General features: G+C 39.3%; 6 protein-coding genes across 7 annotated transcripts; 3 read left to right on the forward strand and 3 right to left on the reverse strand.

Moving 5' to 3' along the window:
• Nucleotides 1–13,887: 13,887 nt before the first annotated feature.
• On the reverse strand, nt 13,888–14,829 carry LOC123782681 (olfactory receptor 52E5). The gene has a single exon (XM_045782953.2). The coding sequence runs from the start codon at nt 14,827–14,829 to the stop codon at nt 13,888–13,890; it is 942 nt and encodes a 313-aa protein (XP_045638909.2).
• A 12,739-nt stretch (nt 14,830–27,568) lies between these two features.
• On the reverse strand, nt 27,569–28,510 carry LOC123782673 (olfactory receptor 52E4). Its single transcript, XM_045782943.2, has one exon. It carries the CDS (start codon nt 28,502–28,504, stop codon nt 27,569–27,571), a length of 936 nt encoding a protein of 311 aa, XP_045638899.2. The 5' UTR covers nt 28,505–28,510.
• Nucleotides 28,511–36,277: 7,767 nt separating this feature from the next.
• LOC123782676 (olfactory receptor 52E8-like) lies at nt 36,278–37,216 on the reverse strand. The gene has a single exon (XM_045782947.2). The coding sequence runs from the start codon at nt 37,214–37,216 to the stop codon at nt 36,278–36,280; it is 939 nt and encodes a 312-aa protein (XP_045638903.2).
• Nucleotides 37,217–41,131: 3,915 nt separating this feature from the next.
• LOC123782672 (olfactory receptor 52E4) lies at nt 41,132–42,073 on the forward strand. The gene has a single exon (XM_045782940.2). It carries the CDS (start codon nt 41,138–41,140, stop codon nt 42,071–42,073), a length of 936 nt encoding a protein of 311 aa, XP_045638896.2. The 5' UTR covers nt 41,132–41,137.
• Nucleotides 42,074–48,068: 5,995 nt separating this feature from the next.
• LOC123782675 (olfactory receptor 52E8) lies at nt 48,069–49,331 on the forward strand. 2 transcript variants are annotated; one of them, XM_045782945.2, is made up of 2 exons: nt 48,069–48,083; nt 48,414–49,331. In XM_045782945.2, the coding sequence occupies exons 1-2, from the start codon at nt 48,069–48,071 to the stop codon at nt 49,329–49,331; spliced, it is 933 nt and encodes a 310-aa protein (XP_045638901.2). The 2 variants fall into 2 exon arrangements, with proteins under 2 accessions (XP_045638901.2, XP_045638902.2); XM_045782946.2 differs by lacking the exon at nt 48,069–48,083 and having other exon boundaries at nt 48,384–49,331.
• Nucleotides 49,332–62,717: 13,386 nt separating this feature from the next.
• LOC123782684 (olfactory receptor 52E8-like) lies at nt 62,718–63,665 on the forward strand. Its single transcript, XM_045782956.2, has one exon. It carries the CDS (start codon nt 62,730–62,732, stop codon nt 63,663–63,665), a length of 936 nt encoding a protein of 311 aa, XP_045638912.2. The 5' UTR covers nt 62,718–62,729.
• The last annotated feature ends 8,424 nt before the right edge of the window (nt 63,666–72,089 follow it).

Consider the following 72,089-nt stretch of genomic DNA (forward strand, 5'->3'; position numbering starts at 1 on the left):
GGACGGACACAAAATGACTCAGCCTCATCTCTGATGAAATCACAGCATTAGGTCAGTTCCTGCCACTCAGCCTTCTACCAGATCTAAGCATCTTGGCAGGGTCAGCACGTACACCAGGCCCTACTGAAAGAGCTCCTTTTCCTTTACATACTAGACTCCTGGACTCCCCTCCTCTCCTCATTATCTCCTTCCTCACAGTCGTCCTGCTTGGTCCAGCTTGAGACTCACCAGCTTCAGAAGGCTGCCCTCCTGCTCTTTCTGGCTGCTGGAGAAAGCACTAAACTGGTCCCTCCAAGGGCTCTGGAGGCTGGTTTTATGAACTCTGCCTCCACTACAGCCCCTCTCCCCATTGTTCACAGGAGTTGGTGCCCTTGTTAAGCACTAGGGCCCTGAGGCCCCATGGTCTACCTCCCAAGAGAATATACTGCAAAAGGCTTGATTCGGCATTGTCAATAAAGTAAGGGCAGGAGGGGTTAAAGGCTCTTGGGGGATCTAAATAAGGAAACCCTGGGAAAAGAAGGCTAAGGCAACTGTGATGAGAATCTTCTCCAGGAAAATTTATGCGGATGCACCTGTGGGGAAGAACTGACTAAACGCTCCTCAGCCCTGTAACTCTGTGGAGGAGGTGACAGAGGGACACCACCAGCCATTAGAGGAGCATGGACCTCAGAAGAGCATGGACCATGGGCAACCAGGGGGCCAGGGAGCACTTTCCCTGTGAGTCCCTCTCCTGCAGTGGGAGCATCAGTGGTCTGGACCCAAGCAAATCCCTGGGCGCAGCCCTTTTTATGCACATGTGGTCTCCTGTCTGAGATTCTACTTTCATGGCTGCTCTTGCTCTAAACTCTGTCACCTAAGTGTGGTTGCAGAAAGTTCAGCTGTTAACAATCTTCACCTTCCACACAGCAACACTTGGCATTGTTGCCTTGGGAACCAGTGGGACTGCCACCAGTGCAGCCACCACTCTGAATGATGCACAGTAGGACTTAGAAGATCGCTGCCCCTGTAGACCTTCTCAGATGTGTCTTATGATAGGGATTCTCAGGCTAAATGTACGATCTTTTGGGCTTTGGGCACAGGAATTTGGAAATAGGAGAACAAGTGGAGTCTGGTTCTAGGTCTTACACTTTCCTACCCACAAGTGCTGGAGGAGATATCAGGGTAGGAATGTAGATAGACTATTATCTTGTTCCCTGCATGCACTAACTGCTGTCCTGCCCCCACCTCTGCCTTGCTACCTGGAGGTCCTGGGCAAAGTGCTCTCGCATCATATAAGTTTGACAGACACACTAATTGAAGGAAACTATTTCATGAGTGAATTATTGTTCAATGAAGGAATGTTGCTAGAGCATACAGTTTACTCTAAGCATAATGTCCTCATTCTCAGAGTTTCTTGTAAATGAATAATTCCTCTTCACTGTCAGGTCATAAGGATGTTGGGAAGAGATGATTGGAAGCTTAAGTTTGAACTCTTGTTCTACCACTGCCTGGGTGCTTCTCCTTGTATAATTTTCCCAAGTCCGCAGTTTTCTCATCTGAAATATGGGGATCATGAACTTTCTGACAGAGGGTCATTGCAAGGATAAAATTACTTTTACTTTTTCATTTAACAAACATTTTGATCCTGCGTTGTAGAAAACACCCCACATTTGAAGTATGTACATCAAAGCATGGTTTCTTCCACCTTAGAGAGGGAGACCAAAACTTTACTAAAGTCACATCAAGGATAACACTAGTAATAATAATAAATCTTCAGAGTTCTTAGTGTTTCATATTATTCTTATTATCTGATATTTCATTTAACTCTCATAACAACCTAATGAGCTACATATTATTATAGTCAACAACCATAGTTAACAATTCCTGGTGAGGAATAAAAAAATACACATTATGGGTTGAAACGTGTTCCCAGAGATATGCTGAAGTTCTAGCCCCTCAGGTACCTGTGAATGTGACCTTATTTAGAAATAAGATCTCTGGCTCAGGGTGTGATCCCGGAGTTGTAGGATCGAGCCCCGCATCGGGCTCCTCTGCTGTGAGCCTGCTTCTTCCTCTCCCACTCCCCCTGCTTGTGTTCCCTCTCTCTCGCTGGCTGTCTCTATCTCTGTCAAATAAATAAAATCTTAAAAAAAAAAAAAAAAGAAAAGAAAAAAGAAATAAGATCTCTGCAGATATAAGAGTTACCACTGAACACATACCCACCAATGCACTTCAGTTCAACCACACCTTGAGAGTATAGCCCAAGGCTCCACTTTATAATGTGTATATGGGAGGAGGATTATTAGACTCTGTTTTTGGTGGGTCCCAGGCTTTAATTTTTATCTTCTTATGTCAGGAAATTGCCAAATTTTTGCCCCATTTCATACTAATTTTTTTTCAGGATTGGCAAAGTCCTCAGAGCAGAAGTAGCTTTAAATCCTGGGTTTACCTCTGTTTTTTACCTTCTCTTAGATTTTGACTTTTCCTCCTTAACTCTTTAGTGTTCTTAAATATATGTATTTATTAGTTCAAATAGGTTTTTATTAGTGACAATTCAGCCGGGTAAAATTTGAATATCAACAAGTATTTTTTACATGTTTTAATTGAATAATAAATACTACATATGTTATATATAATATGTATTATATGTAATATATATGTTATATATATTCCCACAATTTTCTGATATCTATTGTTGCTGTCGAGAAGTATGTAGTTATTCTTTTTGTTTGGGATGTTGGAGCATTAACAAATGTGTATAGATTTTTTTTTGAAAAGTTATTATCCTTATAACTGACATGTGATACTGATAAAGCAAATTTACTAATTATAGATCCCACAGGTCAGAAGAGACATGTCTCGAAAGAAGTTGTTGTGGCCAATGTCAAAGAGGTTACTGCCTATGTTCTCATCTAGGATTTTGATGGATTCCTGTCTCACATTGAGGTCTTTCATCCATTTTGAGTTTACCTTTGTGTAGGTGTAAGAAAATGGTCTAGTTTCATTCTTCTGTATGTGGTTGTCCAGTTTTCCCAGCACCATTTATTGAAGAGACTGTGTTTTTTCCACTGGATGTTCTTTCCTGCTTTGTCAAAGATTAGTTGACCATAGAATTGAGGGTCCATTTCTGGGTTCTCTATTCTGTTCCATTGATATATGTGTCTGTTTTTGTGCCAGTACCATACTGTCTTGATGACTACAGCTTTGTAATATAGCTTGAAGTTGGGCATTGTGATGTCCCCCAGCTTTGGTTTTCTTTTTCAACATTCCACTGGCAATTTGAGGTCTTTTCTGGTTCCATACAAATTTTAGGATTGTTTGTTCCAGCTCTGTGAAAAGTGTGCATGGTATTTTGATAGGGATTGCATTGAAAGTGTAAAGTACTAGCATAGACATTTTAACGATGTTTATTCTTCCAATTCGTGAGACTGGGGTGTTTTTCCATCTTTTTGTGTCTTCCTCAATTTCTTCCATAAGTGTTCTGTAGTTTCTAGAGTATAAACCCTTTACCTCTTTGGTTAGGTTTATTCCTAGGTATCTTATGAATTACCCTACAACCCAGCAATTGCACTACTAGGTATTTACCCCAAAGATACAGACGTAGTAAAAAGAAGGGGCATTTGCACCCCAATGTTCATAGCAGCAATGTCCACAATAGCCAAACTGTGGAAGGAACCAAGATGCCCTTCAACAGACAAATGGATAAAGAAGATATGGCACATATATCCAATGGAATATTACTCAGCCATCAGAAGGATGAATACCCACCATTTGCATCGACATGGATGGAACTGGAGGGGATTATGCTAAGTGAAATAAGTCAAGCAGAGAAAGACAATTATTGTATGGTTTCACTCATGTGTGGAACATAAGGAATACCTCCGAGGACCACAGGGGAAGGGAGGGGAAAATAAATGGGAAGAAATCAGAGAGGGAGACAAACCATGAGAGACTCTGGACTCTAATCTTTGTGAGGCAATGAAACTGAAAATTATATACCCAGTGCAAATGGCTGAGTAGCCTAGCGAGGACATTAAACCTGACTTTCACACTTGAAATCCAAGATGCTTTATGCTAAAAGTGAGTGTCAGAATTTCTTTCTCATGAGCCTTTGGACACATGGATTATTCCCTCACTGTGTGGGGACCGAGAAGAGTGAGGCACGGTGATCATTACAACATGGTGCAAAAGGAAAGGGAAGGTGTTGATACTAACCAAAGCAGTATTTGCCCCACAGCAGGAAAAAGACATGCAGAGAAGTGTGATCTTACAGTCTCAGAAAATGTTCTAGCGGATAGTAGTTGGCAGGATAAACACAGTGTACAGACGTCCTCAGACTCCTCCAAAGGCAGCAGCATACCTGGGAAGTCAAGGAAACTGCTCTCACCCTGCTCTGAGGAAGCACAGCACATGGACCCATAAACAGACCTCTTTTGGCTCCATCTACAGACAAATCAATATTTACTTTTTCAGGAGCAAGCATAGGTTTAAGGAAACTCAGCCTCTTTCTCAAACAGGACACAGTTCTTAATTCTATTATAAACATCAAAGGCAATAAGTTCAGTGGCTTTGTGGAGCGAATCCAGCAAGGTCTGTCCTTCCCTGAAATATTAACTGATCAGGTCCCCCACCCGCTGTGTCCTAACAGCAGTGTCTCTTGACAGACCACAAGAACTCTGCACAAACTCAAGGACTGAGCAGAGAATGCATTACTCATTTAAATCCCATGTCAGGCTCCTGATGTCATCCTAGCAAATGTCAAGGAGGGTTCCAGGAATATGTGTGGACAGTCCTGGGCTAGGGATGGGATCTGGGTTCAGATTCCTGCATCCATCCACTGAGATTCTAGTCCTGAGATGCAGCATACCAATGTCCCTCTCTTCATTCTCACCACTGATATGGGGATGACTGCAAAACATGGAAGGGACTCAAAAGGGCCCCTTTGCTTCTCTCTTATGAGTCTAAAATAAAACCTGATGATCTACTTACTAATCACCTGGAGGAGGAAAACAAGCAGCAGGTCAGGCTCCAGGGCTGACTGTCTCAGAGAGACCAGGAGAGCCACAAAATCTCCAGAGGTCTCCCACCCTTCCCACTGCACAGCTTGGAGTTCAGCTGACAATCAGTGTGTATCAATGACAGACACAGGCTAAGTGTACCAAACTGAGCTCTTCCTCCTCCTTGACACACAGATAAATTTACATTTTCCAGGTTTACCTGCAGTTAGATGGAGTTATAAGACTGAGTCTGGCCAAGGAATGGCACACACCTCTTCTAGACACAACCTTTATAGCCTCCTTAATGTCCTCTACACTCTCTCCCCACCTCTGGCCAGTTGCACTCAGTGCACTGAAGACATGAAGGCCTAGAAGTGATGGAACCCCACAATGGGGGAAGCTAGGTCCCCGAAGGACAGTATGGAGGAGTGCCTCCTCTTCTGTATGCACTGGATGGGACATGCAAGTTGTGTGTGTTAAACCCCTAACACATTGGAATTGTTTGTTTCAACAGCCAGCAAGTTATCCTAACTCTGCAGACACCGACAAAACTGACAACCAACGTTAAAAAGATCACTCAACAAAGAAAGCTGACGTGTCTACTAAACAGTAAGTCTAGGGGAAATGGTTGGTTACAGCTGAAAATAATTGTATGTGTTTGCAATTGCTGATTCCACTGACAAGTTGTTATGATAAGTAGACGAGCTTAACAGATAGTTGGCTGGTCTTCAAGCAGAAATTAATGATAATAGAGAAAGTCCATAAATAAGAAGTCTTGAAAAATTGTCCTACTGCTTGGGAGGTCAAAGGTTAAGAGAAAGCTTTAGATCATCTTTGAAAAACATAGACTCATAGAAACCAGCACTGAGAAGAGTAGATTATGAGTATCGTTATCTTACTCAAGTCTGATGGCCTTAGACAGACACCATTACCTAAAAAGGAGTGGCATGGTGAACTGGAAAAGACAATAAAGAAACAAAAGAAAAAACTTAAATTATGCTTAAGAAAATATGTGTGTGTGATTATTAGTGCATGGAACTGCCCTGATACAAATACAACAGATGAGAAACCTGTTTGGTTTTTGAGGGTGTTTATTGACAAAGACACCTGAGCTTGGCTTTTAAAGAAAGTTTTTGATTAAGAATTAAAACAATTATTGATCTTAATATTTTATGAGCTGGAAGCAGGCTCCACATGCAGTAATGCAAAAGAAGTCACATGTTCCAGTGCCTGTGGGACATAATGCCATGGGGGACAATGAGGAAGACACACCCCCCGCCCCCAAAGTCAGAACAAGGGGTCATAGAAACAATGGCAAGTTCTTCCCAGAGAACATAGCCAGTGTGCAGTCAGGGAACTGCCACCACTTCAGTGGTAAAAATGTAGCAGTGCCGCCCCCAGAGTGTTCCAGCATTACCACGTACAAGTTCCCACTGAACGAATTCCATGCCTCACCTCCAAACGGGAATCTTAATGACGGATACCAGTGTCTGCTCCACCATTACCTATGCGGTGAGAGGTGGAAAACGACTGGTCCATGAGGAATCACATCAGGACCTGATGGAGAAGACACTGACTGCTCAGGATCTTGGACTTTGTGAGAGCCCGGGTGGTCTCCCTGGGGAAGAGGGTAAGTTATTTTACATGCGAGTGTCTCCCTTGTATCATTTCTCTTAAGAAATGAACATTCAGTGACCCAGCCTCGCCTGTAGGCAGCTGGGTCTGTGTGAGCAGTGTGGCCCATGGAATGACAGAAAAAGTGGTGTAAATCTCTCCCCGATTTGAGCCTCTAAAGTCTCCTACAAGATCCTGAACTCTGTCCCCCTTCTCTCGCATGACAGCCAGCAGAAATATCTGTGGAGATCCCTAAGGGCTTAATACATAGAAGATCCACATATGGAAGAAGCTTGCGTCCCGAAATGTTGGCCTGAAGCAAAGCCCCCATGCGGTGGAATAGGATATGAATGAGTAGTAAACTTTTACTGTGCGAAGTTACTGTGGTATCTTCGTGGTAGTAACTAAGTTTACTTGCATTGACGAATTCAATATACGATGGGTTTTGATGTGCACTGCCTCTCTATTATCTGGAGCATGAAAAACTTCAGAAAACCACAAAGCTGTCCAGGTGAAGTCTAAAAATGCAGCTCGATCCCTAGACAATATGATAGGAAAAATGGATTTAGTTAGCAAGTATGCCTGATTTCTCTGTCCTGTTTCTGGTCCCTGGTAGCTGAATGACCACTAGTCTTTTTGCTCCATTGCCCAATTTGCAAAAAATGAGAATAATAATAATTTGTGGGCTGTTCTGACTATCATCACTCTGAAAGTAGTCTACCCCTTGATAATTATTTATGCTAATCAGTTCTGTGCTCATCACATATAAAGCACTCAATAACTAATTTTGGTTGAGTAGATGAAGATATTAATACATGTTATTATTACAAATAGTCCTTGGCCAGTAGTGCTAATGTAACATCTTATTAAATATGGAGATACAGCTAAGTATGAATACCTGGGCCATGTCATTGATTTGATATTGATTTTAGGTATTACTGAGGAAGAGAAAATCACAGAATAATTGTTATATCCCTTCTATTTTTTAAGTTAATCATTCAAATCCTCACGTGGCTAATGAGCAGGAAGTACCGTATCTTCTTCTTGAAGCCACTCACTAACCCTCCCCTAAGTGTTGGAGATCCCGAAGTCTTCATAACAGAGTTGCCAGTCCCTTTCAAACACTACGCAGAGGTTGAGGACGGAATTCATCCCATATTGCTATTCCCGTGAGCAGCCACAAGAGGGCAGTGTTGACTTGTAGGTGAGACGTATTTAGTTACTCCTGGCAGTAATTCCAGGCTTTATAGACTCCCTGGCTGCACAGTTTGATGGCCCACACGGGGCCTGTCGTATGTGGAAAGCATAGTTTGTGTTTTCAGCAATGGCTTTGTTTTGGGCATTGGTCACCAGCATAGACTCACTTTTTTTCCCAGATACTTAATTTTTGCTCTCTCTCGCTACTGGGTCTTGATTTAATCTTCATTGGTCCTGAATGGCAGTGTTCAATAGAAATTTTTGGCTCAAAATGTACAGATCTCTTTCTCAAAAGGCTGTGTTCCCTATGAAGCTTCCTCATTCTAATGTGACTAACATGCAAACCAGGGAGTGAGGTTGAGTGGCTAGTGGCTGGCCTCTCCCTTCCTACTTCTCATGTTTTTGATACACCTTTTTCCAGTACAACTGGACCATTGTCAGTCTGCGGTAGCAAAGTGACTCCACAGATTTTCTCAGTTAAACTGACAAAACATCTGTTCTCTACCAATTTGCTATGGCTTTAGTTGACACTACTTGATGCTATCAACAAGACATGTTCAAAGACTGTACTAAGAGGACATTTTTTCTTTCTTTCTAAGAACTTCTTGGCAAAGTTGTGTCTGCCCCTCAAGATCTGGCTCTTTGGGTAACTGTTCATCCATCCCCTTTATCTGTATGAAGACTCACCCCAAATCTGTCTTAGAACCACTGTGTCCAGTTCCTTCAGCCACCTGCACTGGGCTTGACAATTCTGTGAGAAACTGTCATCCTCTTAACCTGTTTCCCAAGGACCAAAGTGGAAAGCCAACCTCAAGGACATGTCACCTCTGTTCTTATACTTAAGGCTCTACTACTTGGGATGAAAGATGCATTGTAGACACTGTTGGTTAACTCTCTCTTAGTCATTTCAATATCATAAGCAAGTGGATGTTTGCTGAGCCCCCTAATGTGCCAGAAGCTGTGCTCATCACTCTGAGGGATGACAACAGGTGTGCTGGCCCTACATCCCTAACAAATCCCTAACTCAAGCTGTAGTTTCTATAACCGTGCACACGCGGTTTGAGTCAAGCTTCTCATAATTATGGTGGCTGTTTGCCCTGATCTAGAGAAGCCTAGTGCAGGAATTAAGATCTGAATATGACCAACTAACAGGGATTCCTCTTTGGGCCCCTCTGGATTTGCACCTGGGAGCAGCATAGCAGAGGTGGAGAAAGCACTCCTAGAGAGACCGACAGAGTGGACCAAATGCCGGACAGTATCTCCCGACAATATGTATCCTGTTCCTATGAATTGCATCCTTTCTGTTAGATGTTTTTAAAACTGATTTTTATAATCATCCACACAAGGGTCTTATGAAAATTAATGTTATTCAGCAGGAAGACGTTACAGAAGATGAGACCTTCCACCTTCAACAACCTTAAAGATTTAAGGGTCAAAATTGTTCAGGGCGGGGGGGGGGGGGAGGATGAGGGACCAGAAGGCTGGCTGCAGACAAAGCACAAGCTGACACCCTGCAGCCACCGCCCCCCCCCCCATTCCTGAGTGAGACTAGTGTGATGTTCTTCCAGGAATCTCCCAACTGTCTTCACGTTAAGACCTTGCTAGAGGGGTAAACGACCTTAACTTGACAATGGCAAGGTCTCCATTATCTTGTAGGTTCTCTTTAGCATATGAAAGTTCTTTTGAAACCTCCCTTTTCTTACTTCCCCCAATTCCAAGAGTATATAATCGGCCACTCCTGCCCGAGGGTCTTGTCCCGGTGCTTTAATAAATGACCATTTTGCACCCAAAAAAAGAGAAAAAGAAAATTGTTATCATGCACAGATACTGGTATATTGGAAGTGCTCCAAACACTTGACAACATTCGTTGTCATTGTCATTACTATCACTGTTATCAGTATGTAATGACATTGAGATTATTAGTATCATTTTAGGTCATCAGTGTTGAAGTTGGCCCTTCTGTCCTCTGAGGGACAGGATATGATGCCCTGTCTCTTTGCATACCCGCACGGGAGGACTTGAGTCTGTGTCCACTCCCTGGAAGCACTGCAGGGTGCTGCCTCAGTTGTCCCTCATGTGGTCACAGCCCTCAGACTCAGAACTGACAGGAGCCTCACAGTCATGACCTCTTGTCTCTCAGCCCCAGACCCACCATCCAGATCTGCTTGGGATGCTGGGACTTGGACTCTGGGACTCTTCTTTGTCAGCTGGCTGCCTTTTAGTTTCTGCCCACAGAGAACAGCAGGAAAAGACTGGGAGGCTAAAGCAGGGCAGGGGATACTTGCTTCTTCCTGTCCCTGTCTTGTCAGTACCCTGAGCAATGACTCTTCACCTGGAGTGGAGTTGATTCTAGTCTCCAGGATTTGTTGGTTGGGTGGGTGGGTGTTGGGTTTGAGTTTGATTTGGGTTTGGAACTCCCACGATCCAATCAGCCTCACTGAACTTCCCCGGGGTACCAGCAGCAGCAGGACAGAGTCCCACCCTCAGAGATCTTAGTCCCAGCTCTGAAGGCACGTCCTCTGAGTTTCTGTGACAGCAATACCAGCTGAAGGCAGCACCCTCCTCAGAGCTGTGAGACCCAGTCCCATGGGCCTATCTCCAACCTGTCAAGTTAATGACCAAGTGTAGGTTCCCCAATCTGCTCCAGTCCCTGGTAATTACTACATTCCATTCCATCTGTGTAGATTTGCCCATTATGGACATTTAAAATTAATTGGAATCGTACAGTATATGGCCATTATGCTTTTCCCATAGCATAATGTTTCAAGGTTCATCCATTTGTAGCCTGTATCAGTATTTCATTGTGGCTGAACAATATTTCATTTGTTAAACCACAATATGCTTGCCCATCTTTAACTGGGTTACTTGGTCTTTACTCTTGGTCTGTACGAGACTTTAAATGCTCTAGGTACTAGAACCTTATCATGTACATGATTTGCAGTATTTTCTCATTCTGGGGGTTATCTTTGCACTTTCTCGAGGCTGTCCTTCGAGGGATAAAGTTTTAAATTTTCATGAAGTCCAGTTTGTTTTTTCTTTCATCACTTGTTCTTTTCGTGCTGTAACTGGAAACCATTGCCTAACTCAAGGTTATGAAGATTTACCCCTATGTTTTCTCCTAAGAGATTTACAGTTTTAGCTCTTACATTTAGTTTTTGGAATCATCTCGAATTAGGTTTTGTCTGCAGTGCCATTCTATGTACTTCTTACTGTAGCATTTTATAGGTTTGGACTGATTTTTCCTATTTCTCATTTCGTTGCTGATAGAGCGTCCTCTTGTCAGTATCACGATCAGTGTATCTGAAGACTAAAACATCGCCAGGGGACCAGGGCAAGGTTGCCATGTCTTGTGGTTTTCCTTGGTTTGTAGACCGCCTTTTTATGTCTGTTCTGCACATTCTTAAAAAAATTCAGTATTTTGAATTTTTTGACTAGCCTCAAAACTTATGGAATTTATAATAGTGATGCATTAACTTATTGATATAGTGGATTTAATTTATGTATTTTCTAATACTGAGCCATTGTTCTCATCTGTAATTATTCCATATAGGCAGTTTATGATATGGGTGTAGAACTTGGACTGTGAAATTACAGAGACAATTATTAGCTGTGTGATATTAGTGACAAAATTGATCATTTGAACTCTTAATTTTCATTTACCTGAACTGACATTAATACTAGTGTCTGTTTTTTAGGAGTATTTTGAAAATTGAATGAGGTAATGAAAATAAAGCACTCAGCACTCAGTGTGTACTCTTCTAATATGTATTATTTTATTTTTAAAATATATAACCAAATTTATTTTTCAAGTGTATTTATACTTTTTTATCTGCATTTGTAGGTGCGGTTGGCCTGTATTTTTCTTTGTCCTGAATTTTTCTGTATCTTCTTTCTTCTCTATTTGCCTTTCGATAATGTTATTTTCTAAAATGATTTTGAAAGGTTTGCAATTTTTTTAGTGTTGCAGAACAGTTAACACAGCATAAGACACATGAAAACCTGTCATGGTCCGGCATCGTGCTTGGAAGAAAATCTGCGGTGACTTTTTTGTCATCTTCATCACCATTTTGATCCGTTTAGTTTTTTTAAATCTTGTTTGTGTCAATTTCATGATTTCTATTTAGAAAAGGATCATTCGATCACCTTTTCATTTATTTGTTTATTCAAGTACATTTGACACAAAATATCATTTCCTCCACTCACTTCCTCCCTCAGTTACGTTACTATCACCGTGGCCCCTTCTCTGCATTTTTCTTGCTCCCCCTGCCTTGAGTTTCAGCCAGGGTCCCACTTCCAAACAGAAGCCAATGTCACGTGTTCGTGGCTCCCGGAATACCCAAGGAAATCAGTGGTCTTATCTAGCTCACAGACTCTGCTAAGAGTGCCTTTATATTACGTCGGCAGCCACTCTATTACGTCTTGCCCTAAAGCTCACTCTAATAAGAACTGCGGGTGATGGGGTTTCCCTGAGGCTGAAGTCCAGATCGGGCCCTCTTTTTTTTTTTTTTTTCAATTTATCAAAACGGTTTTATTTACTCATTTTTTGGATTTTTATTTAAATTCTAATTAGTTAATATATAGTGTAATATTGGTTTCTGGAGTAGAATTTAGTGATTCATCACTTACATATAACACCCAGTGCTCATCACAAGTGCCCTCCTTGATGCCCATTACCCGTTAAGCGCATCCCCCACCCACCTCCTTCCATCAGACCTCACTATGTTCTCTATAGTTAAGAGTCTCTTATGGTTTACTTCCCTCTCTCTTTTTTTTTCCTTCCCCTATATTCGTCTGTTTTGTTTCTTAAATTCCACATAGGAGTGAAATCATATGGTATTTGTCTTTCTCTGACTTATTTTGCTTAGCATAATACACTTTAGCTCCATCCACGTCATTGCAAATGGCAAGATTTCATTCTTTTTGATGGCTGAGTAATATTCCATTACATATAGGGGAGACACACACACACACACCCCACATCTTCTTTATCCATTCATCAGTCAATGAGCTCAGATATTTGGGTTCTTTCCATAATTTGCCTGTTGTTGATAATGCTGCTATAAATATCGGAATGCATGTGCCCCTTCAAATCAGTGTTTTTGTGTTCTTTGGATAAGTGCCTAGTAGTGCAATTGGTGGGTAGGGTAGTTCTGTTTTTAACTTTTTGAGGAAACAGACACTGTTTTCAGAGTGGCTGCACCAGTTTGCATTCCCACCGATAGTGTCAGAGGGTTCTAGATTGGGGCCTCTTAATTCTTTGGGCTTTCCAGTCTCCTGACAGATAGACCCTCTGACCAGGTAAGGACTGAGGGTCCTAAAGGGCCCCAAGCATTGGGGTAATCTGGAGTTGGAGCCCTTACTTCATGATAGTGACTGTGTATTAGAATTGGGTTTAGTAAGCTAAACCTACCTATGCTAGAAGTAACAGCCGTGCTAGAAATACATTATTTATTTCCAAATCTTTTCATGTTTTACAAACTGCGAAGATTTTTTTCAACAGTTTGTTTGTTTGTTTATTTATTTATTTTGAGTTCACAGTGCCAGATTAATATTGCTTTATAGCATTTTATTGGCAAGGATACTTCAAAGAGCTCTAAGTGAAATTCTCAGGTAAATCTTCCAATCAAGGCCAGAGCCTGAATTTAACGTAGATCTTATGACTCCAAGTTAATTTCTCTTGCCACCGTATCCTGCTCGATACTGATGAGATCCCACCTCATGTTAAGACATGAACTTTTCCTTCTGACATGTGACTGAAGAGAAACTCCATGTGGAAGGAAATTATTCAAGGCAGTTACTGGGGCCACACCTTTTTGCAAACCTTTTTCTCCCTGTAGGAATTTTGTAATATCGGTGTGGTTTGAATGTGAGTGTTATGTTTTGCTTTGCTTTGTATTCTTCTTGTGGCAAAGTAGAGATAGTTTTGGAAGCTTTGGACTATGCCTTCCAGTGGGTGTACAAATAGGAGGGATGGGGAAATGTAGTGTGACTGGCCTGTGTGGGAGTGCCGCAGTTTTACAAAAATATTTCCAATGTTTACTTCTGCTTTGATATTATTATTTCCCTTAACTGTCATGGAAAATCCTCTTGGGGCTAAATGTCAATAGCCTTTAGGGTTAAGCATCCTTAGTACACGATCTCTTATCTGTTTTGTCCTGACCCCATAGATAACAGGGTTAAGAGCAGGGGGAACAACCACGTACAGATTGGCTAGAAGAATGTGAATGTAATGAGGGATGTTGTGGCCGAAGCGATGTGTCATGAAGGAGAAGAGGGCTGGCAGGTAGAAAGCTATCATGACACAAACATGGGAGCCACATGTGCTGAGTGCCTTGAGCCGGGCATCCCAGGAGGGGAGGTGGAAGACTGCTCGGAGGATTTGGACATAGGAGAACCCAATCACAGAAAGATCAATGTATCCCACTGAGAAAGCAATCAAGCCATAGACAACATTGACCCTAATACTGGCACAAGCCAACTTCGCCAAGCCCATGTGTTCACAGTAGGTGTGAAGGATAACCCGGACACCACAGAAAGGCAATCTCAGGATGAGAAATATGAACGGAGTCACAAACACCAAGGTCCTGACGATGATGGCTACGCTCAGGATAGCTATCACCTTGTTGGTGAGGATCATGCCGTATCTCAGGGGGTTGCAGATGGCAATATAGCGATCTATGGCCATGACCGTCAGCACCACAGACTCGAGGCCAGTACATATATGGATAGTGTACATCTGTGTGATGCAAGCACCAAACCCAATCTCCCTGAGATTGAACCAGAAAATGCCCAGCATCTTGGGGATGGTGGCTGTGGACAGGCCAAGGTCAGTGCAGGCCAACATGGCCAAGAAGTAAAACATGGGTTGGTGGAGGCTGTGCTCAGTCTGGATCACAAACAGGAGAGTGATGTTCCCCAGGAGGGCTGTCAGATACACTGCAAAGAAGGGGAAGCCAATCCAGATGTGCACCTCTTCTAGCCCTGGAATCCCCACCAGAAGGAAGGAGGGAGGGTGGAACTGTGTGTTGTTGAAATGCAGCATATCGCTGGTCGTTGGTTATAGACACATTTCTTGCAGGACTTTTCTTGCTTCCAGGGAGGAGGGACCCTGACCTCTTTCATAGCATGTTGCCTATTTTCTGGAGAAACAGAAAATCCATTCTTTAATCCCATAATATAGCAGAGGAAACCTAGAGAGGCAACATGAGGCACAGTTATAAAAACACTCTCACTTCAAAGTACTTGTCTGACCCACATAGAGAATCATGCAGAACATTTCCAAATACAGCAAATTCCTGCACGTCTCCCATCTTTCTTCCCTCAGTCTCTAAGGAAGGACCTGCATATGGCAAATATTTATTATTAGTTGTGTCTGTTAATCAGGATGTAAAGCATAAACAAGATGGTGTGTGTGTGTGTGTGTGTGTGTGTGTGTGTGTGTGTGTGTGTGCATGTGTGTGCTGGACAGGACTGGGAGTGTGTGTGTGTGCTCACAGGACTGGGAGTGAAGTGGACGGTTCAGGGGAATGATACTTGCAAAGCAGACCTGAAATATTAAGGAGATGCTATGTGGGAGGGAACCCCATTAAGGTAGAAGACTGGATGACTGGTGTTTGGATCTGAGCTACGGGATGGAATTAAGAAATATACACACATTGGGAGACCATTATGTGATTGAGCGAAGTAATACCCCTCCTAGAACTACCAAGTCTTATCACTCTCTGGGTTATATTACAATCCCATTCCTGAACAGTTTAACACTGGTTGTTCCCAGATATTTTGAAGGGCCTTTTGTGATTTTTAATCTTCTTTTCTGCCTTCTTCAGGCTGCATTGTATTAATGGATAATCCTTCATGCTGCCGGGATAGTGACAATATGTCTATCTTTCTTAAAATTAGAGCAATACCAAGGCCAGACACTTGCCTCCATTTGGCAACAGTGCAGGTTATATTAGTGCCACAGCTGGTTTCCCCGATATAGTGACAGAAGCTAATGTGTTGAATTTGGCACCAGCCGCGTTCACCGTGACAGTCAAATCTGTCTGCTGTGCCTTGTGGTTGAGTCTGGGCTGTAACTGGCGCGGTGCCATGGATGTGATCCACTACATGGTAGATCCTGGGTGCAATCCTTCAAAACTGTGCTGTTACAGGTGCATTCTCTGGGGCCGCTGGGCCCTGGGTGGAGCACCTACAGGCACCGGGCTTGTGGAGTGTAGGCAATGGTACGTCTAAGGCAGTGCCGTGTGTTTTGCCTTGATGTTCCTGTGAGTGCAGAGTTCCAATCTGGTGGTACCAATTTTAAAGAAATAAAGTTCTCATGACACGGCTTTAACAGAGGCCTCAGGAACCGCTGCGGATGTGTCAGTTGGACGGCCATTTCCTCACACTGTGTCTAATTTTTAAAAATAATGAACTGTGGAGTTGCTTCCAAAGATGCGCTATGATCCTGCTGAAGGAGGGAAAACATGTTATGAGGTGTTCACCCCGGGTTGCATCGGTCCAGCCATTTCCTTCTAATGGGGTCTGATCCCATGGAAGTCAGTATCCACACCATTCACCCCCCGACGACACTTAACTAGATTCACCGTCCTATGCACCTCTACTCCCTGCGTGACATTTCGTCTGTCAGAGAATTCTTTTCATTTTGCTTTCTAATAAGAAGAAAAATAATGCAGGTTGTTAGTAAGAAAAATGTCTGGCCAACATTATTACACACCAAGTACTTGCTCAGTGCTCTGTGAGTATTATTTTCTATAGAGGTTAAAACAGGTCTGAGATTGGTACCACCATTGTCCTCATTTAGAGAGGAGGCAATGAGGCCCCGGCCAAGGGATTAAAAACTACATCCAAATCGATAATTGCTGCGATTAACCATCAACTTTTAAAATATGTACACTGGGGATGGCAACACTGATCACGTGGGCTGGTCTGAGAATTCAAAGTTGTAGACATGTGTTACCCCTTCTCTGCCCTGCACAGACATTCTCCATAAATGTCAGCACTGAGGAGGAAGTGGTGGAGAAGGAGAAATATTTCCTGAGACCACCTCTTTCTATGCCACTTGCCACTTCCTGCCATTAATTTCCTGTTATTTCTCATGCAATGTATTTCTTATTTCTATTAACATGAAACATCTTTCCGGTTACAAATATTTGACAATTTTGAATAGATTTTTACTCACTCTAATTACTTTTCTAATTAATTATTAAGCCTTGTTGGTTCTGTTTTTGAAATTTATACATATTTATATTTCTTTTTTTATAATAATATTTTTGTATTATATTATGTTAGTCACCATACAGTACATCACTGGTTTTTGATGTAAAGTTCGATGATTCATTATTTGTGTATAACACCCAGTGCACCATGCAATATGTGCCCTCCTTAATACTCATCACCAGCCTATCCCATTCCCCCATCCCCCTCTCCTCTGAAGCCCTCAGTTTGTTTCTCAGAGTCCATAGTCTCTCATGCTTCATTCCCCCTTCTGATTACATGTTTATATTTCTATCTACATTTTTATTCCTATGTTTCTCCCTATTTTCATTTTTGTCGATATGCCTTGACTGACCAACATTGTGAAACTGACCTATTACCACATCGTCTTACTTGGTTTTTCGGTTTTTGTGTTTCCTCTCATCTGACGCTTCTAGAGGGACCAACCATAAATACCAATATGATAATCATACCCCTAAATGTGGAATGCAGTTATTATTAGTTAAAAAATATTTAATTCCTCCATGGTTATTTTGAAAGATTAAAGGAAAGTAGACGTTATATATCACAATAGTATTAATTAGGAAACTATAGAGAAAATTTTGTTGGTACAAAACTTAAACTACTGGGCTAAATGATTTTATCTATCAGTGAAATAGGACGGAATAAGGAATACCTTCATTTGGTGGAAATAAGAATGCAATGGGAAAGAATTAGCAAAAGGAGCAAAACTTGTGCTCAAGTTTAATTTTATATATGCACTGGTTCCTGTGACGATAAACACGGGTCTTTTGTGACATGCAGCTTCCAACCCAATGGTTGCATCTGGAGCTGGAATAGCCCTTCTAAGTTAACCCACAGTGAGGCAAGGGAGCCAGGTACTTGTATTGCTGTGGTATCTAGTCATCGGCCATGGGCCACCCTGTGTGATGGGAAACAACTTTGGATGAGATATGTCCTTCCAGGGAGGGGTGCAGATGTGAACTCTCAGCATCTGGTATCTCCAGCAGTTGAGGGAAAGGTGGACAGGTCTTAAAAGGCAGATCTGGGAGGGATACCATAGTATATACTACAGGTGGCATTGTGCCTTTGCTCTCCCTCGGCCTTATCTTATCCTTTAGCCTTGGGAAACAGTGTTTCCTTACTTATTTTCTGCATTTGAACTTCACATTTCACTTTGTCTTCTTTCTCCACTTGCAAATTATTCTCTGTATTTCTGTGATTGGAACAAAACTTTAATTTGCAACTGGCGTGGCTTGGAATAAAATTCATATTTATTCCTAGTTTAACAACAACAAAAAATCCTTCGGTAATGCACCAGACATAATCCCCACTCCCAATTCAGGCATGTGCACACACACACACACACACACACACACACACACACACACACACACACATTTTAGTATACTGCAGAAAGGCTTACAAATCTAAGTTCACTGCAAGTAACTGTTGCTTGAGAATGCATGCTTTGATTCTGTTTTTTTCTGGACTGGAGACTGAATCTCATGCAGACCTTATAAGTCCAGCTGTCCCATTGTCTGGAGACTAGAAATAATGAAGGATAATAACTGGTTGTGGCATGGCTACAACCAGGGAGTGATAAATTCTTCATCTATTAACATCCTTCTCATCTTCGTGAAATGTTCTTCTCTCTCGGCTTTTTAAACACTCCTTCCTTCTAACTCTCAGAATACTCTTTGAAATGTGCTTACTCCTGTCTTCCTTCATCTTTCATTTAAGTAGTATTCTGTCCTTGTCTGTAGTCTCTACTCACACAGGTGCCTCCTGAGGATGATTCCATTCACTTTCCTAACTGCAAGTGCCACATTTTCTCCTGGTGATTCTCAAAAATAGGTTTCTTAGAAAATTTCTTCCCCAATTCTCCAGATACCTCCAAGTACTTTACAGGAGGTGTCCCCCACATATAGCTGAAGCCCTCCTTTGCAACAAGCTCTATAGTAAGTTGGTCATCTCTACTCTGAAACTTTTTTTCCTCCTTTTCCTCAATTTTAGGCAATGGTGCTATATACACAGTATCCCAGGCAAAAGACCTTGGAGATATCCTAAGCACTTTTCTCTTCTCTCTATTCCCTCATGCTTCAGATCCCGTCATCGACTCCTGACAACTCTCCATTTAAACACGGTTGACTATAACTGGGCCACCACTAGGTGCCTAGTATCAGTGCTTAAAGTACTGGGTGGCCAAAATCAAATCCAGGCCCTGCTCTCATGGATCATGTAGTCTGACGAGAGACTAATCAAATGCATTTAAATAAGTGCAAAGGAACAGTTGGGCTCAAAGAAGAGTCACTGTGCACTACGAGCCTAGTTAACCCGGCCGGGGATCACGGGGAGTGCTCTCCTGAGGAAGTGCTAACTACATTGATAGCTGAAGGCTAAGAGTCCAGTCATAGTGAGTGGAAGAGGGGGAGGAGTGAAGAAAAATATTTCTAGTTAATGGGAACAGGTGGTACAAAAAATTGAGTGATGGGATCGTGTAAGCCCTTGTGGTTAATGTTAAAGAGTTTTTCTCGTCATCCTAGAAACAATGAGAAGAAACTGTAGGATTATAACGTGCAGTGTGACATGATCTGATTTGCATTTCAAAAAATCACTCTGGTTTACTGTCAAAAATGTATTATTAAGGGCAGCAAGTGCATTTGTAGTCAGATCAGCCAGAAGTTTATCAGAGACATCCAGGTTAGGGATGATGTCATCCTGTACCATGCTGCTAGTGATGGAGCTAGATTCCAGTAGGTCAACTTTATAACTGTTTAATAGGGTTCGTCTTCAGAAACAGCTGTCAAATTTATTTTTCTTCCCCTTTACAACTGAATAGATTAAAACTTCCATAATCTTCTATCTTAACTTTTTTTTTTTTTGGTAATTCTTCCCTCTTCCCCAATGGCTCTCAATATTTTTCCTGTTGAAAAACTTGTATCTAATTAATATAATCATGTTAATAAAATGTAACTGAGAAGCAGTGATTCACATCCTAAGAGAAGGCAGCAAGGGGATCTGTGCAGGACTAGGGGAAAGGGATTGAGGGCTCATATACAGTTTGAGAAGTCCTCCATTCACTCCTCAGGGTGGCACCAAGGACGGGCAGGGGAACGGAGGTTATTCCACCTAGCTGGGTTCGTTGTATTATTCTTGTAATAAGAGATCAAGCTTATTATCAAGGTTCTAAAATCGTATAGATTGTTACATGTTCTAATAACTTCTCCCAATTTTTAACCTTCTATATTTAATATCATCTGCAAACTTACCGCTACTACCACTCTCTGGCTCATCTATTATAGAAGTTCCCTCCCAGTTCTGGATCCTTTAATTCATTTGACAAATATTTAGAGAGTGTTTACTATCCACCAAGCATTGCTCCAAATGTGGGCATGCAACAGGGATTGAGGTGAAGTCCCCAGTTTCATGGAGCTTAAATTCTAGTAATGCCAGTATTTTGCTTCTTGATTTACACAAGGTTTCTACTGTCATAGTTTTCCTTCCATTTTTTTTTAAACTGATCTTTATAGGGAAACTCCAAAATGTGCTTCGGTATTCTAAATATACTATGGATTCAGAATGTTCCTGGTCATTAAGTTTATTGTCATTGGCAAAAATTATTTTCTGTTTAGGTCATTGCCTCTACTATAACCATTATCATTATTTATGCAGTCACTCTCCCCTTTTGTGTGCTTAATCATTTTTCCTGTTTAATGAGCACTTCCATGTAAATTTTCTAAGTTTATCTTCACAGTATCTCTCTGGGGCTCTCTCTTCCTCTCGCTGTCTGAACTTCTCTTTCCTTTCAGAGACTCAACTTTCTGGTAAACTGTTGGGCTTCTACCAGGGACTGGCTTTTATTCTTTGCTGCAGAATTAAATAACTTCTGTATCAGGTTCCCAGGCTTCCCATCTTTCCACCTGTCTCTTCCCCTTTCTCAGATATGCTGTAACCTCCTCCCACTAGGATGCCTGTTCCCAGTGTAAGAGTTTCCCCTCTGAGATGACAAAATAGAAAGACGTAGGGTAGGAAAGACTTCATTTGGGCCAGCTAATGAGACTTACCATTGGTATTTTCCTTCATGTTTGCATTTGACATTCTTTGTTAAATGTTTGTACCTACATACAGCTTCTTGGGTTCATTGATGTCCGTTAGTTATTTAGCACTGTGTTTTGCTGTGTATTTTTGTGTGAGTGACTGATGTGCAGCTATAAATCCAGGTTGTTCTCAACACAAGTCCTCTCTCTTGCTGTACCGCTTGGAGGTGGCCCCAGCTACAGAGACTCTGGCTGAGCCACCAGAGTTCCCTTGTCCCAAGGACCACTTCTGTTCCTGCCACTGTGAACCCTCTTCCAGCATAAACAGGGACTGACTCACCTACCTCTGGCCAGCATCTGAAAAATCGTTTGCCAAGAACTGGATGCCATAGACTGCAAGCCGCTTGTGACTGAGTTTCCAATAGTCAGGGCCAAAGAGTTATACAAGAACCTAGTCCCCTGGGAAGGGCTGGATCTGGAGTATGAGACAGAAAATGACCATACCCCTGAGGGTAGAGCTCTCTGTTTTCTGGTCAGAGATACCTTCTGGTTACGGATGATCTGTAATCTGTGTCCTCCAGCAAGTACCATCCTCAAATAGGTCCCAGATTACTAGCCACTCAGAGGCTTAATGGCCTCCAACCTCACTTTAAATCTTGCTGTGGTACTCAAATTATGTGAGAATACCTAGGAACACAAACATAGAACATGGGTAACAATTACATGATTATTTCATTCCTTTAAAAAAAAATTAACCCTCAAGGGAAACATACTAGATTTGATTTCAAAGTGTATCTGTCCACACGATTTTTAAAAAAATCAACATTATTTTGGATAACTCTTCATTTTGCTAAAAGGATAAAAGGAAATTCAAATCTCTTCTAAAGGAGACCCTGGGGAACAAAAAGAGACAGTATCTAATATCACAGATATAATCCGGAAAAAAGAATATAGAGTAGTAATTGAAAGGAGAATATTTAAGAATGCAGGTTCTCAAGATTTCGTCCAGAATTTTCCTCCAGCTCTTCATTTATGTGGGCCAATGTGCTGGACGTCTTCTCTGCCTCTCCAGGACCACTCCAAACGCTATCCTGGAGGACTCACAAGTAGGCACTACATCAATATCCTCCCTTGCCCTTTGGCATCTCGTTGGGTTAAAAAAAATAGAGAAAGCACTATCAGAGAGTAGGACAGGAGTAAAGTCAGGGTATTCCGCCTTCCACCTGCTCTCTCCTTGCAGGTGACCTGCCATTCATCATGGGCTGGGTGAGTCCTTCAAAATAAATCCCAGCTCCTGACAGGTAGCTTTCTTCATAACGCTCTCTGAGTCTCTAGATTCCAGAAACCACTTCTTGTCTTCAGGCCAAGAAGTTGTAAATACCCCTCACCTGTGCTATCCCTATTACTCCTCGTGGTTTCCCTACACTGTGCCTAAGTTTGTTGTAATGTAAGGAGCTCAGCCTGAGTTTGCCAACTATTTTTTCCAAAACTGTAACTAATAGAGCCGATAAGCAGCCCTATCTTTTCCTGAAGATTCGTCTGTTTAAACTTAGTTTTACTTTATATAATAATATACCATACATAATACATAACATATGATATTTAACATATATATGTATAGATGTCATATATATCCGTAATTTGACAGGTCTTACTGTTTTACTTTTGACGTGAGCAGTTTTTCCTTTGAGCCCCAGTGTCTCAAAGACGTTTGAATTATACCCAAATATGTCTCCAAGTAGCTAATTTTGTAGTTGTTGGAAAAAACTAAGACATACTTCACAAAAGATTCAAAAATGGTCAATAAGTGCTGAGCGTAGGAACAACATTATTAGTCACGGGAAAAAGGGAAACTGAGACCCTGAGGAGATGCTGATTCTCACTCACTAGAGTAGCCAAAACTCAAAAGACCAAAAAGATCAAAAGGTGAGAACGTGGAGCATTTGGGACTCTCGTATTTGTTGGTAGAAGTATAAAGATCACAAAACCACTTAGGAAAACTGTTGAGAATTTTCTTAAAATTTTGCATGTGAAATATGGAAGGTGTCCAGGCATTTGGAATTTTTCTAAGGTTTTTGTTTTGCTTTGTTTTTTGGATTTTTTTTTTTTTTTGGACCAGGATAATATCAAAGCTCTGACTAAATATCATGCGTTTTGGACTGATGAAGCACTTAGTAGGTCAATGTTGGAACAGATATGAGAAGACAGTGTATCTGGATTAAATTTCATGAAAGTTTACTTCTTTATGTGAAACAGTTATGTCTGCTCCCAAGGTGCAGACAGGCAACCGCGTTAGAGATAAAAGCACTAATATTCAATGCGCTAGACCGGTTTCTGCATTCTGTAAAGTACCCAGGATGCATAGAGGCTTCCTGAGGAGAAAGAGTATCTGGGACAGCAGAGAAGGTTTATAGAAAATAGCATCGTCTTGGAACTTTTACTCTAATAAAATATAATTAAAGGTGGAGTTGTATTTTTCTCATCATTTCCTCCATTATTTTTATCTTTTGTATATTTTTTCTTCTCACGTCATAAATATTTGCCATTAAGCCGTGTGTAAATGCGTGTGATACTCGCAGACACTAGTAAATGTGTACCATATTTAACACAAACATAAGCATGTGTGTATACATACACACACACACAGCTTCATACACAAACCCATACTCAGACTGCCTACAGATTATTCCCAGGACACTGCGGCCATGCTCCAGGTCAGCACAATATTACTTTGACACAGATCACAAGACTGAGAAAGGAAGTTAGAAACTGGGCCCACTGAGGCTGGATGTAGAAATGTACGCAGGGCCTGCCCTACACTGTATGCGGGGCCTGGACAAATATTTTTGTGGGGTTCCTGAATATATTAACAATTTGACTACAGATGTATTATAAAATTCATGGGCCTATGTGATATGTAATAATTTGTCAGTGAAGATTTAGGGTAATGGGTAGAGAATTAATTATACACTTGCAGTTGTCCAGTCACTGCACATGAAGATTCTTTGTCGTTTCCAGGTAATTTCTTCCTTCTCTTCAGTTTCATGAACTATCCATGTTTTTTTATACTTGTCAAATTGGCCATTTCTGGCCACTTCATTTCTCCTGCTACGGAGAGAAGGTTCTAACACTGTTATTACTTACAATGCCGTGGCCCTTCAGAACAATGTAGATTGTCTAGCCTCTAGCAATTCCAAAATCCATTTCCTTAATGCTGACGGCACCTTTACTTAGGATGCTGCATCACCCAGCTTCCAACGACTCTCCTGAAGGTTCTTTTTGTCCCTCATTGGTCCTGACCATAAATGTCAGACTTAACCAGATTATTCAGGAAAATGTGAATGATAATTTTTTTCTGTTCATGTTAAATTTATTTTTTTTTCAGTTTTGTAACATTAATGTAGAAAAACACATCCTTCAGCCACCGGAAGTATTTAGGAACTATCACTGCCTGTCTAGAAGGTGATCTTTTCTGATTGCATTGCTCCCTTTCATACAATGTCGCCAGCTTGGAGTATAGGTGAGGCACATGGGCAGAGTGAGAAGAACATTCCCCTTCATACAAGGAATGCACCTACCTCATCTGACATTACTTAACATTGACTCAGGAAAGCATGTCATCCTATCAGTTGGAGAGAAAATAAGACATAGACTGAAAGTACCTGGTGGCTTTGCAGAACAGTGGTCTCAAAAGCCACTGGAGTAGATAGATGTAACCACCTCTGAAGGAATGAATACCTGATGGGTGGTGTGGAGCTTGTGGAGGGGGTGGGATGACCAGTCTGTACCAATGCCAAGGTAGGGGAGGCAGCGAGCTAGAGGATATCTGCTGCTCCCGCTGCCACCCTTGGGTGCTGTAGCTGTGAGGCAGCATGAAATGTTGAACACAGAGGGGTGGGACTCAGTGAGCAGCTTTAACACGTAGCGCAAGCCTAAGGTTCAGGGGAGGACCACTGGTTAAACCATAGCCCTGAACTCCTCCCATGTCTGGCATAAGTGATGAGTGAGAGTCCTCTCGAGTCAGCGTGGCAGCACTGTTGTGGTGGCTCCATCTCAGGTAATTCCATGAAAGAAAAAACTTTGCTGTCTAGAAAAATCTTACCTGCTCAACAAGCCACTCTACTGAAACCAGGTCTGAGCCATGAAATCTCAGGACAACTCCACAGATGTGGGTCACAGAGCTCCTTAGGGCAAATGACTAATTTCACAAGCTGGTGAGTATAGGAAAAAGATTAATAGAGTTCTCTAAAGAGGAGAGTTGAGGACTGGCTCCATATGTGTTTTGTCTAGGCTCAGGGCACCCTGCCCAAACAGCATTGCTGTTCCTAGCCAGCCCCATGTACCAGAGCAGACTTAGAAAATTTTGAGGAAGCTACTCCAAAGCACAGAGGTCCCCTGGGAAGGGAGTCTAGGACAGGGACTCTGCTGAGTGAGGTCTAAGTAGTTTGCTTATGACCCATCTCAGGACCAGCATTATTGTGAACCCCAATCCACGTGTACACTATTACTTTTACATTGAATTTTCCCAATATCATATATAGATTTAACCAGAAAGTTACTTTACACATGTCCTTCATAGCATTAACAGAAGAAAAAACTCTCCCTTATATGTGGAACAGGTATGGATGACCAGGCAGCTGGCCAGTCCTTACCAGTCCCCACTGATGGCCCACACCAGCGAAGACTATACCAATTTCAGTCACTCTGTTAGCTTTTCTACTTGCTCCTGCACTTAGAGTTTCTGTAGTCTCCTTTTTCTCATCACCAACACCAATCCTAGGCTACTTGCTCTCTCTCCATCTTTCGTAGATATCTCCACCTGGGACCAACAGCGGAACCTCACATACAAATATAAAATGTTTTCAACTTAAATATCTTACAAGAGCTAAGCGTTCGTGATCAAAGACATTTATACCAGTGACCTACTCTTGTTACATCAAAATGATGCTGAAAGTGCATTTATTGTATGTGCACAGGTTCCTGCTTTGCATTGGACTTTGGTTTTCTTATTTGTAAAATAAAAGGGAAAGATTAGGAGAATTTTAGTGTCTTTCCAACTTCAAAATACTTTGTTCCCATAAAATTTTAGGTCCATGAGATAGGCTAAAAAAAAAAACCCCACTAAACGAACAAACCACTTATTCATGCTCACAGTACTAAGGAAATTTCATAGGGTGCTATAAGATGCAAGAATTTTGCTTTTCCAGTGTCAAATATCAGGCCAAGAGCTGCCCAAAATCAGAGAAATTGCCCAGCTTACAGAAACTGCAATAGGTATTAATGCTTTCCTTGTATTCCTGGCTATATCTGCACTGATTTTCTGCTATTCCACCCTGGTATGCTTTTGAGCACTAGAGAGTGGTTCTAAAACAGAGGATATGATGGAAACTTCTGATTTCTTAGAAAGAGTGCCATGGTCAGTCACAAAGTAAAGTTCAGTGCTCCTTTGATCTAGTTTGAAGCAAACCGCATTCTCCAGCTAAAGCTGGAGTTTGGAAATGGGACTATGTATAAGAAATATACAGGATTAATGAATTATACTGAGATTAGTCTGAATTTGATATCAAGACTGCCTTTGTGCTTAAAGCAAGGAATGATGCTGATTTCCATTTCCAAATTTTCTGAAATCTTGTATATCTGAAGGTAAATGGTACAGCATACGAGGGAAATTTTAGGTAGAATTCAATTGGAACAAGACACAGAACACATACAATTATTCACATCAATGACTTTGCTTCAAGTGAGAAAATAATACCATGTAACCTTAATGCCTAAGCTGTAGTCTCTCACATTCTTCAATTCACAGATACTTAGTTTATTGGGGAAACAGTGGAGATGAGATAGAGAGAGAAAGAGATAAAGAGAGAAGGAGAGAAAGAAGGAGGAAGAGGGAGGGAGAAAGGGAGAGAGAGGGGGAGGAAGGGACAGATATGGGAGGAATCAGATTAGAAAGAAGAAAGGGAGACAATGACAAGAGAACAAGATAGGAAACATTAAAACGAAAATGAATAACGACTGGAGAAGGAAGACAGACCTTGAAGATTAACATGCGGAATATAAATCTGTTTTTAGATTTATGTCTAAAATAGATATAAATTTTCTAATTTATACTTTTCTAATTTAAACATTGTCACTAAGCCATGGCTTGACTTTATTTTCTTCATCTACAAAATAACATTATTGGGTCAGTGTCCCTTCGGGGTCTAAGCTTACCTACAGAGAAGACATAGAGAAATGGGGAGAGTTCTCACCTTTTCCCACCAGCCATTCTACTCCCAAACCACTGCTGCCTCCAGGCCACCTTCATTTTCCATCAGTGCTTTCCCTTTGTCCAGCTACATGGGGTGGGTGAGCAGAGTGGGCAGCAAAGGTAGCTTTGCCTTATCTGCCAACCCTAAATGAATTCCAATAAACAATAAAAACCTGGTACTACTACCTATTCTAACAGGAAACCTAAAGCAGAGGTGAGATTATTAAAATGTGGGTGGTATGTGCCCCTATTTTCCAAGTGTTGACACAGAACTCTTACTTCTGTACAAATATCTTCACAACTCTCTCTCGGATCTGCTTGGTCCTGACTCCGTAGATGACTGGATTCAGGGCAGGGGGGACAACCACGTATAGATTAGCCAAAAGGATGTGGATATAGTGGGGAATGTTTCGACCAAAACGGTGTGTCATAAAAGAAAAAAATGCAGGTGTGTAAAAGCACAGCATGACACAGACATGAGAACCACAGGTATTGAGGGCCTTTAGTCGGGCATCCCGAGAAGGAAGGCGGAAAACAGCTTGAAGGATAAGCACATAGGAGGAGGCAATCAGGATCACATCCACAATGATGGTGGAAATCACCATGAGCCCATAGATGATGTTGACCTTGATGGGAGCACAGGCCAACCGGGCAAGACCCATGTGCTCACAGTACGTATGAGGGATGATGTGATGCCCACAGAACGGCAGCCTCAGAATGAGAAACACGAACGGAGTCACCAGAATTAAGTTTCTTCCAACAACAACAGAGGCCAGGATGCCGATGGTTTTATGGGTGAGGATCATGGTGTACTGGAGAGGGTTGCAGATGGCAACAAAGCGGTCATAAGCCATGGCCACCAGGAGAACAGTCTCCATGCCTGTGAACATGTGGATGAAGAACATCTGGGCAAGGCAGCCCCCAAAGCTGATCTCTTGGAGCTTGAACCAGAAGATGCCCAGCATTTTGGGGATGGTGGACGTGGACAGACCCAGATCGATCACAGACAACATGGCCAGGAAGTAGAACATGGGCTGGTGGAGACTGTGTTCAGTCCTGATCACAAAGACAATGGTGATGTTCCCCACGAGGGCAATCAGGTACACAATACAGAACGGGAAAGCAATCCAGATGTGGACAGTTCCCAGTCCTGGGATTCCTAGCAGGTGAAAGAAGGCGGGATGGAACTGGGTGTCATTGATGGAAGTCATTCTCCCAGCAAGTGTCATTGAATTCCTGTTATGGTGTAGGGATCTTACTCTCTTTATGGTCTTTTCTTATCGAGGTCCTAGAAAATGAAATGAAGTTTGATCACTATGCTAGAAGTAATGGCACGAGTGGTTGATTACAAACATTAGAGTTTCTTCAGAGGGTAATTGAGTAAAGTAACTCTCTTAATACACATTATTGTTCTGAGATTCTTCATAGGCAATATATCTGTGCCTTTAAGTTTTGTCATAATGTGAGATATTTGAAGGAACAGACAGCGTTTCACATTATAGTGTATACTTACCTGTTTTGGTGTTCTCTTCCATTTCTTTTCCAAATAGTCCATTGTTTACTTTTGGGAAATTGCTATACAAATTGTTAAAGAATCCAAACTCCAAATGAGAATGGCTGACTTATACCATTGTCTGTCTTTTGATCTAATATAAATGTAGGGATTTGCCTCATGGATCTCATACAGTCACACGACATAAGGGAGGTTAATCAGATGGTCTTTGAATTCTCCTCATTCTATCTCTACTCTGAGACCATTGTTGTTTTTGATACTTTCTAATGTTATGGAACAGCTTGCTTTCCCATCCCGCACCTCTAGACTCCAGTTTATTCTGTCCTGATATTATTCTAATAAATTGCCTTTCCTTATCAGCTAAATTATATTCATCTTCCTTACAACGTATAACATGAATAATGAGCATACAGAATTACACCTTGTCTTGAAGTTGTGCCTAGCTTCAAGTGTGAATAGATCAAATAACAGATTTCAATGACACCGAAATGAAGGTATTGTGAATGATTCTTTCTTGATCCCTGAAGTGAATAAAGGAAATTGTTTTCTTTTAACTTTGTGTCGTGAGTATATTGTACAATTCTGTTGCATCCAATATAACATGACAACGTATTTGCCTATTCTCTACCAATAGAAATGCTGCTGCTTGGGGCCAGAGAACCTGGGGATATTCATCTTAGTATCCCTAACACTGCCATAGGAGGGTATGGTTCCCAGTTTCTCTGAATTTAGCTGTTGAATAGAATCAGGATTTGTGTGTGTGTTTATGTGTGTGTGTGTGTGTGTGTGTGTGTGTGTGTGTGTGTGTGTGTGAGAGAGAGAGAGAGAGTGTTAGTTATTAAAACTAATTCTTTTTCTGTATGTGGTTGCATATAACTCTGCTGGCTAGTTATTGCAGAGTAGTAACACCCAGGCAAGCAAGTTAATAATCTGCTATTCTCTGTGAGAAAGAGGAGCATTTCTGGTCCCCAAAGAAGGTGGAGAGAAAATTGTTCATGTATAGGGAGAAAAGTGTTCTCCAGTGTTGAGGGGTAGGTGCAAGGCTGAGAAATCAGAGGGCAATGGTTGCTGGAGCTTAGAAGAGCCTGAGGAAGTAGCTAGGAGGACACATCATAAGATTTACAGTCTGGAGTCAGCCCCATCTTCAGGGTGGCTGTTTTATAAGGACTCTTTGCCAGCTGAGGGGGAGTTTTCCAGGCGAGTGGCAGGGAGACTCTCTTTTGACAGTAGAGTTCAAATTCAACAGGACATCAACCCCCATAATTTTGGTCAGAAAGCTTGCCCTCTTTCTGCTGCAGCTGTGTGCCACAAATAATGGCAGATGGTGTGGGGCCAAGAAGCTCCAGGATTATTCCTGGAGGGCAAGACTATAAGTTCATTGTTTCCTAGATGTGCACATTGACAAAAAGCCCAGACCCAGAGTCCACTTTAAAAACTCAGTTGATATAGAGATCTTTCCCTTTTAGTGCCCACCAACTCTCAATTTATTGAAGTTGTGAGTTTTCTTTTAGCCTGTTGGCTCTTTTTCCTTTGCTTCTAATACTAGAATATTATAGATGATTTATATGGACTTTGGATTTTATTCAGACATGTCTTGAAATCTTGCTATGCCATCTAGTAATTGGAGATCCTTGGACAAATTTCTCTACTTTCTAAATCCGTTTTATTTCCTGCGACATTGGGTGAATAAATTCTATCTAATGTGATTTGTTTTTTTTTAAAGATTTTATTTATTTATTTGACAGAGATAGAGACAGCCAGCGAGAGAGGGAACACAAGCAGGGGGAGTGGGGGAGGAAGAAGCAGGCTCATACCGGAGGAGCCTGATGTGGGGCTCGATCCCACAACGCCAGGATCACGCCCTGAGCCGAAGGCAGACGCTTAACCGCTGTGCCACCCAGGCGCCCCCTAATGTGATTTGTTTTAAGCACAAATAAGAACAATGCATGTAAAGGACTAACTCTTAGGATATATTCAATAAATGGTAGTTATTTAAATTATTAGTCTTTCCCCCAATTTTTTCTTTTAACTCTGAACAGCTAAAGATGTCACCTGTTAGTGCAAATAACTTACTTGATTGTAAAGAGTTTATTATTTATAAATAACTCATGGTGGCCATAAGGTGAAATGAAGGAGGTATGGAGGAGGGGATGACACAGAATATCCCAAAGTGAATGAGTAGCACGGGCTTCACATTTAGACTTATTTCTAGAACTCCATGGGTGTACACATAATCCAATGCAGTTCAGTTTGAAAGCAAACTGTTTTCTCTGTCTTTCTTACAGATTTCTCAAGCTGGGTGGGATCAAGCAGTTGATGGGAGTGGGTACCATCTTTCAGGGACTGTCATGAATGGGCCACTTGGCAGAAAACTAGAGGGCTGCACTGGATATGGCTGAGCTAGCAGATATATTGGGCTCCAATAAGAAAGGCTTGGATATGTTACCATAAAGTAGTGGGTCCACGAGGTGGCCAAATTAGAATTGACAATCTCTAAACCAGGATTATGTGGGAGAAAAAATAACATAATAATGCAGACCAAATGTATAATGCCTACATCATTTTATTTGGATATGACATTCGTCACCCCTCCACATCTAACATCAAACATACGACAGTGGCACACGATAGCCTCTTTCTACTCCAGATGAACCAGAGCAAGCCTAGTTGCCGCGTCTGCTTCCCTACCAACAATTTGCTACTCGGAGCAATCTTCATTTCTTTGGTGATAGCAGATGTGGTTATGCTACTGTAAAACTGTTTGTGGCTTTCTAGCTGTGAGGAGTATATTATGTGAGCTGAATGTATGTGAGTGAGAGAGAGACAGAGATAGGGAGACATAGACAAGAGAGAGAAATTCTGCGTATTACCTATTGGCATATCTTTGTGCTCAACCTCTGATGTCTGTTCGAATCCCATGTGTTCTGTTGTGTTCTTTTGTGAAGAGAATGGACAATGAGGCTTTGGATAACTCCTGAGCAGAGGAGAGGCCACTGTCCCCTTCTATCCTCACTTACCTCTTCTCCTCCTCACTGTAGTGTCTCATCTCCCCTGTCCGTGTATCCTTACCTTTCTAATATTTCCTCTCCCAGCCCTTGCTTGGAGCAAGATCACAGCATGAGCCCAGGTGCTTACACATGGTGATTGGAGCCCCTTCAAGCCTCCGGGTCCCAAATCTATCCTGGCACATGCAGAAAATCTTTATAATGAGGAGGAACTCCCTAAGTCTAGGCATGTTCCAGAATCCCTGAGCTTTTCCTTCAGAGTGCCCTGGGCATAAACTGGGACTCATGGGTCATTAAGCCCATCTAACTCTTTGTCCAGACCAGATAGAACTCCTAGCTCAGGGGAGATTTGTCTCCTGAGCTGTTAGGAAGGTAAATATCCTGAAGGGGAGTCTCTATGGGGGATGATATTGATTCTGCTCCCTTCAGAAGCCATGAAAATACTAAGTTTGACACAATTAAGTCTTCAAAGTGTGACTTCTTGGGAAACTGCTGTTAGCCACTCTTCTACTTTGTTTAATATAAATATATGAATCCTACTGCAGGCTGGGGTTATGACTGTGGTTTCAAAAGATGGGGACCCCTAAAATAGATACATTAGACTCTGCGGCAGCAACACTTTATTATTACTATTACTATTATTATTATTATTATTATTAATGTTCAGTTAGCCAACATATAGTACATCATTAGTTTTTGATGTAGTGTTCAATGATTCATTAGTTGCATATAGCACCCAGTGCTCATCACAACATGTGCCCTCCTTAATGCCCATCACCCAGTTACCCCATTTCCCCACCCCTCTCCCTTCCATAACCCTCAACTTGTTTCCTGGAGTCCAGAGTCTCTCATGGTTTGTCTCACCCTCTGATTTGCCCCCGTTCATTTTTCCCTTCCTTCTCTTGATGTCCTCCATGCTATTCTTTATGTTCCACATATGAGTGAAACCGTATGATAATTGTCTTTCTCTGCTTGCCTTATTTCACTTAGCATAATCCCCTCCAGTTCCATCCATGTTGATGCAAATGGTAGATATTCATCCTTTCTGATGGCTGAGTAATATTCCATTGTATATATGAACCACATCTTTAACAGTGTTTATACCTGTAGATAATATTCAACTCTCTTCCAACTCACCAAGAGTCTCCTTACAACCTATAACTAATTGTAAAAAGGTAAAGTCTTTGGAGAGGGGCTTTCATGTGTTTTATCTCTTTTGGCAGAAGGTGAAAAAAACTCTACGTTCTCCTGAGAAAACAGAATCTAGCTAGAGCTCAAAGTCTAGTTTATTCTTAGAGTCTCCCGCCCTGGATGATGATGGAGTAAACCTGCTAGTTCCAAGGTGTGCCTTAGCTCAGGATTTTCCTGAGTACAGACAGGAAGACTGGGGGACAATTGAAGATGTTAGAAAACCAGCTTTTTTATCTTCTAAGTTCAGATGATTTTGAGTGGTTAAGAAAGTGAAGATAATGTCTGTGGTCCAAAAGAATTCTGGTTAGATTTGATCTGTTCTCCTTGTATTGTTTCTCTTTTTGGTGAATGAAAAGCTTACTTCCTAGCCTCTCTCTGATCATTCCCTCATGGTATCCATCCTCCCCACTGTATCAACATTTATGTTTCCAAATAAAATCTGACTCTCTAATTTCTACTTAATATTTCTTTTTATGCCCTCTGCTTCTCCATTATATACTCTGGGCTTTATATGATAAAGTATATACACCATTGTTGGCAAAGTCCTTCAGTGAATGCCCAACCACACTTTAATTCTACTTCATGACTCTCCAAAACATTACACTGTCTTAGATCAAAAGTCCTACTTCGGAAATAACTACTGCTCATTTCTACTTTCCTTCAACTTTCCCCCAATTCCCATGTCCTCAATGATGGCCTTCTTTATAAAGCATCCAGATACCATCTCTATGTCTTTTATTTTTATATCACTGCTATTATAACATACACATTTTTTCCCCTTGGGTTATGTGTTTCCTACCTTTCCCAATATTTTCCCAATTTTTTATTGTCGTAGAATATACATAACATAAAATTTACTGTCTCAACCATTTTTAAGTGTACAGTTCAGTAGAATTATGTACATTTATATTGTTGCACATCCATAACCACCATTTATTTCCAGAATTGTTCATTTAGCAAAGACTAAAACTTTGTATCCATTCAATAATAACTCCCTATAACCCCTTCACCCTATCCCCCGCCAACTACCATTCTAGTTTTAATTTTTTTCTCTCTTCTTTTCTCCCATGCCCCAACCTCTGGTAACCACCATTCTACTTTCTGTTACTGTGAGTTTGGCTTTTTTTTTTTTTTAATTCCGTATAAAACGGAGACCACGCAGCATTTATCTTTATATGACTAGCTTATTTCACTTTAGCATGATGTCCTCAGCTTCATCCATGTGCTTGCAATGGCAAGATTGCCTTCTTTTTTTTTAATTTCTTTTTTTTAATTTAAATTTTAGTTAATATACAGTGCCATACTGGTTTCAGGAGTAGAATTAGGATTTCCTTCTTTTAAGGCTGCATAAATTCCATGTATGATTTAGTTTCCTACTAGGAAGTGACCAGAGAGATTCCATGGCTAAGTCAGGGGGTATTTGGTACTTCATTACTTTAAGGGATAAAGAATATAAAATTAAATCATACATGTGAAATTAATTGGATGATTATAAAAACTTGTGGACATGTTAGTTCTTATTGTTTCTCCTCTACTGTTACCTCAATATTAACTCTTCTCACTGAGATTGAATAATCATCATTAATAATATACTTCAAAAACATTTGTTTTGTATATTAAATTAACAAAATCACCAGGAATGTGGTGAATTGGGTGATTAGTATTGTAACTTCTGAAGTTAAATCTGACTGACTTTAATCTTATTTACCATTCTTTCTTTCCTGTTGCCATTTTTGAAAACCAAGAATGCATTTTTTATACTGATTTCATCCACTTCAGAAACCAAATTTTCTAAGGTTCTTTACAATTTCTTTTTCCATCCCCTTTCTTATATTTGCATTTTTGATGTTCACGAGTAATTTTCTTTTTTCTTCTTACATATTTCAGTGCCCAACAAAAGCTATCCTGTTAAAAACAGATAAATAAGTATTCATCCTTGCTGTCTCTTGTTACTATATAGCTAAAGGATACCCTACGACTCTCTCCTATTTCACACCAGGTACCTTGTCTTTATTTGCATTACCACTATCTAAATTCTAGTTCTTCTTGAGTCATAAAGATATCTGAAAATTACCTTTGTGCTTCACTAATTGTCAAGATCTTATCCTTTCTAAATCTAGTGTGAGACAAGACTTTTCAAAAATTCCACACAATAATTTTACTCACCACTTCATAGACTCCAGTGCTACTCAATTTTCTTTCTTTCTTTTTTTTGATTTTTTTAAATTATATTATGTTAGTCACCATACAGTACATCCCTGGTTTTTGACGTAAAGTTCGATGATTCATTAGTTGCGTATAACACCCAGTGCACCATGCAATACGTGCCCTCCTTACTACCCATCGCCAGCCTATCCCATTCCCCCACCCCCTCCCCTCTGAAGCCCTCAGTTTGTTTCTCAGAGTCCATAGTCTCTCATGCTTCATTCCCCCTTCTGATTACCCCCCCTTTCTTTATCCCTTTCTTCCCCTACTGATCTTCAAGTTTCTATACAATAAGCATCAGACCACTGAATGCAGCTTTTAATTGTTCCAAAATATGACTCCAATTGTTAGGTAAAATTATCTCTTTTTATTGTCTGTGTTTTCAACCAAACTGCTTTATTAGTTGTTGAAAAATATTCCCTTTTAAAATTTTATTTGTTCAGTAAGCATTTTTTAACTCTACGAAGGGCTATCCAGATGACACAGTATTAAATTTGCCAGTTCAAGAATGAGGGTGTATGATATAGGGATTAGTCTTATAAGGAGCTTCACAGAATCAGGAATTTGAGAGCACAGAAGGGAGGAAAAAAACAAAAGATCTAGTCTAATTTCCACCTTTCTCTTGCAAAGGCTTTAGTAAAATTTATACTACTTATTTTTAGGCAGTATTTTATTACTTATAGAAACATTTTTCATTTCACTCAATTCTGACATTGAGTATGTGATCTCTAGTTGAACACCTCTATTAAAGAAATCTTATTATTACCTGTAAGAGATCTAGAACGCCATACAGTTTTAGCAGAAAGTTATTTCAGTGAATCAAAGTTCTCCCCCTTGAAATTTACTCTTGTATGTAATATTCTATGCCGGGGTCAATAGAGGATATCATTGCAAGTACACATTCAGACACACAGACACATACAGGCCTCCAACAATTACAGACAATATGTTTTCTGAATACACACACACACACAATTAATTTTGGTGAAAGAAATTTATATTAATTTTATCATAAATGTTGGTCTTTTCAGACTCTTTACCTTCATAACCTGAATGAATTACCCCTCATTCTATCTTTTTTCAACAAAGAGACTCTGTACCCGTTCCTGAATCTGCTTGGTTCTGATGCCATAAATGACTGGGTTGAGGGCAGGGGGTATGACCACATAGAGATTAGCCAGGAGGATATGGATATACTGGGGAATGCCATGACCAAAGCGGTGAGTGAGGAAGGAGAAGAGAGCTGGACCAAAGAAGACAAAGATGACACAAATATGGGAGCTACAGGTATTCAGAGCCTTTAGGCGGGCATCTTGGGAGGGGAGGTGGAAGACAGCATATAAGATCCTAGCATAAGAGATAATGATAACAATCACATCCAGAAACAAGATAGAAATATTCCCAAGACCATAGTAGACATTGGCATTAATGCTGGCACAAGCTAGACGTGCCACTCCCATGTGCTCACAATAGGTATGAGGGATGATTCTATGTCCACAGTAAGGCAGCCTCAGGAGGAGAAAAATGATGGGAGCAATCATGCATAAGCTTCTTAGAACTACCACCACAGCAATCACACCAATGACTCTGTTGGTGAGGATCAGACTGTACCTGAGGGGGTTGCAAATAGCTACATAGCGATCAAAACCCATGGCAAGAAGTACAATGCTCTCCATGACTGTAAAAAAATGTACAAAAAAGACTTGAGCAACGCAGCACCCAAAGCACAGCTCCTGAAGGTTGAACCAGAAGATACCCAGCATCTTGGGGATGGTGGTAGTGGAGAGACTTAGGTCAATCACTGACAGCATGGCCAGAAAGTAGAACATGGGTTGGTGAAGGCTATGTTCAGTCCAGATAACAAACAGAATGATAACATTTCCAACAAGAGCGATCAGATACACAGCACAGAAGGGAAATCCAAGCCAGATTTGCACAATTTCCAACCCTGGAATCCCCAGCAATAGGAATGAAGAAGGGTGGGATTCAGTGACATTGAGAGAAGACATTCTTCTGTAGGCTGACAATGGCATGATTTTCAAAAGTTGTCTCTGTTTCCCATTGGACAATTCATCCACGTTAAACTGAGATCTACAAAAATTAAAAATAAAAATATTTCCTAACAAAGGATTTCCAAACAAAGGAAATACGTTTTTCTAAAGGACTTTGATTCTTTCCCCTTTTTCAGCTCTCCATAAATAATTCCAGTATCATTCCTGACCTGCACCACAAGTCTGAGGGGCTAACGTGCCACGTAGAAGCTAACCCTGTGTCTTTCTTGAAATTATGGGTTCAGAGGAATTAAATGCACTATATAAATTCTATTAGAAGATGATAAAATTGAGAATAATAAAAACCACCACAATAATCATCATAGGTACATGGGTACCTATGAGTTGTCAGACATTGTTGCTGTCATTATTTGCAATATTATCTCATTTAGTTCTCCCCCACAGTTCCATAACACAAGTTCTGCTGGTATCTGGTTTATGGAAGAGAGAGGTTTTGATAAGTTCATTAACTTCCCATTGCTTACTATGCTAATAAGCAGCAGAATCAAGATGTGAAATTAGGCGAAACTAAGATTTGTGACACTGAAGTGAACCTATCTTTGCAAACTTGTTAGTGGAGGTAGTGAAAGGAGGGAGAAAGAAAATAAGGAGTAGGGAAATAAAGGCCCTAGAATAACCAAACTACCTCAAAGAAGAATCTGGAAGATTTGCAATATCAGCTGTTGAGATTTTCTACAAAACTGGGTTGATTATGGCAGTGTTACTGTGAAAAAAAAAAAAAGAAGAAAGAAAAAGAGACAATGGAACAGAACTGAGAATCTAGCAACAAATCCACATAATTCTTAGGGTCCAGATACCTAAAATTAAGGTATTCCCAAGTAGGAAGTTAAGATAAATTGGCAAGGAGGAATGATAATCTTCCCCAGATATTCTTTCCGAAGAACCTGTTGACTTCTATGGCTTTATATTCTGATCTGTGCTCTGGAGCTGGCTACACAGCAAAGTTTGAGGGCACAGTTCCTCATACTGTCTTCACTTCTGACATCAACTGGAAGTTCAGGAAGTTCCCCAAACTACCCCCAAGTTCAATAATCTACTAGAAGGACTTACAGAACTCAGTGAAAGCTATTATACTCATGGTTACAGTTTATTATAGGGAAAGATTAAAGTCAGACAAAGGAAAAGGTGCTGGGGGCAGAGTGTGAGGTTTGTAAATAGGAAGCATCCATTGTCCTCCCCCATGGAGTCAGGATGAGTTACCTCCAGGCATTAATGTGTGACAATCTGTATAGAGTTAATATTGCCAACCAGGGAAGCTCACCTGAGCTTTGGTGTCCAGAGCTTTTACTGGAGTTCATTATGTATACATGATTGATTAATTGCACAGACGGTTGAACTCAGTCTTCAGACTGATTGATGCCACATGACCCAAAGTCGTCACCCTAAGTTATATTGCTGTTATTTATGGTATGGCCAGTCCCCTTACACTAAGATCTGGTTTGACCAGCCCCCACCCTAAACTCCTATCAGATATGACAGATAACTTCCTAGAAGCCAAGAACAAAGGCCAGACTTCTCTTGGGTTAGGCAAAATTCCTTACTATACACCTACTCATTTAGTTCCAAAGATATTTTTTGTTTTTGCTGTAGCTATACTTTTCACCTCTTGGCTTACCTTGGGTCATGGTATCAGTCATAAAGTCAGGTCTCCCAATAATCAAGTTTGAATTCAGTTTAATCCTTCTGAAATATAAAGCATAGAGAGAGACAACAGCTGATCACCATATTGTATCTTTTTTCATATCAGGAATATGGGTGGAATCAGTCTAACTATAAGGGAGTTCAACTCATTACTCTATCCTTATTTGCCTACTATGGCTAGTTTGTGTGTGTGTGTGTGTGTGTGTGTGTGTGCGTGTGTGACTATCAAGGCAATATGTATCGGAAAAAGAAGAAAAGTAGACAGCATTTCATATCACTGGCATTGTGGCCTGGAATGGAGTCCTGATTCTATTCTTGCTGGATGAGGTTTTATGCCTGAAACAGTGTAGGTGCCTAGCAGATATTTCCTCCCCAACTTTTTCCCATCTTAGTCTTCTTCCTACACCTCCCCAGACCAGTGATCTCTGCCATTTCATTCCCTACCCCAATACTCTAAGCCTTAACTCAATTTCTGTGAAACCAATTGCAATCTGAAGCATATACTGCAGACTCACTGATCAGAAAAACTTACCAAGTTCTCATCTTCCATCTTAGGGAGTCATTTAGCAAATCTGAATTCAACTGAAATCTACATATGTCTATATACACCCTCAATATGCGCTAAGAGGTATTAACAAAATTTTGTTGTGTGTGTGTTGGGATTTGTAATGAAGTCTACAGGTGCCAGGGAATCTGAGGCATTGAAATGAAAATGAATAGGAATCCCCTTTGATCATTACATCAGCTGAAGAGAAGCTCTAGGGAAATTTCAGGAAGCTTGCTGTCTGCTACTCTATCAATTGCCAGTTCTTGTTATTTCACATAATACTTATGATAGGTAATATTTTATCTTTTTCTCTCCTTCCTTCTTCCTTATTCTGTTTTCAGTCTATGAAATGCTTGGACTAATTCTATGGACTTTATTGGGTATATATATAACGAGCAATTTTTTTATTGTAAAATATACATAAAAGTTACCATTTTAGCCATTTTAAAGTTTACAGTTCAGTAGCACTTAGTACATTTACAACACTATACAACGGTTACCACTATGTAGTGCTATAAAATTTCATCATTCCAGAAGGAAATCCTGTGTCCATTAAGCAACCACTTCCCATTCTTCCAGCTTCAGGCACCAGATCAGATTTGCTGTCACATTTCTCATCAGTTACAGAAATTAACAGCTACTGAAAAAGAACTTCATATGGGGAAGAGACTTCACAGATTAATATTCACTTTTGCCAACTTATCTTAAATTCCTACTTGGGGATAGAAATCTTAAAAATGTGATCTATATATATGATGGAATATTATCCAGCCTTAAAAAAGAAGGAAATCTTACCACTGCAACAACATGGATGAATCTAAGCACATAATACTAAAGTAAAATAAGCCAGTCACATAAAGACAAATATTACATTATCTCAGGTTTATATGGGATCTTAAAAAAAAAAAAAGCCAGACACACAGTAACAGAAAGTAGAATAGTGGTTACTGGAGTCTGGCACATGGGTGACTAGGGGAGATAAAGAAAAGTGGAATAGTAGTGACAGAGATGGTGAGAAGGGGCCATGGAGAAATTACTGAAAATGGGTTCAGATTTTCAGCTTTTGCAAAATGAAAAAGTTCTGGAGACAGTGGTTATGGTTGTACAACAGTATGAATGTCCTTAATACTACTGAACCTTAAACTTAAAAATGGTTAAGATAGTAAATTTATGTTATGTGTATTCTATCACAATAAAATTTTTTTAAAAATGGGGGAAAATGGAAAAGATAGCAAAGACTAAACCAAAGGAAAAAAATTTATGTTATGACAGCAGTGCACACTAATATGAAAATACAAGAGATGTAGAGATCATATCTGAATGTTTCATACAGCAAACTATCATGGAGGACACGGTATTGAAGGAGAGTAGGTATGTACTACAATGTGAAATATTGTCAGTTCCTTCAGATCTCATATTATTATAAATTAAAGGCACAGATAATATCGCCTATGAAGAATCTCAGAACAATAATGTGTATTAAGAGAGTTACTTTACTCAATTACCCTCTGGAAAGAAGAGACTAATGTTTGCAATCAACTACTCCTGCCATTACGTAACTCTAACATAACGATTGAAGTTCTTTTCATTTTCTAGGACCTCGATAAGAAAAGACCATAGAGTAACATTCCCTACACCTTAACAGGAATTCAGTGACACTTGCTGGGAGAATGACTTCCATCAATGACACCCAGTTCCATCCCGCCTTCTTTCACCTGCTAGGAATCCCAGGACTGGGAACTGTCCACATCTGGATTGCTTTCCCGTTCTGTATTGTGTACCTGATTGCCCTCGTGGGGAACATCACCATTGTCTTTGTGATCAGGACCGAACACAGTCTGCACCAGCCCATGTTCTACTTCCTGGCCATGTTGTCTGTGATCGATCTGGGTCTGTCCACGTCCACCATCCCCAAAATGCTGGGCATCTTCTGGTTCAAGCTCCAAGAGATCAGCTTTGGGGGCTGCCTTGCCCAGATGTTCTTCATCCACATGTTCACAGGCATGGAGACTGTTCTCCTGGTGGCCATGGCTTATGACCGCTTTGTTGCCATCTGCAACCCTCTCCAGTACACCATGATCCTCACCCATAAAACCATCGGCATCCTGGCCTCTGTTGTTGTTGGAAGAAACTTAATTCTGGTGACTCCGTTCGTGTTTCTCATTCTGAGGCTGCCGTTCTGTGGGCATCACATCATCCCTCATACGTACTGTGAGCACATGGGTCTTGCCCGGTTGGCCTGTGCTCCCATCAAGGTCAACATCATCTATGGGCTCATGGTGATTTCCACCATCATTGTGGATGTGATCCTGATTGCCTCCTCCTATGTGCTTATCCTTCAAGCTGTTTTCCGCCTTCCTTCTCGGGATGCCCGACTAAAGGCCCTCAATACCTGTGGTTCTCATGTCTGTGTCATGCTGTGCTTTTACACACCTGCATTTTTTTCTTTTATGACACACCGTTTTGGTCGAAACATTCCCCACTATATCCACATCCTTTTGGCTAATCTATACGTGGTTGTCCCCCCTGCCCTGAATCCAGTCATCTACGGAGTCAGGACCAAGCAGATCCGAGAGAGAGTTGTGAAGATATTTGTACAGAAGTAAGAGTTCTGTGTCAACACTTGGAAAATAGGGGCACATACCACCCACATTTTAATAATCTCACCTCTGCTTTAGGTTTCCTGTTAGAGTAGGTAGTAGTACCAGATTTTTATTGTTTATTGGAATTCATTTAGGGTTGGCAGATAAGGCAAAGCTACCTTTGCTGCCCACTCTGCTCACCCACCCCATGTAGCTGGACAAAGGGAAAGCACTGACGGAAAATGAAGGTGGCCTGGAGGCAGCCGTGGTGTGGGAGTAGAATGGCTGGTGGGAAAAGGTGAGAACTCTCCCCATTTCTCTATGTCTTCTCTGTAGGTAAGCTTAGACCCCGAAGGGACACTGACCCAATAATGTCATTTTGTAGATGAAGAAAATAAAGTCAAGCCATGGCTTAGTGACAATGTTTAAATTAGAACATCTGTTCCATAGATTTATATTCTGTATGTTAATACAGTTTTGTCTTCCTTTTCTAGTCATTACTCTTTTTTTAAAAATACCATTACTCATGTTTATTTAAATGTTCCCCTGTCTTGTTCTTACTGTCATTCTTTCTCCCTTTCTTCTTTCTAATCTGATTCCTCCAATTTTTCTTCCTCTTTCTGTCTTTCTCTACCTCCCTTTCTCTCTTCCTCTCTTTCTCTTCCTCACTGTTAATCTAATAAATTCAGTGTCTGTGAATTGAGGAATGTGAGAGGCTGCAGCTTAGGATCAAGGATACATGATATTTTCTCACTTGAAGCTAAGTCATATTAGATGTGAATAATTATATGTGTTTTTTAAAAAAGATTTTATTTATTTATTCGACAGAGAGAGAGAGACAGCCAGCGAGAGAGGGAACACAAGCAGGGGGAGTGGGAGAGGAAGAAGCAGGCTCCCAGCAGATCAGGGAGCCCAATGCAGGGCTGGATCCCAGGACGCTGGGATCATGACCTGAGCCGAAGGCAGATGCTTAAGGACTGAGCCATGCAGGCGCCCCGATTGTATGTGTTCTGTGCCTAGTTTCAATAGAATTCTAAGTAAAATTTACCTTGCTTTCTACACTGTTTACATTCAAGATTTTAGAAAATTTGGAGAAGGAAGTTAGGTCATTCTATGATAAACACAAAGGCAGTCTTGATATTAAGCTCAGAATGATCTCAGTGTAATTTATTAATCCTATAGATTTCCAATATGTAGTCCCATTTCTAAACTCCAGATACAGCTAGAGAATATAGTTTGCTTTCTTTTAGCAGTATGTCATAGATTTTAATATACAATTATCATACTTCCTTGGTTAAATTTATTCCTAAGTACGTATGTTATTATATTGAGGCTGTCGTAAATGGAATTTTGTTCTCAATCTCTTTTTTAGGTTTTCATTGCTAGTATATGGAAATACATCTGATTTCTGTATGTTGAAATTGCATTGTGTAACTTTGCTGAATTCATTTATTAGCTCTAATAATTTTGTGTATTCTTTACAATTTTCTTTACATAAGGTTACATCATCTACAGATAGAGATAGTTTACTCCTTCCTTTCATATTTGAATGAGTTTTTCTTGCCTCATTTCTCTAGCTAGAACTCCAGGTACAATGTAAGACAGCAGTGTTGAAAGCAGGCATTCTTGTTTTGGGTATGATCTTAGGGAGAAGGTTTTCAGTCTTTCACCATTGAGTATGATACAAACTGTAGTTTGTTGGTTCCCCCCCCCCCCAATGAATGCCCTTTATCATGTCAAGGAAATTTTCTTACATTCTTAGTTTGTCAAGTATTTTTATTATGAAAGCTTTCTAGATTTTGTCAAATGTTCTTTCCGCATCAGTTGAGAGGGTCATGTGTCTTTTTCTTTATTTCATTAATGTTAGGTAATATATTTATTGATTCTCTTGAACCACCTTGCATTTCTGGGATAAACTACAGTAGGTCATGGTATATAATCCTTTTACTCCGCTGTTGCAGTTAGTTTGCTAGTAGTTTTTTTTTAATGTATATTCATAGGGATATTTTTCTATAGTTTTTTTATGAAAAAAATTTACATTCTGCAATGTAACAAAAACCCCACCCACCCTGTGTTTGTGTATGTGTGTGTGTGTGAGAGAGAGAGATGGGGGGGGGATGACTTCTTGAGTGCACCAGATATTTTCTAGTGTAATGAACTGTATTCTGTATTTTAATATTATTTCCTCAAGGTCAGCCAGAGATGACAGATTAGGGATTTCTCATGTCCTGCCATGTACATGTGTGTGGCTTTATAGTTTAGGAATATTTCAGAACTTTGAAAAACTCCGTATGGTCAATTCACTCCCCAGTTTTTCCTTTTAAGTCAATCTCTTTTTAGCTCCAACTAATATTCCTGCTTCAGGGAGCTGCAGTGTTAAATAATTTCTATTACTTGTTTTTAACTAATAGCCCAGGGAAAAGGCTGCTCGTAGTAAATGAGCTTTGAGTCAGGTCAAATAAAGATGCACCCTGTAGGGGGGTACTTCCTGGCAGCTGCCAGATAGGTCGAATAGTTAACAGTTCTCTGGGAATGGATCTCCAGGATACTGTTTACGCCCATCTCAGGGGAAGTGGGGCTGTAAGAAAAATATAAATATCTTCTATTCAACATAATAAGAGACATGTCCCTAGAAGATACCATGGAATGTTTCTTAGAGATTTAGAGACCAACGTAAGTCATATCATGATTAAATTGTGAAAAACAGCAAAAGGAATGGGGGAAAGCTTATGGCAAGTTAGTATGGAGAGATGGAGGAAAGGTGAAAATGAAAACAAGGTAAAGAGCGAGTGCACACTCTTACTCCTAACCTCCTGAGGTTACACTTTTACCTGTGTGTGCTTGTACTTATGACCATGCGAAATCTCACACGCAAAACTAAAAGGTGAGATGTGGAAGGAGATGGACAAAGGCATCCTGTATCAATTTACCCATTGTTTCTTTTCTTTTTTTTTTTTAGCTTTTAAGGTGATTATTTTTTTATTTTTTTAATAATATTTTTTATATTATGTTAGTCATCATGCAGTACATCCCTAGTTTTTGATGTAAAGTTCCATGATTCATTATTTGCGTATAACACCCATTGTTTCTGACTCTTCATAGAGGTGCATAAATGTCAGTATCAGGAGGGCGAGGACTTGCTCTCTCTGTCTCTAGAACTGTGTCAGGTATAGTAAAGGTGACTAATCGGTGTTTTTGAATTCATGGATTTGTGAATAAATGAATCTTGAAGTATGGCCCTGAAGGATAGACTCTTTTTGAAAATGAGACCTAGGGTGGTGAAGCATCTGAGGAAACAAAAAGGCGCATGAAAGCAGGATGGCCATGAGACGGCAAGATTAGGTAAGGATGGGAAAGCAGGTATCCACCATGTCTTCTCCTTCTGCTGGCGGTTCCAGGAAATGGGAAAGTGGATACTGGGGTGTAGAAGAGGTTGATGGAATGTCAAGTAAGGGGACGGCACCTGGAGGAAATGGCTTCTGGATAGGTGGCTATAATCCCACGTAGCACCTTAGAGTTAAGAGGTTAAATGAGGGGCTGGGACCCAGTCTATTTCTAAACCCAGGAGAGATTGGAAGATATATGAATAGATGTTGAAGTAACTACAGAATGATAAGTGATTGGTTGCTTTGACCAATGTTTAGAGACTGAAAATGAGGTTTTTTTCAGAGGCACCAATTTTCAAGCCTTCCTAAAAATCCATAGAAATACGTAGGATAAGTTGATTTTCTAGGGATGTAGCCCTATTTTATTTTTTTGGTTTCTGTTATATGGAACCCCAAGAGTGACCAAAGACACCAGACAATTAAGAATCTGGTCATCAACATACCGAATTTCTGGATAAGGTCATCAGGATGATAACAGATGCCTTTTTTGTGCCCTGACTGGCTACTCTACTTGTATTTTCACTCTCTCCTTGCTCTTCACTCCACCTGGAATAAAATTTATTTCCTTCTTTAGCTGAAAATTTGTTCTGTGGGTTCTTAGCATCAGAACTAATCGCTTCATGGAATTCTCCTTGATCCAGCTCCACACCCACAACACTCTGTACACACTTCTAACACAGCACTTGCAATGCAGGTTTTAATTTCTTCTTGGAATTTTCTCTCTCCTACCCTTTAATTGCCTCCTTGAAGGTATGTGACAAGTTTTATCCAAACTTATATTCATATTTCCTAATCAATGCTGGTGCGTAGAGGACCTCCTAAGGAGTTGATGGAATAAATTGCGAAGAGTACCTCTCCACTGACCTTGTCTATTCTCCACAAATCAAAGTCAGAAAACTGTCTCTGATAGTTTCACATTACAAAATTGAGAACTTCAATTTTCTCCTCCCTGGCCTAGCAGACCAAGTCTACTTACACATGCATACACATACAGAGATCTGTTCTTAGAATTTCTCCAAATTATCTCTCATTTTTTGTTACTCTTCATAGGTTTCAAATGGGCATAGTTAGCAAGCCATTTACCTCGGCATGGGTTTAAAATAGAATGTACTGACTTTAATATGCTTTTGTCCCTAATGGATGCCTGTCAGTTCTGACTTACACCAATACCCAAGTATTCCTAAAGTTAAATTAAAGCTTTCTGCACAACTGCACACATCACATGCAATCAGTTCCACAATTTCTAGAGGACTAGTTTTTCCCAAATAAACCGTGAAGTAATGAGCTTTTTCCTTTTTTGTTTTAAATTTTTAATTTACTATAAATAAGTTCAGAGATCCCACATATTCGGGATGAGTGCTATAAAACAAAATCACTTGATACTTCCTCTTTCAATGTTACCTTAAGGGAGACATCGGTAAAGACATGAGAGCTAGGGTACACTCTTGGTAGGAACTGTATTTTACGATGTTTAAGATGTTCCTGCCCTCTCCCCATGGATATCAGGCAAAGATATATTTGAAAGTGGTCTAGCCCAGAATATTTAGTCTCCCCTCCCCAAGCTGGCCTACAACTGTACATTTTATGTACTGGATATATTTACTTATACACTCTCCAGATGATAAATTTACCTAGATTAAAATAATCTCTCCATTCATGTTTCATCATAACTATAAAATATTCTTTGTCGAGTTTCTCCCTCTCCTAGTCATTTTTCAAATCTGATAGATAATATTTTTTCAAGAACAAATTATGATGGGAACTGAGTTGTTTATTTTCTAAAATATGACACTGAAATTGTTTGCTGTTCTGTCTCTTCTTCTTTTTAAGATTTTATTTATTTATTTGAGAGAGACAGGGAGAGCACACATGCACATGCAAGCACACAAGCAGAGGGGAGCGGCAGCGGGAGAGAGGAAGGGAGAGGGAGAAGCAGAACTCCCAGCTGAGCAGGGAGCCCAATGTGGGGCTTGATCCCAAGACCCTGAACTGAAGACAGCTGCTTAACCGACTCAGCCACCCAGGTGCCTCTTGTCCTGTCTCTTCTTAATTAGTTCTTCTATTTATGAATTTCTTAAATTGACGACTTTTATGTGGCAGAGTTTTTTCATGCATATGAATAAACAAAGGTAAATTGTTTCTTCTGGTCTAAGAACCAGACCACCTAGTATTCACAAGCACCCATAAAAATGTATAAACACAACTATGCACACATCCACACAGGATTATGTACACTACATTTTGGGGTTTTTGGATTCCCTAATAGGGAAATGATTGGGATTACAAATACCAAAGAAAGCACTAAGCCCATTACGTAAAAATTTGTGGAACACGATCAGATACACAGGCTATGGAATTTAATGTTTCCCATTTATTTCTGGTTACACTCCAGAGTTTGAATTTCAACTGTACGGGGATATTCTGTCCTCTTGTCTTTATGTCAGTTTTCTTATTAATCAGATTAAGTCTGGTTCTGTTTCTGGTACCACACGATGCTCAGGAGAGGACAGGACAAACTGAGGGTGTCTTTAATCCTCTTTCCTTTTTCAAAAAATTTAAATATAATTAACATAAAACACTCTGTAAATTCAAGGTGTGTGGTGTTTTGATTCAATGCATTTATATATTACTGTATGAATACCACCATAGTTTTTTCCTATCACATTACATAATTATCAATTTCTTTTTTGGAGTGAGAACACCTAAGACATAATCTTTTAGCAATTTTGAAGTATATAACATGGTATTGTTGACTGAAATAATTACTTAACTTCTTTTTGAATTAGAACGAGGGAAGATCATAATTGAATGTAATAATAAAAAATAAAAAAATGTTCTTTTGCATTTTACCAGAAATCTGGATGAAGGGAGAAGAGGAAAAAAATTCACTAATGGGAAGTCAATAATTGTCTCTGATGTGTACAAAGAATTGTGCAAAAATTGTGACAGAAGAAATAGCTATGCCTAATGACACCCAGTTCCATCCTTCTTCATTCCTCCTCCTGGGTATCCCAGGGCTGGAAGGTGTGCACATCTGGATTGGATTTCCCTTTTTCTTTGTATATCTTATTGCACTCCTGGGGAATGCTGTTGTCCTGTTTGTGATCCAGACTGAACATAGTCTCCATGAGCCCATGTACTACTTCCTGGCCATGTTGGACTCCATCGACCTGGGCTTGTCCACAGCCGCCATCCCCAAAATGCTGGGCATCTTCTGGTTCAGACTCAGGGATATATCTTTTGAAAGCTGCCTTTCGCAGATGTTCTTCATCCACTTCTTCACTGTCATGGAGAGTGTTGTGTTGGTGGCCATGGCCTTTGACCGCTACATTGCCATTTGTAAACCCCTTCGGTACACCATGATCCTCACCAGCAGAATCATCAGCATCATTGGAGGCATTGCTATCCTGCGGAGTCTATGCATGGTGACTCCACTGGTGTTTCTTCTCCTGAGGCTGCCCTTCTGTGGCCACCATGTCATCCCTCATACCTACTGTGAACACATGGGCATTGCCCGTCTGGCCTGTGCCAGCATCAAAGTGAACATTCTGTTTGGCCTTGGCAACATTTCTCTCTTATTATTGGATGTGCTCCTTATAATTCTGTCCTATGTCAGGATCCTCCATGCTGTCTTCTGCCTGCCCTCCAGGGAGGCTCGACTCAAAGCTCTCAACACCTGTGGCTCCCACATTGGTGTCCTCTTAGCTTTTTTCACACCAGCATTTTTCTCTTTCTTGACACACCGATTTGGCCACAATATTCCTCAATATATCCACATTTTCTTGGCCAACCTCTATGTGGTTGTTCCCCCAGCCCTCAATCCTGTAATCTATGGTGTCAGGACCAAGCAGATTAGGGAACGAGTCCTGAGGGTTTTCCTCAAGACAGATAGCTAACTAGTCAGAGGTCTTGGAAGGTCTGTGTTAGAGTTCATGTTTCCTGCATTTTAAAAAGTAGGGTTATTTTATGTCTAACCCAGCAGGAAGGAGGATGAATTGCAGGGGGGAATATTGAGACCAATATTATTTATCCAGAAGCTGCAACTTTTCTTTAAGAATTAGTAATAATGAGAATGTTGGTGATGATATTGAAATTTGTATACAAATCTAATTTTATAAGTACTTCCATTATTTTGCTATACCCTCAAGATAGTACTGTAAAATATATAGCACTTTCTCCATTTTTGAGATGAATATATTGATGTTTAGAAAAGATAAGTGATTTATTCAAATTCCATCATTAGTAGGAAGTAGTCATTGAAGCCAAAGAGGTGTCTTCAGGTTGCAATCCTCCTATACTTCAGAGGGTTATTAATGGAACAGAATGCGGAATAACATTGATAATATCTGAGAGATTATAAACAAGTAATGTGGCAGCTAGAATTATAAAAAATAATAATATCTTACACTAATATAGCAATGTATTCTAAATGTATATATAGAGATAGTATATATAGAGATAGATATTAACACATTATTTTATAGACATATATGCATATAATGTTCACCATAATCTGACCCAGTAGTTATATCATTTCCCCCATGTGTGTAGGGAAGCTGGCACAGTCATGAAATTAGAAATTAAAGGGAAAAGGAAAAAATAGAGCCTTAGACTGGCTTATGCATTCATAAATTAATATATATTTAATTTTTTGGATTATTTCTATAAATGATATTCATATAATATAATCATTATCTATATACCTATATTAAATTCTGGACTGTACACATGTCTATTTTTGAACATTAAACAGGCAAGGACACAATCTATTGTCTTTAAGCACTTACGTTAGGAAATTTCATTCTGAATTAGTTCAGAGAAATAAATTTCAGAGTAATAAATTTTTGAAAGGTGTGGTAATTAGCTGTTCCATTCATAGCAGACTGAAAGATTTTGGAGGAAGACTGTTTTAAGAATATCTTCAGTAAATGCTTTTTATATCTACTTCATGTGCCATTTATATAGTTAAGATAGAGAAATAGAGAAATAGGCAGTAGACTATACTGGTGGCATGTTGAGGAATATATAAAGCAAGATACCTAATTCAGCAGTGATTCAGTGATCTCCTGGAGCAAGCAGTCATGATGGCAATCACTGGGTGACCAGATAAAAGCAGGATGCACTGTGCAGAAATATCTGTGTCTTCTATTCATAGACACTGTGAAATAGTACAGCATTCTCTGCCCTGGAAGCAGGGAAGCCACAAAGTTTTGATTCACGAATGGGAGGTTGAGCTGACAGCTTCATTTATGTCTTTTTGCTTTTGAGTTTCCTTAATAGGAAAGTGTGCTAAACCAGCTTGGTGCAGGTGTCAAAAATTCCAAATCACAAATTGGTTACCTTAGGAGAAAGTAGGATAAACACTAGTGGAGTTGGCAGAGACCAATGCCGAGGCCAGTGTGATGGAACCCCTAAGGAGACTAGAAGGCATTTTGAGATCATTGCATCCTGTCCTGTGTCCAAATACTTTCAAGTACTAGGGTCTAGGCTCAGCTTCTGTCCTTTTCCTGTGGTAGGTTTCAGGGAGTGATGACATGGAACATCTCACTCCTTTGGCTCTAGCTGCAGAATTTAGGCTGGGAGATTGTGGAAGTACTTGATGGTTCCATTCTTAGAGAATATTCTCAGACCATGGTAATGTGCCTGAGTCTACTCCAAAGGAACCTATGCGGACATGGCAGCTGCAGGAGAATTTGGAAAGAGACAGAGCTCAGCCAGGTAGAGGGAAGGTATAGAAAGAAAGGATACCAAGGAATGTGGATAGAGAGAGAAAAATAACCTGATGAAAAGTAAAATGGATAAATAAAAAGGATTGCAAGAGTGAATCGGTAGACACATATTCTTTCACAATCACATACAGAAAAAAGTCGCAGAGACCCCAAATATATTTCCATTACTGCATTTGTCTCTGCGTCTTCCTCTGGTTTTGTTTTTTCTTTCTGTCTCTGAGTTAGTAGTTGTAACAGTTTAAACATATGTGTCCTGTGTATGTGTATGTGAGTGCTTATGTGTGTGTTTAAGTGTGTGTACATGTGTTCATAGGAGGGAAAGAGTAGGTGGTGTTTAAATGGTGTGGACTGAATGTGTATTATGTCTCAGCCATTGAATCAGCACTTCTATATAGAGATGGACAAGATTTTTCTCTGACTTTCCTCCTCCAAAATAATTTCTAAATCCATGGGACACAGAGGGACACAACATATATTAATGAGGGTGAGGCATATAACATATAAACAGAACACGTGTCAGGTTAGGGGTGGTATGCAGGGTTTATTAGGGAATTGCTGAGAAGTATTCCTGGACATTATGACCTCTCTGATGAAATTATTAAAAAATGGTCACTAAACATTCTAATGGTGGTAATGAGGAACAGAGAAAGTTTGGCAAGAGAGGGGTGCTCCAGGATAAGGAAATATGAAATAACACTGAAAGTTCAAGGACTTTTCTGAATTGACCAATTGATGTAAAGATAAATTTTCCCAGGTGATTATTTAGATGCCAGCATCGGGCACAGAATAGATACCTTTACGTGACAAGCTGAGAAGTTTGAACTGTACCCTGTAGATGATATAGACCTAATGATCCCTTTAAGCAGAGAATAGAGAGAATCGGACTTAAATATTAGAAAATTATTTTGGCATCTTAATGAATGGGCTAGAGAGGGATTGATACTCTCAGATACTTGAGCCTGAATGGTTGCTGTTAATTGCAGGATTCTGGCAATGTTGTTCTATGAGAGAAGCTCTTGACCCTAAAGAAATCTCTTACCTCTTCCTTGTTTTATCCCTTTTATGTGAGAAGATCAGGTACATTATCCTTTGCATTTTGTGCTTTCGTCAAAAACAGTCATCTGTCCCCTTGCTACAGTGTCTACAGATGAACATAAAGCTCTTTTCCTCAGAACCTGACAGTAAGCCTCCCACACCCCCAGAACGCAGGGAAACTGTACTGTCACCAGCACTTCCTGCTGGTGTCCCTTTAGCTAAGTAATCTGAGAAACACGAGAATTAACTTCTTTCTAAACGACTAATTTAGTCTTTGAGTCTCTTGAAGGATTAACTCTCTAAAATGAGGGCTGGTATAGACTGCTGTTGGCTCTAGAGCTTCAAGGAACTTTTCAGAAGAGATACTCAGCAGCAGGCACAGGTCTGGGTCTCAGACAAAAAAATACAAGGAATAGATCTTTTAGATCTTCGAGTGAATTTTAGAGTACAAGAGATTAGTTGTATAGAAATGGGTGGAAGAAATAAGCAAGAAAAGAAATATTTCTGAGATCCTAATTTTTGATAATACTTCACATATTTAATCTCAACCCACAGATTATTTTGTATTTTAGATTTCATTAAGGCAAATTTCATATTTATTATCTGTCACCTATTTTGTTTTAAATTTATTTATTTATTTTTAAGTTTTAATTTAAATTCCAGTCGCTACCATACTGTATGATACTAGTTTCAGGTGTACAATACGGTGATTCAGTACATCCATACAGCACCCTGTGCTCATCACAAGAGCCCTCATTAGTCCCCATCACCTTCCCCCCACCTCCCCTCTGGGAACCATCATTTTGTTCTTTATAGTTAAGAGTCTGTTTCTTGGTTTGCCTCTCTCTCCGTTTCTTTTTTTCCCCTTTGTTTGTTTTATGTCTTAAATTCCACATATGAGTGAAATCGTATGGTATTTGTCTTTCTGACTGACTTATTTCGTTTAGCATTATAGTCTCTAGCTCCATCCATGTCATTGCAAATGGCAAGATTTCATTCTTTTTTATGGGTGAGTAGTATTCCACTGTATGTATATACCACCTCTTCTTTATCCACTCATTATTTGATGGACACTTGGGCTCTTTCCATAATTTGGCTATGGTTGATAGCACTGCTGTAAACATCAGGGTGTGTGTATCCCCTTGAATTAGTATTTTTATATTCTTCGGGTAAATACCCCATAGTGCAAATGCTAGATTGTAAGGTAGTTCTATTTTTAACTTTTAAAAAAATATTTAATTTATTTTAGAGCAAGAGAGAGAGAGAGAGTGAACATGAACAGGGGAAAGGGCAGAAGAAGTGGGAAAGAGAGTCTTCAGATACGACCTGGGGCTGGATTTCATGACCCTGCAATCAGGACATGAGCTGAAGCCAAGAGTCGGATGCTCAATACACTCTGCCACCCATGTGTCCCCTATTTTGAACTTTTTGAGGAACCTCCATACTGTTTTCCAGAGTGGCTGCACCAGTTTGCATTCTAACCAACAGTGCAAGAGGGTTCCCCTTTCACCGCATCCTCACTAACACCTGTTGTTTCTTGTGTTGTTGATTTTAGCCATTCCATCTGCCTATTACTTTTTGCTTTGAATATTTTGAAGTTATATTTTGAAGTGGATAACTATTCTTGATTCTCATGTATCTTATGTCTCTTCCTTTAAATAATTGTTACCTTGAATTCTGTTGTTTCATAACAGGTCTACCTGTACAGCAGAGTTTATCTCATTTCATTTTCTCAATACTTCAAAAAAATTAGGAGTGCTTTGTCATTTAAAAATGTTTTATAAAACATTTGTCATACATACAGAAAATTGAAAAAATAGGGTGTCAAACAACCATATATCCACATTCAAGAATTGTTAGTATTTTCACATGTATGTTTCACATGTGCACATGCAAATACACACACATGTAATTTATGAAACATGTTAAGGTAAATTACAGATATTATGATACTTCACCCATAAATACTACAGTATACTTGTCTATAAATGGATTTTTGTGATATAACCACTGTTCTACTATATGTGTCTCTGTATGTGTATGTGTCTTTGTGTGTCTGTGTGAAATCGTTCAAGGCACTAGGTGATTTTCTATGTATTATGTCATATTTTTATATTTTTATTACATATGGAATCAGAAACTTTAATAAGACTACTGTATAAGTGGTGCTCTGAGCTCAACATTGAGTCACATTAGGACATAACAGAACATTTCATTATTCCCTTATTAATGATGCTAGATTTGATTAATGATAATGACAGTGTAACTTCTTTGTAAAGCTCATTTTAGCTGCACCTGTTTCTAGACATGGTTATCTGCTTCTTACAAGAGCCAAGTTGGTTTCTTAATGTGACAGCAAATTTATGTAGGGATAAAATAGGGAGAGGAAGGAAGGAAGGCTGAGGATAGAGTTTCTTATAATGCCAAAAAATAACTAAAAGCACAATAAGTACAGAAAATGTACAAATCACTGGTAAGCAGTTCAATAAATTTTCAGAAAGTGATAGAATCCATGAACCACAACTCATTAGAAACAGAATTTACTAGCAAACAAAAAACCCAGTATGATGTTTAATTTTATATGCCAACTTGACTGGGTCACACAGTGCTCAGATATTTGGTTAAAAATTATTTTTGGGTGTGTCTGTGGGTGCATTTCTGCATGAGATTAGCATTTGAATCAGTAGACTGAGTGAAGCAGATTGCCCTCCCCACTGCCGATCGGTCTCATCCAATCTGGCGAAGGCCTGAATGAAACAAAAGAATGAGTAGGAATTCTTTTTCCTATCTGACTTTGAGTTGGGACATAGTCTTTCCTGCCTTCAGTTTTGGACTCAGATTCAGGCAGGAATTACACCATTGGCTCTCTTGGTTCTCAGGGCCTTAGACTCAGACTGGTACATATACTACTAGTTCTCTTGGTTCTCTGGCCCATGTAGTAGGACCAGAACCATATCATTGGTTCTCCTGTGTCTCCATAGCTGACTTCAGATCTTAGTGAGCCCATTCCTTATGGGTGAGCCTATTCCTTACAGTGTTAATCACTATCTCTATGTATGTATATATGTATATATCTATCGATCGATCAATCAATTTATCATCTATCACTTATTGTTTCTGTTTCTCTGGAGAACTCAGACTAATATGCCCCTTTGCAGTTCCTACCTACCAAAAAATAATCATTATCCTAATTTCTATCACTGTCTACAAGTTTTGTCTAGTTTTAACTTTATATAAATGAAATCATCACACTATGGTCACATTTATATGTGGCTTTTAAAAATTCAACTCTTGGGGTACCTGGGGGTGCAGTCAGTTGAGTGTCTTGGTTTCAGCCCAGGTTTTGTTCTCAGTGTCGAGAGATCAAACTCCACATTGGGCTCCGTACTCAGCATGGAGTGTGATTGAGATTCTCTCTCCCTCTCCTGCCACTTTTGCTCTCTCTCTCTTAAATAAATAAATAGATAAATCTTTTTTAAAAAAATTCAACTCTTTAATGAGATCCATTCTGGTCATTGCATGTGGGAGTGATTTGCTCATTTCTATTGTTGTATGTTATTGTGCAGTGTGAATATACCATACTTTATCGATCTATTCTACTGTTAACAATAAGGTTATTTCCATTTTTGGCCTGTAGTAGGCAACCTCAAAAATTGCTTCCACTGATCCTTACCTCTCAGTATTGATGCCCTATGTAATCCTCTCCCCTTGGTTGTGGGTTTTAGTGACTCCCTTCTAGCAAATCAAATGGGGCAAGAGTTGATGGGATGTCACTTCCGAGTTTTGGTTTCAAAAAGACTATAGCTTTTATTTTTAGCAACTTATTTTGCTCTCTTTAGCCCACTCACTCTGAGAGGAGCTAACAATGAGCTGCTTCCTAGAGACACCCACAAGGTGAGGAAAGTACATATGGACTGATAGCTCATGAGGACCTGAGGGTTTTTAATGGCCATGTGATTTGTTGGTAGTGCATGCCCCCAATGAACACTGAGATGACTGTGGCTCCCACTGCCTATACCTCTTACCTTTTACCCCCCCCCCATTTTTTTATTTTGGCAAAATGCGCATAACACAAAATTTATCATTAACCATTTTTAAGTGTACAATTTAGTTTTACTAAATACATTTATAATGTTTTGCAGCCAACACCACCATCCATCTCCTTAATGTTTTCCATCTTATAAAATTGAAACTCTATACCCATTAAATAATAACTCCCCACTACTCACTTGAATACCCCTTGGCAAACACCATTTTATTTTGTTTTTATGATTTGGACTACTTGAAAAATGAGCTATTGGGGCTTCATCAAGATAAAAATCTTCTGCACAATAAAGGAAACAGTAGACAGAACTAAAAGGCAACCTGTGGAATGGGAAAAGATATTTGCAAATGACATAACAGATAAAGGGCTGATACCCAAGACCTATATAGAACCTCTCAAACTCAACACCCAAAAACCAAATAATCTTGTCAAGAAATGGGCAGAAGACATGAACAGACACTTCTCCAAAGAAGACATACACACGAAAAAAATGCTCCACATCACTTGCCATCAGGGAAGTACTAATCAAAACCACAATGCGATACCATGTTACTCCATTTATAATGGCTAAAATTAACAAGACAGGGAACAATAAACGTTGCCGAGGATGTAGAGAAAGGGGAACCCTCTTACACTGTTGGTGGGAATGCAAGTTGGTACAGCCACTTTGGAAAATAGTATGGAGGTTCCTCAAAAAATTAAAGATAGAGCTACCCTATGACCTGGCAATTGCACTACTGGGTATTTACCCAAGAGATACAGATGTAGTGAAAAGAAGGGGCACCTGCACCTCAATGCTCGTAAGAGCAGTGTCCACAATAACTAAACTGTGGAAGGAGTCAAGATGTCCTTTGACAGATAAATGGATAAAGAAGATGTGGTTCAGGGGCGCCCGGGTGGCACAGTGGTTAAGCATCTGCCTTCGGCTCAGGGCGTGATCCCGGCGTTACGGGATCGAGCCCCACATCAGGCTCCTCTGCTGTGAGCCTGCTTCTTCCTCTCCCACTCCGCCTGCTTGTGTTCCCTCTCTCGCTGTCTCTATCTCTGTCGAATAAATAAATAAAATCTTAAAAAAAAAAAAAGATGTGGTTCATATTTACAATGGAATATTACTCAGCCATCAAAAAGGATGAAAACTACCATTTGCATCAACATGGATGGAACTGGAGTGTATTATGCTAAATGAAATAAGTCAAGCAGAGAAAGACAATTATCATATGGTTTCACTAATACATAGAATATAAGGAATAGAGCAGAGGACAATAGGGGAAGGGAGGGAAACCTGAATGGGAAGAAATCAGAGAAGGAGACAGATTGTGAGAGACTCTGGACTCTGGGAAACAAATTGAGCGTTGCAGGAGGGAGGGGGGTGGGAGGATGGGGTAACTGGGTAATGGGTATTAAGGAAGGCACGTGATCTGATGAGCACTGGGTGTTACATGCAACTAATGAATCATTGAACAATACATCAAAAACTAATGATGTACTATATGTTAGCTAATTGAACTTAATAATTAAAAAAAATTAAAATCTCATGTAATTGGAATCATATAATATTTGTCTTTTTGTAACTGGCTTATTTCACTTAGCATGATGTCCTCAAGGTTCATCCATGTTGTAGCATGTGTCAAAACTTCCTTCCTTTTTAAGGCTGAATAATATTCCATTGGATGTGTATACCACACTTTGCTTATCCATTCATATATCAACGGACATTTGAGTTGCTTCCATGTTTTAGCTATGGTGAATAATGGCGCTATGAATATAGATGTACAAATATCTCTTCAGGTCCCTTCTTTCAACTCTTTTGTATATCTATCTGGACGTGGAACTGCTGGATCATATGGTAATTCTATTTTTAATTTTTTGAGGAGCCACCATACTGTTTTCTACAGTGATTGTACCCTTTCACTTCCCCACTCTTAGTGATAAGAGTTCAAATTTATTCACACCCTTGCCAATACTTACTGTTTTTTGTGTAGTAGCCATTCTAATGGATATGATATCTCTTAATTTTTGATGTATTACTTTTTGTCTTTTTTATAGGGACTAATCACCAGATACAATTAGGAATAGAAATGGTAATAATTATCGGGGCACCTGGGTGGCTCAGTCGTTAAGCCTCTGCCTTCGGCTCAGGGCACAATCCCGGCATTCTGGGATCGAGCCCCACATCAGGCTCCTATGCTGGGAGCCTGCTTCTTCCTCTCCCACTCCCTCTGCTTGTGTTCCCTCTCTCACTGGCTGTCTCTCTCTGTGTCATATAAATAAATAAAATCTTTAAAAAAATGGTAATAATTATTAACTCTATTTTGTTCCTGATCCTTGGGGAAAATATTTCAAATATTTTCGAGCATGATGATTGTGGGAGTTTTAGGAACACAGGCACTATGAACTACGCACTACGCAGACTTCTATTTGTTCTCATGTCTTTTTGGTGAGGTTGCTTCCCTAGCTTGATATCAAGTAGAAAATTCATACAAATAGAGTTATATATGATAACGTTTTATTATATTTTATAATATATTTTGGGAATTTATTCTGTTTCTCTTTTTATGATTAATAAGTGTTTACAAAATTTTAGTAGTTTTTCTGAAGAATGATGTTGTACCTTGTTGATTGGTTATAGTTTTTCTATTTTATTATTTTAATCATTTATGTTTGTTACTCTTTTCACCCTGTATAATTATTTTGTCATTTCTGATTAGTTAGAATGGATACTTAAACTACTTATTTCAACACGCTTTCTTTCCAAATACATGCATTTAATGCATGCTCTTTTTCCTACAGACAATTGTGGTTTTATCAGACAAGTTTTTTGGAGCATTTTCCAAATAACTCATGTGTACTTGCCTTGTCACCAATGAGATATATGAAGACGTAAAAGACTTTTTTTTTCTTTCTCAGAAATCTCGTGAGGACAAAGTATTATGAAGGGGAGAGTGATCAGTATTGCAAAAGAGATTCCCTAGTGGCTACTAATTAAATGATGTCAAAATCTCAAAGATACAATAGTACCCATCTCAGGGGAAGCAGGGCTTTAATAAAAACGTATTAAACATGTTAAATAGTGTGCCCCACAAAGCTGCCAAGTGGTGTTACAAAGTGTCCCTTCTTAGAGATTTAAGACTAAGGTAAGCCATATCAAGATTGAAGTGTGGGATTCAGTGGGAGAGAGGGGAAAGGGCTTATGCCAAATCCATGTAGGAGGGCAAGTCAAAGTATGAAGAGGGAAAACACAATCACACTCATGACTTCCCATGGCTACACATGTTTTCCTAAATATGTGTATATCTATGACCAACTGAAGATGCACTGATATATCCTGTATCCACTTAACTATTGTTTCTGAATCCATATATAGGTGTCACATATGATAGCAAGAAGGAAAGGGTGGACTTCATTTCTTCTAAAAAGTACCAAGTATAGTAAAGATAATCAACAAATATATTTTTGAATGCAAAAATTTGTGAAGAAATTATTTATGAAGCATGGACTTAAGCGATAGAGTTTTATAAAAATGCAACCCAAGATTAAGGTTGTGAAGCAGCTGATAAAGGGAACGATGGCCATGAGATTGAGGGATTAAGCAGGATAAAATGAGAGCATGCGTATCATCTCTTCTCACCCTTCTCAGATATGTGGCACAGAATGAGGCATGTATGTGGGCTGTGGTGGAGGTAATTGGAATAGGGTAGAGTAAGAAGATTTAAGGTTGAGGAAATGACTGCTAGAAAATTCCAGAGAGGACCTTCAAATTAAGAATTCAGAGCGAAAGGACTGGAATGTAGTGTTACTTCTGAACATGATCCAGGCTATAGGATACACAAATAAACGTTGAAATAATACATCTGTACACAATGTAGGGTGATAAGTGACTGGGTGCTTTCAGCAATATTTGTAGACTTAGAAATGATGTTTTCTCAGATAGAAAAGAAGCTCCATTTAAAAGGAATCTTTGGGGGTACCTGGGGGGCTCAGTCGGTTAAGTGTCAATTTTTGGCTTTGGCTCAGGTCATGATCTCAGGGTTGTGAGATTGAGCCCCACGTCAGGCTCTCCACTCAGTGGGAGTCTGCTTGAGGATTCTCTTCCTCTGCCCCTCCCCTGCTATTTCTCTCTTTATCCCTCTCAAATAAATAAATAAATCTTTCAAAAAATCTTTTAGAAAATTCACAATTGTAAGTGGGATAAATTTTCTTGGGACATGGCTTATTTTATTTTTTGTTTGTATTTTATGTAGCTCTAAAAGTGACTGAGATAATGAGCATTGAAGAGTCCATAGACCTTTATAAGCCTACCTTAATCTCTGTAAAAAGTAAAAAACAGGACCAAGATTATAGGGTTATGTTCTGGCAGGCTACTGTGCTTTCTTTCCTCACTTTATCCTGTGCCTTCCATTCTGAACAAAATTTCTTCCTCCTCCTCCTCCACCTCCTCCTCCTCCTCCTTTTGCTTCTGCTTCTTTTTAAATGGTTGTGCAATGGTTTTAAATGGCTTTTTAGCATAGTCTAACTTCTCCGTGGAGTTTTTATTGCCCCATCACCACACTTACAGCACTGTGCCCAAATTTCTATCACAGCACTAGCCCTGCAGTTTTCAAATTTCTCCTTTGGAAATTTATCTTCCTCATTTTATATTTATATAATTTGAGAGACAGAGAGAAGAGGAGCAATCAGGGGGAGGAGAAGAGGGAGAGGGACAAGCAGACTTTGTGCTGAGTTCAAAGCCTGGTGCAGGGCTCAATTCTATGACCCTGAGATCATGACCTGGACTGAAATCAAGAGTCAGACGCTTAACGGACTGATCCTTCCAGATGCCCCATGGGTCTTCTTGAGAGTATGTGACAGGGTCTTATTCAAACTGGCATTTTAATCACCTGATCATTGCTGGCACATATATGACCTGTGAGATCTTTGATGGGATAAATTGTGAAGTGTACTACTCCACCTCCCTTGTGTATTCTCCAGTGAGAAACAGAAGAATTGTATCTTTAACCTTTACCTTCTCATTAACCAACTGAGAACTTCAAAGATATCCTCCCCAGCCTCAGTAAGCCAAATTTATATATATATATTCTCTTTTCAGAAAGAATTTCCCAAAGTATTTTATTTTTATTTTACTAAACGTTATTAGCTTCAAATGGCTGCAGTTGTTTTCCAGGTACGTGTTTTGTTCTGGGTTTCAAGTAGAGTACTGACCTTCATATGTATTTATTTTTGCTGAGTGCCATTCAGCTCTGAATTCCCCCAAATGTCCACATTTCCTCTGAATTTGAATGAAATTTTTCCGTGCATTACATACATCACACACAATCACTTAAGTTGTTCAGTAATAGCTGTCTCTCATGTTGATTGCTCTAAATCCTAAATTCCCTGTAAACGGGTTTATAGCCTTCCCATAGTTAAGAAGAGGACTCAAAACAAAGTTCCTTGAAATTCTTCTGTGCTATGAACAGGGAAACATCCATAAAGACACTAACATCCCAGATAGAAAACAGTGCTGGTAGGAGATAAATTATGTTGGTAAAGTCCTTCTGAGTTCTCCCTTTCTATGTAAGTCTGAGATAATATTTGAAAATTGTGTAGCACAAACAATTATCCAATCTCCAGGTGGCTCATCCCTTGAGAGTTTCTTTAGTGGGTATTTCACTGTGTGGGCTCTCCAAATGACAGGCTTATCTATATTAATGTAATTTTTGAATTCATTTAATTATAAGTAAAAATACTCTGACAATTATTTCTTTCTCATTTTTCAATCATTTTTCAGAATGATTGTTATAATTTCTTTTATTTCAAAATCAGTTATGATTGGATGGGAAGGTATTTTCTGAGACAATGTATTGAAATTAGTTACTGGTCTGCTTCTTACTTAATTTCTTTATTTAATGAACTTTTATAATTAAGAATTTTTATGTGCCAGACCATTTATAATACATGTGAATAAACAAGCATAAGTCTTTATTTTTGTCCTCAAAATCAGACAGTAGTTTCACTAGCATGAAAATGCTTACACACATAGTTGTACACTTTACCTTTGGTGTTTGCATGTCCCTAATAAGGGAATGGTTGAGATCACAAATACCAAAAAAAAAATCACTGTGCACTTTAGGTGTGTGTAAAAGTACCAGATATGCAGAGCCTGGAACTTTGTTTTCCAACCTGGTTTTATCTAGGCTTATGATTATGAACTTCTATATGTCACAGAGATGTTTTTCTCTTATCCCTTCTTCATGTCTAACATTGTCTAGTATGGAATATAGCTGCAGAGTCAGCTGGATTCTGGTTTTACACTCAAGTGAGGCTAGCAGAATATGAGAAGAGTAGTTTATGTTCATTCTGGATGGAAACAAAGAAAAGTTACAATGCTGTTTTACGTTTTACCAGGAATCTAGGCAAAGGGAGAAGAGGAAAAAAATTCACTAATGGGAAGTCAATAATTGTATCTGCAATAGAATTGTGCAAACACTGTGGCAGAAAGAATAGCTATGCCTAATGACACCCAGTTCCATCCTTCTTCATTCCTCCTCCTGGGTATCCCAGGGCTGGAAGGTGTGCACTTCTGGATTGGATTTCCCTTTTTCTTTGTATATCTTATTGCACTCCTGGGGAATGTTGCTGTCTTGTTTGTGATCCAGACTGAACATAGTCTCCATGAGCCCATGTACTACTTCCTGGCCATGTTGGACTCCATCGACCTGGGCTTGTCCACAGCCGCCATCCCCAAAATGCTGGGCATCTTCTGGTTCAGACTCAGGGATATATCTTTTGAAAACTGCCTTTTGCAGATGTTCTTCATCCACTTCTTCACTGGCATGGAGAGCGTTGTGTTGGTGGCCATGGCCTTTGACCGCTACATTGCCATTTGTAAACACCTTCGGTACACCATGATCCTCACCAGCAGAATCATCAGCATCATTGGAGGCATTGCTATCCTGCGGAGTCTATGCATGGTGACCCCACTGGTGTTTCTTCTCCTGAGGCTGCCCTTCTGTGGCCACCATGTCATCCCTCATACCTACTGTGAACACATGGGCATTGCCCGTCTGGCCTGTGCCAGCATCAAAGTGAACATTCTGTTTGGCCTTGGCAACATTTCTCTCTTATTATTGGATGTGCTCCTTATAATTCTGTCCTATGTCAGGATCCTCCATGCTGTCTTCTGCCTGCCCTCCAGGGAGGCTCGACTCAAAGCTCTCAACACCTGTGGCTCCCACATTGGTGTCCTCTTAGCTTTTTTCACACCAGCATTTTTCTCTTTCTTGACACACCGATTTGGCCACAATATTCCTCAATATATCCACATTTTCTTGGCCAACCTCTATGTGGTTGTTCCCCCAGCCCTCAATCCTGTAATCTATGGTGTCAGGACCAAGCAGATTAGGGAACGAGTCCAGAGGGTTTTCCTCAAGACAGATAGCTAGGAAGGTCTGTGTTAGAGTTCATGTTTCCTGCATTTTAAAAAGTAGGGTTATTTTATGTCTAACCCAGCAGGAAGGAGGATGAATTGCAGGGGAATATTGAGACCAGTAACATTATCTTTGAATGGCAGGTTTTATATTTAAAGTTAATAATATGTACATTGATAATATCAGATTGGGACAATTAGATATCCAAATGCAAAAAGAATAATTTAGATTCTTATTTTACATCATAGAAAAATTAACCTACAATGGACAAGTGCTAAAGTATAAAACCAACACAAAAATTATTTGTAATATTGCTCACATAAAATTTTATAGATATGAGAACAATAGTAAGAAATATTTTTAAATGATTGGACTTCTCTAAAATTAAAATAATATATATATTTTCTTCAAAAGATACTAGTAATAAAATGAAAAAGGAAGACATAATCTGAGAGAAAATATTTATACCTCGTGTACGATAAAGGGCTTGTATAAAAATATATAAAGAACTCTTGTAATTCAATTATAAAGTGTCAAATTACTCAATTAGATTAGAAAAGTATCATACATACATTTGTTAATACACATAAATAACTAGTCAATAAGTACATAAAAATGCACTTTATAATTCGTCACTATGGATATGCATATTAAAACCACAGGGCTGAAAGTCAGCCCCTCTCTCTGTCCAATACAAATTCCCTTAGAGGTGTATTTCCTGAGAGTACTTCTCAGTGTATCTTCTATATGAAACTCTCCATCTCAGAAGCTATTTCTTGGGAACCAAGTTGATGAAAGGTCATTTTTTATGATGTATTTTCAACATTTTGGTGTCATGCTTTATATTTTCACTTTAACTTTTTTTTTTAATATCTTTCTGGACTTTTTTTTAATGCCCACTGCAGTTTTAATGAGTTAAGCATAAAGCTACTCTCACATGCTACTACAGATAAGTTTACAAGTCCTTATATCTTTTTTTGGTAATTTATTTTATTTTATTTTATTTTAAGTTTTTTAAGTTTTTACTTAATTCCAATTAGTTAATATACCGTGTAATATTTGTTTCAGGTGTATAATATAGTGATTTAACACTTCCATACAATACCTGGTGCCCTCCTAATCCCCATTACATATTTAACCCGTTCCCCCATCTACCTACCTTCTGGTAAACGTTAGTTTGTTTTCTGTAGATAAGAGTCTGTTTTCAGTGAAACATGCAGCATTACCTACAATAGCCAAATTATGGAAACCGCTCAAGTGTCCATCAACTGATGAATGGATAAAGATGTGGTGTGTGTGTGTGTGTGTGTGTGTGTGTGTATTTATAAAGATGTAGTGCATGTACACACACACACACACACACACACACACACACACACACTAGAATATTATTCAGCCATAAAGAAGAATGAAGTCTTGACATTGGCAATAACATGGGTGGACCCAGAAAGTATAATGTTAAGTGAAATAAGTCAGTCTGAGAAAGACAAATACCATATGATGTCACTCGTATGTGGGATTTAAGAAACAAGTGAGCAAAGGGGAAAAAAAGAGATAGGCAAATCACTTTGAGGTTTTTCAAAGCTGATGTGTTTTATTTAGCTTGAAGCTTTTAGTTATTTTTGTCTTTAGTTTTCAGCAATGTTACTTTTTTTATTATGTTCAGTTAGCCAGCATATAGTACATCATAAGTTTTTGACGTAGTGTTCAACGATTCATTAGTGCATATAACACCCAGTGCTCAGACTTGATGTGCTATTCTTTTTTAAAACAAAGTCATTATGATTGAAATTTGTAGATTTGTAAAAAAATTGTTTTATCTGAGTATAGTTGATGCACAATGTTACATTAGTTTCAGGTGTACTACTAGTAATTCAACATGTTTATACATTATGCTGTGGTTACCACAGTGTAGCTGCCATCTGTCACCATACAACACTGTTACAATAGCATTGACTATATTCCCTATGCTTTACCTTTTATTTTCAGTGACTTACTCATTCTATAACGGAAGCCTATATCCTCCACTCCCCTTCCTTTTTTGCACATCCCCTCATTCTCCTCCCCTCTGGTAACCATTAGTTTGTTCTCTATATTCATAGGTTTGATTCTGCTTTTTGTTTGTTTATTCACTTGGGTTTTTTTAGATTCCAAATATAAATGGAATAAATGGAAATGGAAAAGACAAATATAGTATTTGCCTTTCTCTGTCTGGCTTGTTTCACCTAACATAATGCCATCTAGGCCCATCCATGTTGTCACAAATGGCAAGATCTCATTCTTTTTTATGGCTGGGTAATATTCCACTGTGTGTGTGTGTGTGTGTGTGTGTGCACACGCACATGCACTACGTCTTTATCCGTTCACATATCAATGGACACTTAGGTAGCTTCATTGGCTATTGTAAATAATGCTCAATAAACATAGGGATACACATATCTTTTCAAAGTAATGTTTTCATCTTGGGGTGTAAATACCCAGTGGTGGAATTATTGCATCATATGGTAATTCTATTTTTAATTTTTTGAGGAACCTCCATACAGTTTTCCACATGGCTGCACCAATTTACATTCCCACCAACAGTGCATGAGGGTTTCTTTTAACTTACGTCCATGCCAACACTGGTTATTTCTTGTGTTTTTGACTCTAACCATTCTGGCAGGTGTGAGGTGACATCTCATTGTGGTTTTGATTTGCATTTCTCTACTGATTAGTGATAGTGAGCATCTTTTCATGTGGTTGTTGGCCATTTGTATGTCTTCTTCTTTGGAGAAATGTCTGTGTCTTCTGCCCATTTTTTAATTAGATTTGTGTGTGTGTGTGTGTGTGTGTGTGTGTGTGTGTGTGTGTGTGTGTTGAGTTTTATAAGTTCTTTATACATTTTGGATATTAACCTCTTATTGGATATGTCATTTGCAAATATATTCTCTCATCCAGTAGGTTGCCTTTTTGTTTTGTTGATAGTTTCTTTTGCTCTTTTAAATAAATGGTGCTGGGAAAACTGAACAGCTAATACAAAAGAATGAAACTGGACTACTTTCTGACACCTTACACAAAAATAAACTCAAAATGGATGAACACCTATATGTGAGACATAAAACCATAAAATTCTTAGAAGAGAACATAGGCAGTAATTTCTTTGACATTGCCTATAGCAACATTTTTCTAGATATGTCTCCTAAGAGAAGGAAACAAAACCAAAAATAAACCATTGAGACTACATCAAAATAAAAAGCTTTTGCATAGTGGAGGAAATCATGTAGTTTGAATGAAATCATGTCTTTCTGAATGAAATTATATCTTTGTAGTTTTATAAAAATAAATATATAGCAGAAATCCTTTGAAATATTGCTTCTATGTCATTTTCTCTCTCTTTGTCTCATGTGATTCTGGTTAAACCTAAGTGGCTTGGTTACCTATTACTGTTTAATCCACTTTCTGTTTAGAGGCATGAGGGCATGAAACAATCTAACTCATCTCATACATTTTCTTGACTGGAATTTAGTAAGGTTAAGCAGCTCTGTTCTCTGCTTCATACTGTTTAGGACCTCCAATGTAATCATTCCAATTGCTGAGAGTGACCCATATGACTGGTGGCTGGAACTAGTGGGCTTTCAAATAATTTCTCCTCTCATGTCTGGCTTCTAGGCCAGGATAGTTGAAGGGCTCATCCAGGACTCTTGTCCAGAGAACCTGCATGTGGTTTCTCCAGTATAGTGGTCTCAGGATCAACCTTCTTACAAAGGCCCAAACAAGTAGTCTTCCCAGCAGTATGAGATGGAAGTTGCATGGTCTATTAACATCAGTTCTGAGGACTTATATAACACTGCCTTCAAAACACTTATTGTTTTAAACAGCCATCTGCCTCCTCAAATTCAGAGAGAGAAAAATCAGACACTTTTTGATGAGTGAAGTGTCAATGGTTTTTAAAGAACACAGGCCACCCTTTCATAATAAAACACTCAGCAAATTAGGAATTGAGGAGAACTTCTCACCATAAAGGACATTTATGAAAAATCAACAGCTAACATTATATTCAATGATAAAAGACCAAACAGTTTTCCCCTAAGATCAGGAACAGGACAAGAATGTCTGTTCTCATTCTTGGTATTCAAGGTAGTGCTGAAAGTTCTAGCCAGAGCAATTAGCAATACAGACAAAAAAACCTATTAGAGTAAATGGCCACATTGATGTATTCATATTTATCTATAATAAAATATTCAGCAAAATTGCAGGAAGAAAAGGAAACCCACAAAACCAATGTATTTCTATACACTCTCGATTAAAAACACACAAAGTAAAAAACAATTCCCTTTACACTAACATTAAAAGAATAACGTACTCAGAAACACATTTAAGCAAAATTTGCACAATGAAAATTACAAAACATCGATGAAAGAAATGATAGAACTAAGTAAATGGAAACACATCCTTTGTCTATAGATTGAAGACTTAATATTATTAAGATAGCAATATTCTCCACAGCAATCCATAGATTCAATGCAATTGTTATTAAAATTTCAGTAACCTTCTTTGCAGAAAGAGAAATTCAGATCTTAAAATTCATATTGAATTGCAAGGAGTGCCAAATAGTCAAAATAGTCTCAAAAAAAAAAAAAGTTTGAAAGATTCACACTTCCTACAAAGCTATGGTAATTAATACAATATGATGCTGGCATAAGGATAGACCTACAGATGAATGGAATAGAGATTAAATTTAAGAAACAAACTCAAGGGGCACCTGGGTGGCTCAGTCATTAAGCATCTGCCTTTGGCTCAGCGTGTGATCCCAGGGTCCTGGGATCAAGCTCCACATCGGGCTCCCTGCTCTGCTGGGAGCCTGTTTCTTCCTCTCCCACTCCCCCTGCTTGTGTTCCTTCTCTCGCTGGCTGTCTCTCTCTGTCAAATAAATAAATAAAATCTTAAAAAAAAAAAACAAAAATGAACTCAAGAACATATAGTCAAATATCTATATTCATTACAATTCAAAAGAGGAACAAATAGTTTTTTAAAAATGGTAATGGAGAGGCTCAGTTGGTTAAGGGTCTGACTTGCACTCAAGTCATGATCTTAGGGTGCTGGGATCGAGCCTGCATCAGGCTCCCTGCTCAGTGGAGAGTCTGCTTCTTCCTCTGCCTCTTCCCCAACACCTGCTTGTGCTCTTTTTCTCTTTCAAATAAATAAATAAAATCTTAAAAAAGATAAAATAAAAATGGTAATGGAGCAACCAGGTGTCCACATGAGAAAGAATAAAGGTGGACCTTTACCTCACATCACACACACAAAGAGAATGAAAATGAATCAAAGACCTAAATACCAGAACAATAAATATGAAAACATTAGAAGAATACAAAGGAGTAAATCTGTGTGACCTTGAATTTGGCAATAGTTACTTAGATATAATGCCAAAAATAAGAAACAAGAGAGAAATTGATAAATTGGGGTTCATCAAAATTTTAGAAGTTCATTAAATGACACTTCGAGAGAGTAAAAAGAGAAACTGTAAAATGGGAAAAAGTGTTTGCAAACCATATATTTGAAAAAGGTCTAGTACCCAGAATATATAAACAACTCTTGCAAGTCAACAACAAGAACACAAGCAACTCAATCAGAAAATGGGCAAAGAGCTTGAATAGACATTTCTTTAAATAGAATATGTAAATGGCCAACATTAAGGTGGGGCTCAGTAACATTAGTCATTAGCGAAATGCAAATCAAATGCATGAGATTTCACCAGACACACAATGAAAGCTGTAATAATAATTTTTTAAAGAGACAAAATAAGCAAGTATTGACGGGTATGTGGAGAAGTGGGATTCCTCACATATTTTCATTTGGAATGTAAAATAGTGCAAGTGCTGTGGAAAATAACTGAGTGGTTCCTCTAAAATTCAAACCTAGACTTGGATAGGACCCAGCAGTTCTATTCCTGGATATATACTTGGAAGAATTGAAAACAGGTATCTGAACAAAAACTTCCATACTAATGTTTTTAATGGTACTACTTACCATAGCTAAAAGCTGGAAGCCACTCAAGTGTTCATCAGTTAAAGAATGAATATACAACATGTGGTATAACCATAGAATTGAATAATATTCAGCCATAAATAATAATGAAATCCTGGCACATCCTGCTACATGTATGAACCTTAAGACATTATGGAAAGTAAAAGAAGCTAGATACAAAAGGCCACACATTGTGTGAAACCCAGGATAGGAAAATCCACAGTGACGAAAAGCAAGTCGATGGTTCCCAGGGTCTGGGGAAAGGGGGGAAATGTGCAGTGGCTGCTTCCTTAGTACAGGGTTTCCTCTTGAAGTGATAAAAACGCTGTAGAACTAGATAGTGGTGATGGTAGCAAAACATTGTATATGTTCTAAATGTCACTAATGGGGAAGTTTATGTATATTTACCCACAATTAAAGAAAAAGACAACTAAAAATAACATCACAGTCTACCTTTTGGCCACAATTATTTACCTTCCTCCTTCATGTAAAACAAACAAACACATGGAAGTTTCTATTCCATTATACTATCATGCTTAGTCTCAAGGTACGTTATATCCCTATCTAAATCAGTTTCAAGTGCACCTGAGACTCTGTTTTTGGTTCGTTGAGTATGATTTATCTTTGTACAGAGACCTGTGAACTCATGCAGAAAGTATCCTACCCTACATCCAACATACAATAATGAAACAGGCACAGCACAAGCATACGACACATTCCAATTCAATAAAGGGAAAATGAGAGGGACACGATAATCATTGGCCCATGACCATGCAGAACGTGTTTGCTGATTATTGCTCTGGAAGTGATCCCTTATTACTCTTGGTTTTGCCTCTGGGCTCTTGATTCCACCATCTGAGTCATACTTCCCTTTTTATATAATGTAGCTCTTGTTGCCCCCTTGGTAACTATTTTCCATTTCCTTCTTACCTGTCAAAATTCAGTTGTCCAATGTCTTCTTTTCCTTTAGCACTGTTTCTTTTTCATTCCAAGCTGGTATAAGGTCTTTAAAATTCTTGTGGGTTTCTTGTGTGTCAATTTACAAACCTGGTCCATTAAACAAAAGCCACAATTAGAATTCCCTTCAAGATATATCTTTCTCTACTTTAGACCTTCTGTGAGTCTCCTTTAGGGATACTGCCATTAAGATTCTTAGTAGCTTCACAGATTAATGAAGAAAGTCTGTGAGTCATGCCCTTAACATCCTGTCAGAAATGATGTATGAGAAACTAACCTAAGTCTTTGAGATCTTAAAGATTTTACAGTCACACTATTAGTATGATCTTGGGCTTGGAGCTATTTCTTATTTTGAGAATGTTTTGCAGTGAGGAGAGGGTGAGAATGGAAATAGACTTGATTTTAAAAACCAGCACATCAATAGCCAAACTGTGGAAGGAACAGAGATGCCCTTCAACAGATGAATGGATAAAGAAGATGTGGTATATATATACTATGGAATATTACTCAGCCATCAGAAAAGATGAATGCCCATCATTTGCATCTACATGGATGGAACTGGAGGGGATTATGCTAAGTGAAATAAGCCAAGCAGAGAAAGACAATTACCATATGGTTTCATTCATATGTGGAACACAAATAATAGAGCAGAGGACCACAGGAGAAGGGAGGGAAAACTGAATGGGAAGAAATCAGAGAGGGAGATGAATCATGAGAGACTCTGGACTCCAAGAAACAAACTGAGGGTTACAGAAGGGAGAGGGGTGACCGGGTGATGGGTATTAAGGAAAGCACATGTTGGGATGAGCACTGGGTGTTATAAACAACTAATAAATCATTGAACACTACAACAAAAACTTATGATGTACTATATGTTGGCTAACTGAACATAATGAAAAAATATTAGGTAATTTTATTTAAATAAAACTAAAAAAAATAAAAACCAGTACATTTATATTTTCTCTAAATTTTGTTTGAAAACCAAATAATCCCATCTTTAACTCTTCTCTCTCTATTCAAATTTTATTATATATATAGCTAAAAGAAACCAGCTGGCCCTTCTGTCATTCTGCCTGGAAGTCTCTTTGGCACAATCCACCAGTTCTTTATACATATTTTCTATTTTCCATTTTACCGAATGCAACAGTTTGGCTAAATTTTATATCTCTATATAGAAAAGATCCTTCTTACCAAGCTTTCAATTCTGTCTTCCTCACTTTTCTTCTGCCTTCACTAGAAGTCTTCTTAAGGCCCATCAATCTTCCTCTCTGTGCACAGCCCTCAAACCAATGACACATGTTTTGGGGTGTTAATAAGATGGAACTTGGTTAAAAGTAGCCATTTTTCTCTTGGTTTTTCTATTCTTGTGTATAAATTATCCTGAAACTTAATGGTATGAAGTCAACAGATTATATATTTTATTATGTTCACAGATTTTATAGGTCAGGAATTCAGAAAAAAAAGTACTAGGGAAAC

This window comes from Ursus americanus, chromosome 16 (assembly GCF_024610735.1).
Source record: "Ursus americanus isolate L20-20 chromosome 16, mUrsAme1.1.p, whole genome shotgun sequence".
NCBI lineage: Eukaryota > Metazoa > Chordata > Mammalia > Carnivora > Ursidae > Ursus > Ursus americanus.

What these genes read in the sequence shown, in the direction of transcription:
- LOC123782681 (XM_045782953.2), bottom strand. Translation starts at nt 14,829, where the DNA reads ATGCTGCATTTCAACAACACACAGTTCCACCCTCCCTCCTTCCTTCTG.
- LOC123782673 (XM_045782943.2), bottom strand. Translation starts at nt 28,504, where the DNA reads ATGACTTCCATCAATGACACCCAGTTCCATCCCGCCTTCTTTCACCTG.
- LOC123782676 (XM_045782947.2), bottom strand. Translation starts at nt 37,216, where the DNA reads ATGTCTTCTCTCAATGTCACTGAATCCCACCCTTCTTCATTCCTATTG.
- LOC123782672 (XM_045782940.2), top strand. Translation starts at nt 41,138, where the DNA reads ATGACTTCCATCAATGACACCCAGTTCCATCCCGCCTTCTTTCACCTG.
- LOC123782675 (XM_045782946.2), top strand. Translation starts at nt 48,396, where the DNA reads ATGCCTAATGACACCCAGTTCCATCCTTCTTCATTCCTCCTCCTGGGT.
- LOC123782684 (XM_045782956.2), top strand. Translation starts at nt 62,730, where the DNA reads ATGCCTAATGACACCCAGTTCCATCCTTCTTCATTCCTCCTCCTGGGT.